A 72,089-nucleotide genomic window follows, 5' to 3' on the forward strand; every position below is an offset into this window, starting at 1 on the left:
TGGACTCTGAAGGCAAAGAGACCTGGAATCAAATCCAAGTTCTGCTGTTTACTTGCTATTTACAAGTCTCTGGCTAGCCTTTGAGTGTGCTTCCTAATCTGTGAGCCTCCACTTCCTCCTCTGTAAAATGGGCTAACACCTCATAGAAATCTTTCCGAACCTTTTTCACAACATTACACACCTTGAAACTGAGAATGTTTTTACTGTAAAGAATGTTGCTGTCCACAGTGAGATGTGACCAGACCAGAAGGCTCTGGCCACCCAAATCAGGTCCTGCTTTGCCATTGCAAAGGCTGAAGGGAATGTCATTTTGGTATCCCATTGCTAGTTAGGGCACATTAGTATTCCAAACCATGCTTTTTGGGAAGCTCTGCCTTGTTTTGCAGGGGGGTGTGGGTGGGGGGATAAATGTGAATCATCCTGATCACTAGTTCCCCTTCCTCCCCTAGATCAAGGACAAGCAAAACAACGTGTTTATCTGGTGCCCATCTCCCTGGCTGAACACTCCTCTGAAGGTGACCGTTGGACTGTGCCAGAGCAGAGCTGTCCACACCAAGTGATGCTTCATAGCAACTCTGTCTTTGGTGAACTTACTGGCATCCCCTTATATATAAGCTGTGGCCTGATAACCTTAAGCATAGCTCCGTAAAGTTCCTACCCAAGGCCACGGAGTCGACTGCTGACTAGCAAGCTGTTCTCTACTTTGTACAGGTGTCTATTTGGGGAGGGAGAAGGTAGCAGAGCCAGTGAAGGTTTGCTTAAACTATTCTTACAGCGAAAACACTGGCTGTCATCACAAAATATTAAAAATTAAAGTGCCAGAGACGGTTTTTAGTGGCCCTGGCTTTTACAGGTGCTGAGCTTTTGAGTAATAGGGGAGTGTCTTTCCAGGAAACTGCAACCTTTTACCATTGCAACAGCGAAAACATCTGTGGCAGGAAGATATTTTCTGAGCTTACTGCTACTTGAACGTAATGATGTTGTGTCTCCTAAAATTCCTACCTTGCCTTAATTGATGAAAAAGAAGTACCATTCAGTGAGCCTCCCCCTCCCCACTATATGTGTCAGATATTCCGCATGTTATTTTCAGTCTTTACAAGCACTCATCAAAGTATCGCTTTCCCCCATTATACAAATGATGAAACTCAAGCACAGGAGTTTGCCCAAGGTCACAGAGCTAGAGGGGCCAGAGCTGGGATTCCAAATCAGTTCTAACACTCAAGCCAAGACTTTTCTGGTATGCCATATTCTCTGTCCAGTAGTAACAGAGCTTCTAAGACCTAATGAGTTTTTATTCTTTAAAACTGAATTTTTAAAAAATGTAAGCAGGGCACTAAGAACTCTGCAGTTTAATATTAATATTGGTGGGGCATCTGTGTGGCTCTGTTGGTTGAGCATCTGACTTCGGCTGAGGTCGTGATCTCATGGTTCGTGAGTTCAAGCCCCACACAGAGCTCTGCTCTGACAGCACCAGGCCTGCTTTGGATTCTCTCTCTCTCCCTCTCTGCCACCTCCCTGTTCATGGGCATGCACATGTGCATGTTTCTGTCTCTCTCTGTCACACATAAACATTAAAAAAATTTAATATTGATATTGATACATTACTGGTCTCACATGGACAAGAACTAAGACTAGGAGAGTAGACCAGGGCTAGGTCAGGAAGTGGCCCCAAGGAAAAGAGAAACAAGATAAAGAAGTGGCCTTACTCCCTCTTATCATGGGCCCATCAACACACTGGAGACTAGTGGTATATTCAATAGCTACATATAAACATTTATTTATTTTTGAGAAACAGAGTGTGAGTGGATGAGGGGCAGAGAGAGAAGACACAGAATCCGAAAGTAAGTTCCATGCTCTGTCATTACAGAGCCCGATCGATGTGGGGCTCGAACCCACAAACCGTGAGATCATGACCTGAGCTGCTTAACCAACCAAGCCACCCATGTGCCCGTCACAAATGTTTAAAGAAAGGCACCCACGTAATATTTAGAGTTAATCCTAATACATGTAGACCAAGGTTTCTCAACCTTCACACTGTTGACATTTTGAGTTGAATAGTTCTTTGTGTGGGGCTTTCCCGTGCATTGTAGGATAGGCAGTTTTTCGATGAGTTGATTTTTCCCTTCAAAATAACTATTAAATAACTAAGTACTAAAATAAGCAGCAGCAGGGGGTATCGTGTGTGAAAAATACCTCCCGGAAGTACAATTATGTTATTCCTTTGTTTTTGTTTTTGCTTTTTGGACATGTCTTATTGAAGCAAAATTGGTTGGTATCCAGTATAGTTGCCTTTCCATGTAGGTGTAATTATGATTGGCACTTTTTCACATTTCATCATCCACAAATTGCTGTGTGCCAAAGGTCAATTATTTGGTGTTATCTAATCTAGAATGAAGCTTACATCTATGTGAATAAAGGTGAGTGCAATGGGAAGAAAAAATAGGAATCTTCAAAAACATAAATACATGCCTTAAAGACCTTACTCATATTTGACAGTGGGCCTCCTTTGACAATAATAATTACCCATGCCAGCCACTGTGAAAGTTTATACCACATGTGACAAGTACGGTTTTTTAGTTTTGTTTTCAAATGCAAGGTCACCTAATGTAGAACAATAGCTAGAAAAGTTGGAATAAAAACAATTGGATAACATCACCTGTCTCCAATTTTAGGATGAAGGAAATTGACTTCCAGTAAGGGATTAGCCTATTGCTTTCTCCTTTTCATCTTCCTGGATCATCCCTCAGTACCAATTGCTCAAATTGTCTTTTACATTCGTCACTTAAAGCTAACTACCTGAGATCAGATGCCAGTGAGATTTGCTTTAAATTAATGGGAGGGGGTGAATACCTGAGATGAGATTAGCTATGTGGTGATACTGAAGATGGGTAATAGGTACATTACACTATGTCCTCTGTACTTTTCTGCTTGCTCGGAAATGTCTGCAATAAAAAATTGTGTTTCTTTAACCATACTCCAGTGAAGAGAGTGAATCTACTAGGCTGAGCTATTACCTTCCCTGTCCCAACACATCAATCTTGGCCTCCTTATCTGCTTCCCTAGCATCTGATAAGATCGTGATACTGTTATGAAAAACCTCACCATTTCACATGTGTCCTGGACTCCATCATGTCTCCTGAGAGATCTTCTAAAGGCATCCTCTCTCATTCCCACATCTTTAATCTCACCCCATTGACTCCTATCCATCTTCTTTACACTCAAGCTTCCTCATCTTAATATAGGCCTCACTTGAGGGAGCAAACCTTTTGTGACTATATGAAAATAAGCACATTTTTATTTTTGAAAAATCCATATGAACTAAAAGTCGGCTTTAAAAATCGAGTTGACGTGGTTCAGTGTTTTGACGGCTTAGAATGACAGTAACATATCTCAGCAACATGTGTTAGAAATACTACACAATACAAAAAAAAATTGCACTTTTTCAACTAACTTAGTGGTATTGACATCAGAGAATGTTTAGGCTGGCAGAGAAACCTCAGGTGAAGAAGGAAGTGTCCCTGATGATAACAAACACAACTTTGCTTAGAAGGACTGGGCATGCTCCCCTGAGCCAGGGTGAAGACCACAGTCTTTTAGGCACTGCTCTTCTGTGATAAAGCCCTGAGGTATTTCTTCAATGTAGTCAAATTCCAAGTACAATGCGATGGTAGGGAAAAAATCCTTTATGCATCTTTTGCATTTTGTACTGTATGCACTTGAGTTGAGAAACAACTAGTTGTTTCTACCAATAATTAAAACACAAAGCAAGAAAATCTTAAACACCTCACCGTCAGAACAGAGGTTTTTGGGGGGAGAGGGAATGTCAGAGAAGAGGAGGGCTTAGCGGAGGTGGCATCAAGAAGACAGGAGCCCCACAGAAGGAGGCCTTCAGCTCCACCCAGACTATGAGTTGTAGTAGAAAGTGCACTGTAGTTCAGATCCCCGAGTAGCCACTACCTGTTACTATTACTGGATCTCAGTTGCCTTATCTATAAAACATGGCAACAACCAGGATTGTTCCATGGATTCTAGATCAAAGTGCTCGGCATATAGCAGGTGCACCATATAGAGTAAATTACTGCGACCGCCGGGATACCATCTAGAGGACGTTCAAGCCAAACAGAGCAGTAAGGGCTGGGGCGGGTGACTGCAAAGCGGCCTGAACCTGCAAATTTCTCCCTTAGAGACCCTTAGGCACAAGTCCCTCTGCTTTCCTCGTTTGATCTTTGGGCAGTCAGCTCCAGGCTATCATCGGAGCTGCTGACTCAGGGAAAATTGGAACTGGCATGACCACAGGGAAATAGATTTTTTTCCTCCGTACTCAAGAGGCCCGAAAACCAGTGAGTCTGAAATGGCTGCTGCAACACTTAGGAGCAGCAGCCGGGTGTGGGGGATGGGAGAGTGTCAGGAGTGGAGGGCCGAAACTTTGCCCCAAGCAGCTTCCCCGGCAGTGACCTCTAGCACAGAACGGGCACAAAGTGCTGAGTCACGGGGAGGCGGCACCGCGCGCCTGGAGGCGGGCCCGGCGCAGTCACGTGGCGAGGGCTGTATCACAACAACGACGCGGCGTGCAGCGCCGGCCGCCCGCGCCGCTTCCTCCCGCTATCGAGCCGCCCTCCGAGCATGCTCAGCTCGGCCGCGCGGTTGCTCCGGGTCCCCAGCTTCACTTCTCCGTGGTCCGAGTTTTCCAGGCGTCCCTGGAGGCGGGGCTTGCGACTGTCGGGGCTAGGAGGCGTGAAAGGTGAAAGCGTCGTCTTGATCGCCAGTAGCAACGGTTGGTTAGAGCCTACTGAGTCCGGCTTTTCTTCCGCGGAAGATGTGACCGGGAATCCGCTTTGAGCAAGGCCTGAAGAAGAGCTGACTCTGCAGTCTATGGGCACTGTTTCCCGTTAGTGGTCATTAAAACCCTGAACGATCTGTCTGGGGCTAGTCGCTGAAAACCTACTCGTAGAAGTACCGAAGAAGTAAACCTAAAAATGAAAAACACTGTCAAATAGAGGGGATTGACTGTTGACTGTAATTCCGTTGATCTGTGCCGGGGATTTTTTCTCCTTGTAACAGCAATTGATTAAGGCACTGTGGCGGCCACAGTTTACATTTGACATAACTGCCAAATAGTACCATCATGCTGCACCCCATTTGGGATTGTCCTGAGCCTAGGGGCTCTCGGGGGTGCTTGTTTAGAATTCGAATAAGAGAGGCCCCCTTCTGTGTCACCCGGAACCTGGGACTGAGTGACTCAAATTACAGCGCTCTCACTACATGCAGTGCTATCTAGAATTTTGGCTAGACTTGAACTTAAATCTCTTACTGAACTCCCCCCCCCCCATACCTGTTTGTTCATTAAAATTGACACTCTCCCAAGAGTCCAGCTTCAGGTATTGTGAGGAAATGCAGCAGGTGTAGGAGAAGAGTGTGTGCTTTGCAAAGCGTAAATGTCTACACCTGTGCTGTTTCAATTAAGTGGAATGCGAGTCACAAAGATAATCTTAAATTTCCCATTAACCACCTTTAAAAACGGAAAAGAAACAGGTGAATTAATTTAAGCACATACTGTATCTTAACATATCCAAAATACTGTTAGGGCAACATGTAATTGATATAAAATTATTAATGAGGTGACTACATGCTTATTTTTGTACGGTCTTTGAATCTGGTATGTGTATTACACTCACAGTAGGTCTCTTAGGCCACTAAGATTTCAATGGAAATACTTGATCTGTATTTCCATTTTATAAAATTAACAGGCGAAAAAGTAAATTCATATTCCCAACCTGCTCCAAATTTATGTAAAAGTTTTCCAGTAACCAAATGGAATTTCAAGTTTGAAATGTATATTTCAGTGGATTAAAATAAAGCTAAAATTAGTTTTACAAATTAGCCATTCCTCAGATGCTCGGTAGCCACATGTAGCTGATGGCTATTGTATTGAACAATGCAGGCCCATGCAAATGCTAGATTTTGAGAATAAAAAGTGTTCTTTTAGATGTCTCACTTGCATGTGAAACATGAGCAACACTGCTCTCCTAGATCCCCACACTACCTGCCTTCCTTAGGAAGTAAGATACAGAGGAAGCACTTTTCTAGAATCGAAGATATAAAAGGCATAAATTAACTCTATCCCAGAGGAAGTCAGTGTAGAGATACTTTTAAAATTATTCTATCATAATGTAGAACTAGAGACACGTACAAATGCAACCAAATTAAGGAGAGGAATAACTGGGACTGAGCAGATAAACAGGAATGTGTCAGGTGGAGATTTCCAAGCAGAAAAGTCAGTGGAAAGCCAGGACCAAACAAGCCTGATGATGTTGGTGCAGAGGGTACAAAGAAGAGTGGATGCAGCAGCAGCTGAGGTCGAGTTGGCTGTGAACAAATTAGAATGAAGCTTGGTTTTTATCCTTGCTATGTGCTGGGGATTGAAACCTCTCCTGAGCTTCAAACACCCCCACAAATCCACGCCCCCTCCCACACCCCACACACATACACACACTCCACTGTAGGATTATAACCAAACCTTGGGTTTCCATGTCCCCAAGCCCTAAGAGGGGCACATCCAATAGGAAGGGTGTGGGAGAAGGGACTTCTGTCATATAGCCTCTCAGCAGTTAGTTAATAAGTGCTTGAGAAATGTTAACTTTGTAGTTCATGGAATACACTTTTGGCCTCATGTGTGTGATCTAGTTGCTGTCACTTTCTCCCTCGCTGACACATCAGCACTCTGTCAACACATATTTATTGAACAATAACTTGGGGCTGAGATACCGCCTTCCTTCTCTTTCCCACCAGGATAGGGTCAACCCCAGCTGCTTCTAAAATCCTCTACTCTTTTGTAAGCTCACATGAACATCATTTTAGTCATGAATATTAGGTTTGGATGAGGGATATGCTTTTGGAGAAGATTCCTTCAATAAATCCATCTGTAGATGTTGACAAAGTCCCTTTTGTTGCAATGAATGGTGTCTGTGCAAAGAATATAGGTCAAATAATTACAGAATACAGAAATACTTGTCATATATATACGTATGGTATAAATACACAAGCTTGTATTTCTCTTAATAACCAGGTAATGTATTGGTCATCAACTCTATGCACGTCTGCATCGTGGACACTCTTACAACATAAAAGATAGAATTAATGTAAGTTTACACGGGTGTAGAAATAACTTGCCCAAGGTCCCACAGTCAGTAAATAGTGGAAACGAGAATTGAACAGGTGTTTTATCTGACTACCAAGCTACTGAGTCATTACCATACCTAGCTGCCCTCACCTGTTTTTTTATAAGTGTGAGGGCTTTTCTCACCTCACAGAGAATATAGAGTGTTGTTCATTAATTCAAATGATCACGTTTCTTCTCCAACACAAAGTTTATCTCTTTGGATTAGAAATCGAGTTTCCACACATTTCCTTTGCTTAGAGGGGCGAATCTCACTCTCCCGGCCCCCGGTGAGCTCCTCCCCTTCGACTCCGCCCCAACCACGCCTGCGCACGCCTCCTCCTCAGCCTCCTCAGTGTTTCTTTGGGCGCTTGGCCACGCTTCCTCTTCTGCACCGCCTTCTTTCCCCGCCCCTCGCCCGTAGTCTATAAAATCCGGAGCTACGGATCGCGCCTCGGAGCGGCGAGCGAGCAGATAGGAAGACTGGGCATGCTCGGTGGCGGCGCAGGTCTTGGTCACAAGTAGGAAGAAGCCAGTGCACGACACTGGCAAAGAGAAGCGGGAGCCGCTGCCGCACCGCGGCGGTGGGGTCTGTCGCCACCGCCTGGGAACAGGAGCGGGGCGGGAGCCGGAGCTGGCGAGGCCGCCTGGCCGAGAGCCGCCCAGTCTGCCCTCCTGCTCTCTGCCTCTGTGCCCGTGTGGTGCGCCGGACCCCTGAGTCGGTCACCTGGGCGGCAAGGACCCGCGCGGGGGAGCGGGAGAGGAGCGGACCCTCCCTCTCACCGCCGGCTGCGGCACGAGGGCGCCCCCGCGGGGCGGAGCAGCTGCTGCCTCCGGCGTCTTGTGCGGGCAGCTGAGTGTCTGTCTCGCGCCCAGCGCCCCGAGCGAGCGGCAGCCGTCAGCCCCGAGAAGGAGGAGGGGGCAGCCATGGGGCTGCTGTCCCAGGGCTCGCCGCTGAGCTGGGAGGAGACCAAGCGCCACGCCGACCACGTGCGGCGGCACGGGATCCTCCAGTTCCTGCACATCTACCACGCCGTCAAGGACCGGCACAAGGACGTGCTCAAGTGGGGCGACGAGGTGAGCGCCCACGGCCTCCGCCCCCGCCTGGCGCCCCTGTCAGGCCACCCCGCGCCTCCTTTGTTCTGCGAGGCGCGCCCCGGGGCCCCACGGTGGTCCGTGTCATCCGGTGTGCCTCTAGGGTCCTCGGACGAGCTGTCCCTGCCCTCGCCTGGCGCGCGTCCGGGGTGTGGGGCCCTGCCTGAGCCTTCTCACCAGACTTCTCCATCCCATTCATTCATTCTTAACGGGTTTCCCCCTTTATTCAAAAAAACGGGGTAGGCGCTGGGAGGGCGCGAGCTTGAGCAGGTGTGACATTTGGTGCTTCTAGGAGTTCTCAGTCTGATACATGTGCCGGCCGCGTTTCGAGATCTACCGCACCGTGTAAAAATGGGTTTTTGTGATCAGTGAGAGAGGCACAAAGTTGTCCTAGAAGGCCCATTGCTGCTAGGAGTCAGGTTTTAAGGATGTTCGCTTCTGCCCCATCTCATGCAGATTACGTTTTAAACCTCCCAACTTCTCATCAGTCACCTCGCACCCTCTTCACCCTCCTCCCTCTTCTGCTGCACCACCTCTGTAGAAATTAAGGCTCGGTTTTCCTAAAGGGAAGGAAACTTCCTTGTCCTGTTTAATTCTAAATGGGAATTCTTGAAGCTTCACAGTTGGGATTTGTTAGTGGTTTTCCGTGGCCTGGATCCAATGTCTAAACTTTACAAATCAATGCTTCAACATGTGTTCTGCCTAGAGGTGAAATGTTTTTGTATTCGCCGTATGTTGAACCATCGTTTATGGGAAAGATCTGGAAAGCATTGCCCCTTTGGATTTAGTTTTTTTTCTGCCAAAGCGTTTTGCGCTCTCCGTTCCGTTTTTGAAAGTCGCATGTAGATACAATTCAAATAATTAAATGCTTTTTTTGAAAAGTGCGTCTGTTTTTACCATCTGTCTTCCATGGCTTGCTTAGGTGTAAGCTTATCTTTAGTCCATGTTATTACTCTTGACCTAAGCGTCAAGGTGCTGGTACGCCAATGCAGAATCTCTGTGTCTCCTTGCAAAACTAGTTTGTCTGTTTCTAAGATTGGAAGATAATTCTGCTTTTTTACAGTTGAAGGAATTGTGCTGTTTTAAGTTAGAAAAGTATAATGATCAGTCATTCACATTTCTACTAGAAGGGGTTTGTCATACTTGGGACAGAAAAGGAGTGTACAGGATTGTGTTTGCTGGTAATTCTTCAGTTTTATTCTGAAGTTCTTTGTTTCTTCACAGCATCTGATATTATACATGTTCATTTGTATATTGTGGGCATTTTACAATCTATCCTCTATTCTCCAGCCCCCTTGAAAATTCTGCTTCAGTCATGTGTCTGGGCAGAGTATAGGGTTTTTAGGAAGAGTAAAATTCCTACCCTCAAGTTTTGACAATCAAGTTAGAAATAGGCAGCCTGATGTAAGGAGAAGAAGTGAGATTGTGAAGACTGCTCAGATGGTTAAGGGGGGGGACCCCCGCTCTTCTCCTGAAATGGCACTTAAGTGAAACCTTAGTTCCCTGAAGTTGGTTCTCTCTTACATCCTTGACCTGTGGTATTGCAGGCACGAATTCTCCATTGTGGTATCTCTGTTTGGGCAGATAGAGAAGGTGATGTTTTGAACGGGGGCGGGGAGGAGTCTCATGCCTAAATATTTGCTGATGCTTCCTTCTAGTATCATGTCAAAGTAATTACTCATTTACGTTACAGAACATTACTACTTAAAAAAAAAATTTTTTTTTAATGTTTATTTTTGAGAGAGAGCACGACAGAGTGCCAGCTGGGGAGTGACTGAGAGAGAGGGAGACACACAGTCTGAATCAGGCTCTAGGCTCCAGGCTCCAAGCTGTCAGCACAGAGCCTGATGCAGGGCTTGAACTCAGGAACTGTGAGATCACGACCTGAGCCAAAGTCGTACGCTTAACTTACCACCCAGGCGCCCCAAAACGTTACTATTACATGCAGGTCACGATCCATTAGTGGGTTGAGAAATAAATTTGGATTTCCCTAGATTTGTTTTCTTCTCTTCAGAACTTAAAGAAAAAAAGAAATGGAATAAGATGAAGAGTACCAATTACCACAAACAGTATTAGGTCAAACTTTTGGGCTATTTGAGAGCATGTTGAGCAGGTATGTGTTGAGTCACATGTAAATTATTTCTTAGTATGGTGGCCACTTAAGGAGTTTGAAAACCATACTGTCCTATTTGTCACAGGCGGCTTCCTTGATGAGACGAGCCTTTGAAAAGAGCAGGAGAGCAGTCATCCACTCCAGTGTTAGCAGTATTCCTTGCTCAGAGGGACTCACAGACCACATCCACCAAGTGAAGTCTGCAGGCAGGGTCAGACAGCAAGCAAGCCTGTTTGTATGCAGAAGCCTTGGGAATTAACAGAAACAGGCTGGGCAGATAAAAGTAGAGAAGGGTGTGGTGGGTGGTATGGCCCTGGAGATGAAGGATGGCCTTGCCAGACAGAAAATGGTGTTTGAGATGTGATATTTGGACTGTGTTGGTGTGATACCAAATTACTGCTCTTACTGGGAAATTTTGGTGTTGTACTCATAAGTCCTCTTCTCCACCCCATCCCCTCCAAAAAAAAAAAAAAGCCTTCAAACCGTGGTTAGAAGGAGACCCTGCCGCTTTTGGAAATGCTCAGCCCTAGTTACTATGACAGTATTTACACCTGACAGTGTTTATCAGAAGGAACCCTGGAGTTGTAGTTTCCTTATGTTGTAGTCCAAGGCCTGCCAAACTGCCTGTGTGATGGTGAGCCTCAGTTTCCTCTTTTGGAAAATGACAGGGTTAGAATCTCCCTTCTAATAACTTCTATAGTTTGAGTATAATTTGAATAAGATTTTTAAAAAGCAACGTACATAATTTCAAACCAGAATGTTATTCTTTGAAATTCACCTGGAGATAGATAATCTTCAGGCTGTTGAGGAAAGGAGAAGGCTGCCACCAGCCGCTGGGATAAAAATGGGTCGTACTGTAAAGGTGTGTGTATGCTGGCTTTTTGGAACTCCAAAGTATTCTCCTGTGACAACATTATGCATGAGTAGATTCCCAGATCAGTTTACAGATGCATGTTTCACCTTTGGTTTAACCGGTCCTAACCCTAGCCACCATTTATTCTGTTTCTGTAGGAGATAGACGTTCTAACTCCTGGGTACCAGGAAAACACTTCATTTTGCCCCAGGATGGGGGCTTTGGGGGAGAGGTAAGATGGATGTTCCTGGGTGCTCTCCTGCCTGCTAAGCATTCAATGTATACAAAAAAGAAAGCCCTTCCCTTTTCACAGCTGACACACAACTTTTCAGGTACAGTTTTTGTTTATAACCAGAGTGTACTCATTAAAAGACCAACTTAGGAAATGTATGCTGCAAACGTGGCACTAAATACAACTTTTCATTTTTTCCTAATCACTCTCGTGTTAATTGCCTTCCTGGCCTTTCTGCTACTTAATAATGGCAGAGGCATTATCAGAGTTGAAATCTGTCTGACTCCAGGTCCATTTCTTAAACACGTTATACCAGGTTTCGGATTATTTACGATGTATGAGATTTCATCAAATCTCCTTTTACACAGTTCACACTACAGGGTGTAAAGGTGTCAGGAAACAACATTTGAAAGCAAACGTTTAATTTTTCTAATTTTTTTTAACCCAGTGTAGTGGCTGTCAAAGTTAAGAAGGTAATTGTCCTGTAGTTTGCAGAAAAGTGCATGTGATCTTAGGAAAATATAATATGCCTTTAATACTTGAGTGTGTTCTTTGCATAAAGCCTGTAAAACTGGGGTGGGGTATATTCAGTGCTGATAGGTCATCCATTGACTTTGAACTACAAATTTGCTTGTGTAGGGTAAGAATGCTTAAATGACTATTTAGAAAATGCATAGCTTGCTGATTAATAAGCTTATGATCCTGTAAGAAAAGTAACATAACCCTGAGCTATAAATCTAGAATGGATAAAAGCAGCCATTTGAGTGTAAATGAATGTGAAGCTTGGACAGATTGCTTAATCTCAACCTCAGTTTTATTATCTATAAAATAGGGATGATAATACCTCATAGGGTTATTAAGATTAAATAGGATAATGTTGATGAAATGGTGTACAAGGAAGTGCCTAACTTACTAAACAAAGACTCATAAATGGTAACTTAAAATGTTTACTTGGAAGATTTTTTTTTTTTTTTTTAATGTTTGAATGAGAGTGTGTGAGCAAGAGCGTGAGTGGCAGAGGGGCAGAGAGAGGGAGAGAGAAGAGAGAATTGGAGGCAGGCTCCATGCTGTCAGTGCAGAGTGACACAACAGTGAGATCATGACCTGAGCGGAGATCAAGAGCCAGTCACTTAACCAACTGAGCTACCCAGGTGCCCCTACTTGGAAGTTTTAAAATATCTGCTATATCTCATCTAAATACTCACGGTCAAACTGATTCTCAGCTATAGAGAACAAACTGAGGGTTACTGGAGGGGAGGTGGACAGGGGGTGGATCAATAGGTGATGGCTATTAGGGCAATTGTGATGGGCACTGAGTATTGTATGTAAGTGATGAATCCCTAAATTCTACAACTAAAAGTAATATTACACTGTATGGTAACTAGCTGGAATTTAAATACAAACTTGAAGAAAAAAAGTAGCCATAGTCATTGGGGAATGAGGTAATCCCTGTATGTAGGGTTTATTTTTAAACTAACAAACTTACATTTGTTTATTCAGATTTCATTATCTTAGTTATTTTTGATGGTATTGATGGTAATTATAGTATTTCTAAATTGCTTTTAACAATCTAAATTGTCTTAAAAATACATTACTAGACACTGACTTAGTAGAATTAGATATTGAGCACAACTATTTCTTGATAGTCATTGTCAAGATTCAGGTTTCTTACATAGGTCATTGAGTGTTTTGTGACCTATAAACCCAAGTTGTTTTATCTTTCTGTCTCTGCTGTCACTGTGTACATTGTTTTACAGCATTTATTCATATGTCTAAAGCACAGTGGTGAAATCAAGGAAAAAATGGATTTGTGCTTCTGAACATTTTATATACTCCAGGCATCTGAATGTGTTGTTAAATTTAGAAAACTGTATTTGGGGCATTATGGGTGCTGCTGGTATTGGATGGGAGCGTATTCTAATAAGCTTGCTAATCTCTGTTCATTCATGATTGAACCAAGTTAGGTGGGTTTTTAAAAACATTTCAACACCTTTATTTAGATGTAACTGATATACATCAAACTGCACATATTTAAAATGTACAGTTTGATAAGTTTTGATATAGGTATACACCTGCGAAACTATCACTACAGTCACAATAACATCCATCATTCTAAAAATGTTCTTGTGCCCCTTTGTAATACCCCCCTTTCCTCCCGCTTCACAGGCAACCAATGATCTCCTTTCTGTCACCATAGTAGAATTTGCATTTCCTAAGAGTTTTATATCTAGGAAACCCTATAGCATGTACTTTTTTGGTCTGGCTTTTTAAGCTGCATATATATTTTGAGGTTCATTCCTTTTGCTGCATGTATAAGTAGTTCATCCCTTTCATTGCTGAGTAGTATTCCGTTGCATGGATATACTATGATTTGTTTATCCACTGTTTGGATTGTATCCAATTTTTAGCTTTTACAAACAAAATTTATATGAACATTATGTCTTTGTACTTAATGCTTTTATCTACCTTGATTATTCCCTAGGAGTGATGTGTTTAACTTTTTAAGGAAACTATAAAACTTTAAAAACATTTTCTTTTTAATGTTTATTTTTGAGAGAAAGAGAAAGACTGTGAACAGGGAGGGGCAGAGAGAGAGAGGGAGACCCAGAACCTGAAACAGGCTCCAGGGTCTGAGCTGCACAGAACCCGATGAGGGACTCGAACTCATGAACCGCGAGATCATGACCTGAGCCGAAGTTGGACGCTTAATCGACTGAGCCACTCAGGTGCCCCCTGAGTTGTTCTCTTGTTACCAAATTTGAGAATTCTTTATATATTTTGGATGTAATTCTTCCCAGATAATAGACGTTACACATGTGTTCTCCCAGTCTGTTTTCATTGCCTCAAATGGTGTCTTTTGAAGAACAGAGAAGTTGTTCATTTTAATGAAGTCCAGTTTGTCCACTTGTTCTTTTATACTTTTGGTGTGGTATCTAAGAAATCTTTCCTTAATCCAAGATCACAAAAGTTTGCTCCCTTATTTTCTTCTAGAAGTTTTATAATCTTAGGCTTTACATTTAGGTTTACGACCCATTTTGAATTACTTTTGTCTGTGGTATAAGGTATGGATTGTTGCTTTTGGTTGCCCCAGCACAATTTGTTGAAAAGACTATCCTTTCTCCACTGCCAGAGGTATATGGCCTTTGTGGCTTGTCTGATACCAGTTGTCTGTGTGTGTGGTTTTATTTCTGGATTCTTTGTATTTGATCTATATGTCTATCTTTATGCCTGTACTACACTCTTTTTATTGCTGTAGCTTTATAATACATTGTGAGATCAGGCAGTGTTAGCTCTCCAGCTTTGTTCTTTTCCAGCAAAGTTTGGTTTGACTCTTCTGAGCCCTTTGAACTTCTACATGAATTTTAGAACCAGTTTGGCAATTTCTACCAAAAACAAACAAACCCTCCTGGGGTTTTGACTGCAATTGGATTGAATCCATAGATCAGTTTGGGAAGAATTGACATTTTAACCATAATGAGTCTTCTGACCCAAGAACAAGTACAGCTTTAATTTCTCTCATCAGTGTTTCATAGTTTTTTTTTTTTTTTAAGTTTATGGGGGGGGTGGAGAGAAAGAGGAGTGGGGGAGGGGCAGACAGAGCAGGAGAGAGAATCCCAAGTAGGCTCCCGCACTGTCCGTGCGGAGCTTGATCTCAGGACCTGAGCCAAAATCAAGAGTTGAAGGCTTAACCTGAGCCACCCAGGCGCCCCAGTATTTCGTCATTCTTAATGTACAAGTCTTACATGTCTTTTGTTAGGTTTATCATGGTTTCATATTTTTTTTCTATTGTAAATGCTATTAAGTTTCAATTTCTGATTATTGATTGCTAATATATTGAAATAAAATTGATTTTTGCTTATTTATCTTATATTCTAACCTCATTTTTGAACATGTGGGATACAGTTGTAATTAATAACTGTTTTAGTGTCTTTGCTAATACTTTCATCTTTGCTATTTAAGGTTAAATTCAGTTTTAATTCTTTTCATTCTGAATATGCTTCACTGCTTCTTTGCATGCCTGGTAATCTTTTATTGGATTCTTTACCTTGTTGGGTGCTTGTTACTTGGGTTTTCCTGAGTATTCTTAAGCTTTATTCTTGAATATAGTTAATTTAGAGATAGGTTAATCCTTTGAGGTCCTGATTTTGTAATTAGGCAGATCCAGAGAAGTCTCTAGTTTAGGGCTAATTCTTCTACTGAGGCAAGACCTTTATGAGCATTTGCCCCAGTGCCCCTGAATTAGAAGTTGTTCCTTTCTGGCTTGTGGGAATACAACTCTGCCCTAGCTTTGGGTACTTGCCTCATGTATGGATTGACTTACTACTGAATTCCTAAGGAGGAGCCCTCTGCTGATCTCTGGGTTTATCTGTGCACCTCTCTTTGGCACTTTGTGTCTTTGGCACCAGTGTCTTGAAAAAGCTGCTCTTTCATATACTCTGGTTTTGGTTGTTTGAGGAGGGAAGGTAAAATTGGTTGCTTTTACTCCATCTTGAGCAGAGGTCTTTTCCTCTTTATCTTTTTTTTTTTTTTTTTTTTTAAGCTCTGCTCCTCCTTTGGAAACTTTGTCCAGAGGCTGGCTGCCCTTGTGATTATAAAATACCTTCAGTAACCAAGATTTAGCCAGCTTTTTAAAGTCAAGATTTCCTTTGCTTTTATGCTGTCATGTTCATCATTTCTCATCACTGTTCTCATCCTACAACTGGGTATTTGTTGAAAATACAGTCATTTTAAAAGTTTGCATACATTTTATGAATGGACTTTAATTTGAAGATGCAAGTCTAAGCCTTGAATCTTCCTCCAAATAACTGTGTGATATTAGGTATAGAACTTAAGTTCTTTAGACCACAAATTTCTCATCTGTAAGACTAATAAAAAAAAAAGTCATATCATTTGGTTTTGAATTTCATGTTGACCTGTATGTGTGTGTGTGTGTGTGTGTGTATAGTTTCTAATTGTATCTTTTAACAATTTGTTTCAGAATACTTTAAATTCCATACAATTTACAAAAATCAGGAAATGTGTACAAGAAATGGTAGAATTTATTTCCTTACCCTGTCACCTTTTGGGTTTTAGCATTCATCTAAGATAAAGTACTTCACTGGCTACTGACAAAATAATCTAATTATATAGTCATAGATATTGGGTTTCTAGAAATTTGTTTTTAACGTCTTAGGTGAGCCTATTTGAGCCTCACAACTTTTTTTAATTTTAGAGTGAGTGCAAGCGAGGGAGAGTGGCGGAAAGAGATACAAAATCTTAAGCAGGCTCCATACTCAGGGCAGAGCCTGATGCAGGGTAGGATCCCATGACCCTGAGATCGTGACGTGAGCCGAAAATCAAGATCTGGATGGACACTCAACCAGCTGAGCCACCCAGGCGCCCCACAACTTTTCTATTAAAAGCACGATGGTATTGCAAAAATGTTTTCCTCAGAAAAGCTGATACTTAAGTTTTATTTACTTATGGCAAAACACTAAAGGCTATGTTTCCATGATGGATAATTTTTTTAATTTATTTAAATTCAAGTTAGTTAACATAGAGTGGAGTAATGGTTTCAGGAGTAGAACCCAGTGATTCATCACTTATTTATAACACCCAGTGTTCATCCCAACAAGTGCCCTCCTAATGCCCATCACCCATTTAGCCCATCCCCCCAACCACCTCCCCTCCAGCAACCCTTAGTTTGTTCTCTGTATTTAGTCTCTTATGGTTTGCCTTCCTCTGTTCTTATCTTACTTTTCCTTCCTTCCCTATGTTCATCTATTTTTGTTTCTTAAATTCCACATATGAGTGCAATCATATGATATTTGTCTTTGTCTGACTAATCTATTTGGCTTAGTATAATACAGTCTAGTTCCACATGATGGATAATTTTTAAAAAAATTTTTTAATGTTCATTTTTGAGAGAGAGTGCAAGTGGGGGAGGGACAGAGAGAGAGGGAGGGAGACACAGAATCTGAAGCAGGCTCCAGGCTCTGAGCTGTCAGCACAGAGCCCCACGAGGGGCTCCACCTCACCGTGAGATCATGACCTGAGCTTAAGTCGGACACTTAACTGACTGAGCCACCCCAGCGCCCCATGATGGATACACATTTTAAGGGACAGGAATAAAGTGTGGGATCCTGAGAGGGAACGGTGTGAGGGGTAGTAAGACTACTGTGTGCAGGAAGAGGGCTCGCAGGCTTTTGAGAGGTGTGGAAGGATAAGAACTGAAAGGAAGCCACTGGATTTGCTGGTTAGGCAGGAACTGGAGGCTTTGGCAACAGCCTATCTCAAACATATTAAGAACTTGGGGGAAAAAACAAAAATTGGTTTCTGGCCAAAATAAATGGCACAAAGCCCATGGATATCTTCACAGTTCATAGGGTCCTTGAAATCTTGATTATAATTTTAGCAAGAAACAGAATTGAACTATTTCAGTTGAACTGGATGGCATGTGAGTTTGGGTATCACTTAAGTAATACCTTTGTGGCTATTAAGTTGTCTCTGGAGTAGTATATTTAGAATGATTGTAATGGATTGAGTATATTAGAATGATGATCCTGAATCTCCACTTAAAGGTTGGTGTTCTCAGACATTGTTTAAGAAGTTGGGGAAACATGATTAAGTCTCAGACTTCTGGCCAAAAGAACTCATTTTAGATACATGTTGATAGGTATTCAGAAAACTTGGTTATCTGGATTGGTATATCCTTGGAGAGTGTATGTGGCTACAGTTGTACTTTGTTGGACACTCTTCTGAAAGTTTCCTTATGCTTAGGGTTTTTTTGTGTCTGTCATGGTCAGAATTTGAGATACGGTAGTAGTTTCCAGAGTAAGATTACGAAAGAACCCCAAACCAGATGTTCCTAATTACATAAATGTTCACACAGACCCACTGGTCTTGTCTCCCTTCCCCCGAGGTCCTTTTTTTAGTCCATTGGATTTGGTTAGTGCCTTTTTTTTTTTTTTTTAAACTGGATGTTGATTTAGCAGAGTTAAAACCCTTAGGCAAGAGACTTCCTGACCCTTTTCTTGGAAGCTAGTAAGAATCTAGGCTGTGACTCTGCCCCATTTGGATTACCTGCAGGGGTCATGGGCTCGATACACAGGGCTTCACATATTTTAATGCTCTGGAGAGATCATAAAGATCTTAAAGTACCTGTAAAAGTTGACTGGCACTTGTCTGAAGTGTTTTCAAGAGTTAGTGACCTTCAATCCTTAGAAAGTTAACATTTTTTCATTTTTAAAGTTTTTGTTTGAAAGGATATACTCTGAGAACTTTAAACCTCAGACAAACCTAAGGAGGTTATTTGGGAGTGCTTCCTTCATTTCCCGCTGGAAATGTTCACATATTTACATAAGTCGGGTATTTGGAAGGTAGTTGTTTTTTTTTAATGTTTTCTAGTGTTTATTTTTGAGAGAGAGACAGAGTGCAAGCTGAGGAGGGGCAGAGAGAGAGAGAGAAAGAGAGACACAGAATCTGAAGCAGGCTGCAGGCTCTGAGCTGTCAGCACAGAGCCTGACATGGGGCTCGAACTCACAGAACTGCAAGATCATGACCTGAGCCGATGTCAGACACTTAAACGACTGAGCCACCCAGGCGCCCCGAAGGTACTTTTTTTTTTTTTTTTAATCTTTCTTTATTTTTGAGAGAGAGAGAACCGTGTGAATGGGGGGAGGGGTAGAAAGGAGAGGAACAGAGGATCTGAAGCAGGCTCTGCACTGACAGCAGCAAGCCCAATGCAGGGCTTGAACCCATGAATCGTGAGATCATGACCTGACCCAAAGTCAGATGCTTATATGACTGAGCCACCCCGGTGCCCTGGAAGGTACCTTTTTATCTAACACACTTTCAGTAGTGCTGCCTGTGCTAAGGATGGTGGTCCTCTCTTCTTGGCCCCCAAGGCTGCCATTTCTGTATTAAGTTGTATCTAGGGGTCCTGCTCTGTGGGCTTTAGTACTCATACAGAGAGGACTAGGAAGTAAACAAAAGGCTTCTAAGTACAAAGTTTATGCATTTTACTCCTAGAAGTGTCTTAAGCCTTTACCCAGAGAGCACTCACTTTATACACAGTTGCTGCAAGCTTGGCATCTGGTTTCTTAGTTTAGGATGAGCTACATACAAATCAATTGAGGCAGAAGCAAGAGAAAGCAATTCAGAGAGCAGCTGTGAAAAGCATATCTAGACACGGCAGCCCGGTGTTGCTCTAAGGATCTTCCTCTGCTGTAATTCTAGTTAGAGAAATAAAATAGCTAATGAATTCCAAAGCCTTAATAAAAAGTGACAGTGTGTTTAGGATCTTCCTATTGTGATGGCAGAAGAGGTTGTAATCAATTTTAGAAAGATAATATACATAAAAATGTTTAAGAGATCATGTGCTTGAAAGGAGTAAGCTTTGGGAAACAAAACAATGCCTTTGAATAAAATTACCTTCCTGGCAACACCGAGTAAGTAATGTATTTGCACCAGTGAAAGAACAATGGATGGTCATATACTAAGAGTTTCTAGAAAAATTTAGTAGAAATACAGCTTTCCCCCCACTCTCCGAAAGGGCATCCCTCTGAAATCTTTTCTAACCCAAAATCGTGTAAAGTGAAGAAGCAATTACTGTTATTTATATGGAAGAATTTTTTAGCATTCCCAGACCCCCAAATAACCTCTTTTAGACTTTTTTGATACCTTAGGACGTATCTTGCTAATGGGTGGCCAGAATAAATCGAGATCAAGCCCAGACGCTCACTGACCCAGTTCAGAGCTGTGGTGACTAGAGGCTGACACGTTGGGTGTGGCTCCCAGGGAAGGGGCCTGGCGGGGCCCTCTAGCTGCTCCAGGTGCTCTCTGGTATAAGGGCTCGCTGCGGGGATGTTGTTTTCACCTTTTTTTTTTTTTTTTTTTTTTTTAATTATTTTGAGAGAGAGGGAGAGCATGAGCGGGGGAGGGGCAGAGAGAGAATCCCAAGCAGACCCACAGTATCAGTGCAGAGCTGTGAGATCTTGACCTAAGGAGCTGAAATCAAGAGTCAGACGCTTACCCGACTGAGCCACCAGGTGACCCTTTGCCTTTTTGTAAAGGCAGAAAATCTCCTTCAGATTTCTTTCAATTAACAAAAACAGGTACAGTTATCCCTCACTTTCTGAAACTTTGCATGACAGCGTTTCTCTTATAAAAGATTCTCTTATAAAAGACGTATATTAGATTAGTATGTGTTTCACTAACTGAAAGAAATCTAAAGAGAATTCTTGCTGCTGTGAAAACAAAGTTACCATACTGAGGTAGGTCTTTTGTAACAGTGAGTGGCCTACCACGAATTTTTGGAAAACCAGAAACGCTCCTCGCCTTACACCAGTTCTGCTTATGAAAGTTTTTATAGGAACACTTCACTTCCAGATAGATAGTGGGGAAACCCCTGCTGATGTAGCTCTTTCCTACCAACAAAGTGGCTTGGTTCAAATATTTGAAAAGCAGTGGATACCTTTACTCATTTAGAGTTGGAAAGGACTTTTTTTTTTCCTCCTATTTTTCCAGATGATGAAACTAAGGCTCAGAGACCAGAACACATTCCAAATGTCCATAATTGTAATATTTGTAAGAAAAGAGGGAAAATTAAGGCTGTTCTGAGCAGGTTGGTGCCTCTTGGGGGTGGGGACAAGAAGGGGGTTGTGGTAGTGGGTGGTCAGCAAAGATTTCTCCGAAAAGGTGGCATTGAGACCCTCAGAAGCTAGCTGTTTGAAGGGCTGAGGTAAAATCTTTCTAAGCAGAGAGAATAGAAGGGCTGTCAAGGTCCTGACTTGGTTTTTGGAGAAAGAAGTGTGGACAGTGTGGCCACAACACAACGGGGAGGAGGGAGGTGGGAAATAAAGGAGGCAGAGGTCGGAAGACTAGCCTTAATGTTCCTGGTGAGGGGTGTTGGGTCGTTTAGCCCAGTGGGAGCCACTTGAAAGTTTCAAGGAAGGGAATGACTGGATCTGCTTGGTGCAGGAACCCAGGACTGCCTGATTGCAGAATTAGGCCCCGTTCTACACTAGGAGCTTTCACTTTTGACTGAGACCAATAGTACTGGAAACAAATGCCAAATGAAACAAAACGTTGGTGAAATGGTATTTCCATTCCCATGAGTGACACATTCTGGTATTTTATTCTTGATTTAAAAAAAAAAAAAAAGGGGGGGGGCGCCTGGGTGGCGCAGTCGGTTAAGCGTCCGACTTCAGCCAGGTCACGATCACGCGGTCCGGGAGTTCGAGCCCCACGTCGGGCTCTGGGCTGATGGCTCAGAGCCTGGAGCCTGTTTCCGATTCTGTGTCCCCCTCTCTCTCTCTGCCCCTCCCCCGTTCATGCTCTGTCTCTCTCTGTCCCAAAAATAAATAAACGTTGAAAAAAAAATTTAAAAAAAAAAAAAAACCTTTTTATTTTGAGAGAGAGCATGAGCAGGGGAGGGGCAGACAGAAGATGGGGAGAGAATCCCAAGCAGGCTGCACACTGTCCTCGCAGAGCCTGACGTGGGGCTCAATTTCACGAACCGTGAGATCATGACCTGAGCCAAAACCAAGAGTCAGATGCTTAATGGACTGAGCCCCCCAGTACCCCTCAATTTCAAAATTTTTATGTGATGTTGATTACTGCCTACTTTGGCTCATTACAGGCTTGTAACTAGCATTTGAAAAACCCCTCTAAGACTCCTATTCTGCCTCAATAAATATACCTCTGCCCAAGAGGTAGAAAACAATAGCCAGTAGCATCTGAGTGGTGCTGTATACTTCTGGTTTAGGCACTTTTGCATGCAGGTGTTTTGTTTTGTTTTTGTTTTTAAGTTTCTTTGAGAGAGCACAAGAGAGTGCAAGCAAGGGAGGGACAGAGAGAGAGAGACTCCCAAGCACATTTTGAGCTGCCAGCCACAGCCTGATTTGGGGCTTGATCTCACAAACCATGAGATCATGTCCTGAGCTGAGATCAAGTCAGATACTTAACTGACTGAGCCACCCAGGCACTCCACATGCAGTTTTTATATGTACTCCTTCCCAGAAACTGATGGACACCAAAACATGAACTCCTAGCTCCCAAATGAGCAGGAGGAAAAGCTCTCTGTTACAGTTTTCATGGGCTCCAACACAAGATGAGATTGAAGGTGGAAAGAAAAAGAAGAAAAAAATAGAGGTAGGGATGGTGGTGATGAAGGAAGTAGGCTCTTGTTTCTGAGTAAAAATACAAATGTCTTAGAGTCACAGATGTTTAAGTCTTTTTCGTTACCAGATGGCCAGTGATTCCCTTCTAGAAGTGAAATGCCAACATTCTTTCAAAACTGTAATATTGAATATGCTTGGTAAATTTCTCGGTCTGCAGGATGAATGCTAGCAGGTTTAGTAACGTGACTGCAGCCTTCCCAGCTAATCTTCTGCTGGCAACAGAGCCTGGTGAAAAGGCAGATGCGGATGAGCCCTTTATATGAAACCCAGGCTGATCTCAGTTGTTAGTTATGCAGCCTGCGTCAACCTCAGCCCAGGCCAGCAGGTATTGGGCCAAAATCAGGACCTTTGACTTACTCTTTAACAGGAATTTCAAATATGGCAGGAAAGGAGTCTATATTAACAAGGGTCTCCATCTTCCAAATCTGATCTTAAGGAGGTTAGCATTGCTCTCTTGGAGGGATCTGCCCAAACATCCAGGTGTCATTCCTGAAGTGGAGCCCTGATGCTACCTTTATGAGATGTGATTATGAAAGAGCATCTGTGCTCAGATTCTTGTGATGGTGGAATATGGTGTTGAATCCATGCTCTCCCCAGCCCCTCAATGACCCTAGCTCTGGGGGCCTAGATGGGCCTGAGCACAGCAGTCACTTGGGAGGTAGAATGTATCTGCTTTACAGTTGGCTGTCACTCAGTGTCTTTAGAAAGCACTTTTTTTTTTTTTTTAACCCCTTTGGTGGGTTAGTCTACCACTGGTTCCTAAAAACTAAAACTCCAAATTTCTTCTATTTTTTTTTTGGCAGTCCTTGAATTTAAGCCCACTGAATTTATAAACACACCTTGAAAGATTATACTTGCTTTCTTAAATTTTTTTTTAATGTTTTTATTTTTGCGACAGAGAGAGACAGAGCATGAGCAGGGGAGGGGCAGAGAGAGAGGGAGACACAGAATCGGAAGCAGGCTCCAGGCTCTGAGCTGTCAGCACAGAGCCTGATGCGGGGCTCGAACCCATAGACTGCGAGATCATGACCTGAGCCGAAGTCGGATGCTTAACCGACTGAGCCACCCAGGCGCCCCTATACTTGTCTTCTTGATTGTCCAGTTCTAGGAGTGCATCGGGCAGAGCTGGGCACCACCATGGAGGGTGCATGTTCTCTTCAGCAACAAGCATGACCCTTGCTTGCCCACACGTGGTAGGAGCCACCTCAGACGTTCTTGACACACACCTTCCCATACTGAGCACTACGCAATAGTTGATCAAAAGCAGCCTTTATCTGGATGGGGACCAGGATACCTTTTTTCTTGTCAGCCCTGTGGTGACATATTCCTCTGGCAGAGGAGCCCTGACCCCTGCAGACAGCCTGGCCCATGTCAACCCAGTTTTCACTCCTGGCCCATCCTTGACCTGGCCTACCCTCCCCTCCCGGCCACCCCATCAGGGACTCCACACTCACCCAATTTTCTGGCTCAGCATCTGGCTCCAGCTGCCTGGGGCACACAGGTCAACTGCCCGTGTCACGCCTGAGCACACACAGGAAGGTGTAGTGGTCAGTTGCACCCACCTCTCCAACCCCGAGCCCTGCAAAGTTCACCCCTCTCCCACATCTATCCATGCCCAGCTCCTTTCAAGCGCCTGTCCCTCTTCCTACCTGTCCCCTGCCCCACAGACTCTCCATGTCAGCCCACCTACCACAGGAAGCTCCACAGACATGGCCCAGTTGTCCATTCCCTTTGCCCACCCCATCCCCCCGTGACTTGCCCGCCAGGTGGGCCTGCCATATTCCTCTGGCAGAGGAATATGTTTGCAGGAAAGAGCCAAGGAATTAACTTGTCCTTAAAACTCAGAAGCTACAGATCTAAGAGATATTTTGAGGTAAATAAAAACTATACTTACAGTATTGTTTCTTGAGGAGCAATGGTCTGCAGTTTAGGTTTAGGGTTTGTTTTTGTGGGTGTTTTGTTTTTTTTGTTTTTTTTTGGTCGAGTGCCTGTGTAAAATTGGTGGCCATGGGAAACATGACCTTTGGTAACTTTACTTGATGAATTACTTTTTGTGAGGTTAATTTGTGTGAGAAGACTGGCTGGGTTCTGCTAGGTTTGATTCAGAAAGAAGGTAGGAATGCCTTAACGTGGTCTTTATAACCATCAGAAAATTAAAACTGAAATATGCTTGAAGTGTAGTGGTATGGTTAAAAAAAAATCTGATGAACATAAATTCAGAGGCCCAGAAAATAAATGTCTCCTGCTGTTAATAGAGCATGAAAGAGCAGGTGTACTTTTAGGGATTTCCTATGTAGTGAGTTAATAGGCCCATGTACAATTCCAGGACTGAGGTTTCTTTTAGGTTTTAGTCCAGTGAGGTTCAATGTTACTCTCTGTCGTAATAGAAATATTTGCTCTATTCAGTAGGGTAGCCAGTAGCCCTATGTGGCCAGTGGGACTTGGGAACTGAATTTTTAATTTTATTTTAAATCTAAATTGGAATAGCTACATATGCTTACTATCTACTATAATGGACAGTGTGAATTTGTTTTTCTTTTAGTGAAAGGTGTCATTCTCTCTCATAATCTTCCCAGCAGCTCCCATTTTGTCTCTTTTAAAGTCTTAAATTTTTTCACTTAGACTTCATATTACTAATCTTGGCATGTGAAGAATTTTTCTCTGTGTGGGCCAAGATAATGATTCAAGGAAGTTACTTCACCTAATCATACAGGAAATTCACAGATGTTATGCATTGTTAAGATTGAGATTAACATATTATAAATAAAAAGCAACCTACTCTGTCAGCTTAAGTCCTAATCTAGGATGGCAACAGAAGACCAGGTCAGGGCAAGGCCACATTTATTTTGGTTTCTAAGAGTGTAAAGTTCCCTGGAGTACACCCTGTGCAATTCTGTGGTATGAAATGACATTTCACAGTAGGAGAGAAAGTCAAAATACATCAAATATTATAAGAATTTGACATAACTGTAGACTAAACTACTAAAACATTTCTTTAGGGAACATAGGGCAGTTTACTCTAACATATCAACAGTTTAGAACATCACCATATACATGAATCTATAAAAGCACATGTATTCCAGTTTCTACTTCCTAGTTACTGGTCCCCCCAAATGCTCAGACATTACCACATAAAACACTGGTTTTGATATTTGTAATGTTAGATGTGTCTAACCTGGGAGTCCACCTTAAAACCAGATTCTGAGTCATATCAAATTTCACTACATTCATGTAAGAATTTCTTATGTAAGTTTATTCACTATCTTAAGCACAGCTATTCTTTTGGTCTTATCATTTGCCTCTTCCCCATATAAGTACTGGGGTTGAAAAAAAAAAGCATCACTGTGGCTAACACCTCTTGGGGTGCTCTAAGTTTGGGTATCATGCTGGTACCCATCATATGGAAATGGATGGCATCCAACTGAATGGTTGAGAGTGCTCAAAAATATTGGTCCTTTTATTTTGCCATGTGAGAAAACTGTCTTCTGGATAGAAGGCATGGCCGCAAGCTTTAAAATAACTTATAATCTAGAGAAGGACTGTCATGGCATGATCTCTTTGGGGAGGGCCCAGTTTATCTGCATCTCTGACCAGCCAGAGAGGCGATGATGCTACAGTCAGAATGGTGGTTGGGGAAAGCATGGAATCCTGTGGGAAGTTATTGAAACATCAATAGACCCTCCCCTTTGACCAGTCCCTTTCCTCCAGGAAGCCTTCTGAACTAGACTGGATCAGCTCCTCCTATTACACATGCACAGCTCTGTTTGGTTATCTCCAGTGCTCACCCAGACCCTTCTGTGTTATTGGCTGTGGCTTTAGGAGCAACGGAGGAAGCTTGAGAAAAAGGAGCCACGCCTGCCTGACTCTTCACAGTATTGTCAGCACCTACCCAACACTGGGCCTTGTTGAGCAGGTGAAAGGACAAAGGGGGGCGGGGAGGGTGGAGGAGCAAGACCATGGGTTTTGGCACTGATTGGTCATCAACTCTAACTGGGGCCTTAACCCTCAAAGTGGCTGTGGGCTTGTTTTGGAGTTAGTGTAAGGAGAAAACTGCATCTCAGAAGCAGGTTATTCTAGCAAGAGTCAAGACTACTGCTTGGGCCACTGGAAGAGAGCCAACAGTGGAGTTGAGGACCTGGCCCTGAATTTTGAATTTCAAGAGGATGGCTGGAGACAAAAGAATTTCTTAGAGTATCATCTCTCTAAATAGGGAACTGCCTGTAGCTGCTTCTGAGCCTTATAGAACTAGATTGCTTTCCTAATTAAGTACTGTTTTTACTTCCAGGGAGTAGAAATCTTAAAATTCGTGTTTTATAAAATGTCTAGCTTTTTCTCAAATTCCAAGCTCTCTGAAACACTTACCTTCATGGTAGAGTATCAAAAGTATTTTTTACAAAGGAGATTTATTTTAAACTAGTGGTAAATGTCATTTAAAGACCACATAAATCCTACAAAACTTGAATATATTTATATTAACAGTTACTATTGTTATCTTGAACTCTGATGCCATGATCGCTTAACGGTCGACTATATATTCAGCATTGTCCTGAGAACTTACATCACCCTCAATTAAGATTCTTTACTTTTCTTGGCCTAATTTTAGATGAACATAAAGCACCTCGTGCTTGTGCAAACCTGCACTGAATAACTAGTGGATTATTGTATTCAGGTCATTCCTAGCAACACTATATAACACATAAACTACACAATAGTCTTTTGAATGTGCCTTTGTCTTTGATTCAACAGCTCAGAGATATTAGTGGCTTTTATTCTAGTGGCATAAAATTTAGCCTTTTTCACAATGAAATTAAAAAATTTTTAATGTATAGAAAAAGTGCACATTTTAGGGGCGCCTGGGTGGCGCAGTCGGTTAAGTGTCCGACTTCAGCCAGGTCACGATCTCGCGGTCCGTGAGTTCGAGCCCCGCGTCGGGCTCTGGGCTGATGGCTCGGAGCCTGGAGCCTGTTTCCGATTCTGTGTCTCCCTCTCTCTCTGCCCCTCACCCGTTCATGCTCTGTCTCTCCCTGTCCGAAAAATAAATAAACGTTGAAAAAAAAAAAGAAAAAGTGCACATTTTAAAATAAGCATCCTACATAGTGGTTGGTTATTTTTATTGTGTCTCTTCTCCCCCCATTTAAAAAGATAACTAATGGGTACCAAGTAGCAGTGTCCCTAAGTTACATTTAGGGAGTTGTAATCTGTGTACTGAGAATAGAGCTCAATGGCTATTTTTGCTACTTCCAAATATGTTGATTACACAAATTTGAATTAGTTACTCTGCAGTCCACTTACAATATCTTGGAATTGTGTATGTATGCAGTGTACATAGATGTTGCTGTAACTCTGAATACACAGCCTAGATGCTACTCAAAGTTAGGAAGCTGGTACGGTTTAATCCTTGGAATCTGTTGTATTCAGAAGGGCTTCTGTATCCTGTTTTGTTATTTTCTCTTTGATTTTGTCTTTTACTCTCATTCTTTGTTTGCAGAAAGGGTTTAAGATGGGGACAAAGTCCAGATAATAATAAAGTCACTGTGGCTTTAGGTATTTTACATTGGGAAAGCATTGCCTTACTGTTTGACTTTATTATCACTGAACAGCTAGCTCACTGAACCAAACTCCATTTTGGCTCTAGTTTGGCTGTTAGGAGAGACTGAGTTAATTATTTGACTGCTTGTGTGATCTAGAATTACAAATAAACTTAAGTGTATTGAGGTGGGTCGAGGAAGATTTTAACGTTTATTTATTTTTGAGACAGAAAGAGAGCATGAACAGGGGAGGGTCAGAGAGAGAGGGAGACCCAGAATCTGAAACAGGCTCCAGGCTCTGAGCTGTCAGCACAGAGCCCGACGCGGGGCTCGAACTCACGAACCGTGAGATCATGACCTGAGCCGAAGTCGGATGCTTAACCGACCAAGCCACCCAGGCGCCCCTCGAGGAAGATTTTAAAAAAGATAAAACTAGGAGCTGAAGGAACCATTCTGAGCACTGACGCAGGAAAATCAAAGCCACTATAGGGGGTGATTGCTTCAGAACACCCTAAATTTGAGTTTGAAAAACATTCAGAAAATTCTTCAGGCTTCTAACTGATCTTTGATTTTTATCCAAAAGTATGTTTGTTTGTTTGTTCTCATTTGGTAAATGTTCTTTTTTTTTTTTTTTATGTTTATTTTTGAGAGACAGAGAGACAGAGCAAGCGAGCTGGGGAGGGGCAGATAGAGAGAGGGAAACACAGAATCTGAAGCAGGTTCTGAGCTGTCAGCACAGAGCCGGACAGGGAGCTTGAACTGTGAGCTTGAACTGTGAGATCATGACCTGAGCTGAAGTCGGATGCTTAATTGACTGAGCCACCCAGGCGCCCCCATTTGTAAATATTCTGATGTGTTTGTTTCATTCACTTAATGAGATCATGGATGATTATTTTTTAATTAAGGAGCATTTCTTTTGTAAGCATTTTAAATGTCATCCATTTGGCTGATATTTAAAACTCAGACCAAGTTTGAGCTTTTTGCTCTTCAGTGTCATTCCCATGCTTTAAACTTAGGGCCTCAGAGTGATTTTGAAAACTAAGGATTTCAATTATTTCAAACCTAGGAAACCAACCAGAGTTTATTCTACTTTAGCTTGTATCATAGATACAAAAGTTATTACTCACTTTGGTAATAGATAAATGATGGGAACCCAGTAAGCTAGGAAGTATCTCTTCATCTGTCCCACAGGAAACATGTTATCTGGTTAAGAAGATAACCCAGATAGCAGATGATGCCTTGCAGACGTGTTGCAGCCAGTGATCAAAGGAGGAAGTACTGAAGTAGGAAGACTCCTGAGAGAGTTAGTAAGGCATCATAGAGCCAGAAGCTCTGTCCTGGGCCTAAGAGATTGGCTGAGGCATCTATTTAAATCTGTAACTGTACCTGTGATGTTTCAGCTTCTATGGTAGAATGTCAGGTCCACTTCATAAAATTGAGTCATAATCCATTTTTTATATTTTCAGCCAGTGTTCTATTCTGTCCCTGCCTCATATAGCTTATAACGATTCTTTAAAAAGCTTCTCATCACTAACCAAGATTGGCATCCTCTATAGTCCTAGCAGCAAGGTGTGCTGAGCCTGGAGGCTGGGTTCACATCTGCTCTGACATTTGTGGTCTAGGGCAAGCTTACTCAGCCTCTGTGCACATCTTAACACATCTGTAAAATAGGTGATGATGCCTACTTTGAATGATGGTTTGGAGGTTGGATCTGCATAGGAAAATTCGTGGCATATCCTTTCTCATTATGCTCATTTAAAGGTAAATTTGTGTCTTTTACTTAGGATATTTTCATGTATCTATCCTGAGACTTAGTTTCCTGTTCCATCAGCTCTTTGCTGATGAGGAAGGAGAAACTATCTGAAAACCTGTGCTTAAATATGGGAGCAGTTTCAGATTCTGCTGCCCACAGTTTTCAGGAATTTGACATTGAGTGATCCTACAAGTGTGGATTTCACATTTCTGTTTCATGTAGCTAAGCCAAGTAGTCTTACCTATTTCTTGAACTAAAAATGTTCTAATACAAAAACAAGAATGGGAACTTAAATTCATCAATAAAACTGCTATCTTAGTTCAGGCTACTGTACCACACACCACAGACTGGGTGGCTTAAACAACAGACTTCTGTTTCTCATGGTCCTGGAAGTTGGGAAGTCCACTGTGAAAGGTCGGGACAGATTCATTTTGGGATGAGGGCCCTCTTCCTGGCTTCTGAATAGCTGCCTTCTTGCGGTGTCCTCACATGGTGGCAAGAGAGGTGATCTTTTCCATTTCTTTTAATAAGAGCACTAATCCTATCCCACTGGGGATTAAGGGCTTCAACATATGAATTTGGTAGGGGTTGGGTGGAGCACATTCAGTCCCTAGTAACAACTAATAAAAGTTGGTTCAAAAGTGTGTTGTTTAAACCTGCTAGGCTCTTTCCTATGGTTACTAACATTCTTTCCTCCTTTATAATTATATCTCTTAGCTGAGGTGCAAAACAGTCTCCGGTTGAACATTACTGTGTCTGTGATGGGGCGCCTGATTGAAATGCCTTCCAAAGCCAGGCAGGTACACATAATAAGTAAAGAGAATAGGCCACTGCAGACCAGAGCATAGCCCTCCGAGGAGAGCAGCTCATACCCTGCCCTTCAAAAGGGCAATACTGGGCTTTTGGGCATTTGTGGAGTTTTTTGTTTTTTAAATTAAAAAAAAATTTTTTGAGCTTATTTGGGGGGGTGGGGCAGAGAGAGAGCACGCACACGCACACACATGCATGCGTGAAAGGGGCCCCAGGGTGGGAGTGGTGGGTTAGGGAGAATCCCAAGCAGGCTCCGCATTGTCAGCGTGGACCCAGGAACCCTGAGATCTCTCAAGACCTGAGCTGAAGTGTTTAACCGACTGAGCCACCTAGGTGCCCCTGGACATTTGTTTTTAAGGCTGGAAATCTGGATTTGCATGTCAAATGTCAGGTAGATAGTGGAGATAGTGAATGTATTGTTGCTTCCTTTTTTTTTTTTTTTTTTTTTTTTTTTTTAATAAGTCAAACAAAATACATCTGCCGACTGAGTGTGCTTTGTGGGCACCAGTTTCCTACCTTTTCTCTGTTTTGGTATCTTGTGCAGAGGGTATTCTCAAGTGTTTGCCTGTATGATCTGATTCCATACCTTTTCACTTATATACAGGTAACGTTTTATTTCAACCATAAATTGTGATTCATAGTCTTCACTATTTATACTATCATAATTTAAAGCATGTGTTTTCAGGAAAACAAAAGCATGTTCTATTTGTACTCCACCCAGAAAAGACCTACTTTGGTATTTAACTCCTGATTTTTATCAGAATTCCACCAGGTGGTGTTATCAATGCAGTAGTGCACCTTACACTGTAAATTTTGTATGGTTTCAGAGTGGGCAAGTTGTCTTAAGTTACTCATGAGAAACCAAAAGTAAATTGTTGAAACTCCTAAAATAACCTCTCCATATTGGTGTGTTTATGATTATGAATTAACTCTCCAATAGTGGGACTTATAGTTCCATTTATCCTTATCCACTGGCAGGTTATTAATCTACCATGATTAGAATGCCCAGATAACTACTTACCTTCAGTAAGCCATTTGAGGAAATAAATTTTAAAATGCAGCTTCTTTGTGTAACTGAGATTTACAGAATCTTAGCTTTGAAATACTTCTTTTGAAGTGCAGTCTGTGAAAATGGGCATCTTGACCTTTGTTTAGCATATTAAATAGAGCAAGAGAAAGACATAATTAGGGAAAAAGTTCTTGTCCTCAAACAGTGCCACTGTTGACTAACGAGTTTCTCCAGGTTTTCATATGATGCAAAAGAACACTCATTGTGTGCAGTGTAAGCAGATGTGACGGTCTCTAGTTACTGTGGGCCCTTTCCAACCTTGATTTTCCTGCCTTCTCCTAAAGGTCACACTGAACCTGAGTCTGGAAGAAGGTTAATCTCTTTTACTTTCAATAGGTGGAATACATGTTGGTGTCTTTTGATCATGAAAATAAGAGAGTCCAGTTGGTCCTGTCTGGAGAAGAAGTTCTTGAAACTCTACAAGAAAAGGGGGAAAGGACAAACCCAAAGTAAGCTGATAAACTGAAGGATTGTTACAGTGTTTCTGAAACTGATAGAACTATTAAAATAGAATCTTTCCTCAGATGTATAGGAGACAGGGTGGCATAGTAGTTGAGGGCACAGGTTCTGGTCCTCCCAAGTTGTCTGGATTCAAATCCTGGCTCCCCTACTTCATAGCTGGGTGCAACCTTACACAAGTTATTTCTCTGTGCCTTAGTTTCCTCACCTGTAAAGTAGGGATAATAATACTTTCCATGTAAGGTGTGGACATTAATATCTTAACGTATTATAAAGCACTTAGAACTATGAGCTCAATATAAAACCTCTTTAATATTAATAAATGTACAAGAAAAAACAAAAACAACAAACCATTGAGAAAGCGTTACTGAGATCACAAACCATGGTGCCAGATTGAGCTTACAGAGGAGGGTGTTTGGCTGGCGGGATGTTTTTGCAGTATTTCCTTAAGTAGGCAAAGAGGTGAAGGGGCATGTACTTTCCAGTTCAGTTTTCTGCTCACTCGATTTTGGGAGGCAGCATTTGAGTTTGGAGTCTAACATTGAACTGAAAGAGCCCTTAAGGCCAAAGGCTTCCTCTCCTTTGTCGCAAAGTGGACTAGCTTGTCTTGGACAGTGATTGCCTGTGTGTGGTTCTCAGTTACTTAAAAATATTTTGGGTCCAGTACTTATAACCCTTACATGGTTAAAGAGCTCTGGAGAATTACCAGCCTTTGGGAACTGTGAAGGAGTTCTTAGCTTCATTTATACTGAATGGTTTCTAAATTTTTTGAATTGACTTTTTAAAAACTTCTAAAAATTGAGTAGACAGCAGCAAAATATGATGGAATGGAATTTTCCCTCCTCTGTAGCCATCCTACCCTGTGGAGACCAGAGTATGGCAGTTACATGATTGAAGGCACACCTGGACAACCGTACGGAGGAACTATGTCCGAGTTCAACACAGTTGAAGACAACATGAGAAAACGCCGGAAGGAGGCGACCTCTTTATTAGGAGAAAATCAGGCTCTTTGCACAATAACTTCATTTCCCAGGTTAGTTCCTATATTAACATGCCCCAGCAGATAGTTAGTTCAGAGCTTCAGGTTATAAAAAGCAAATCATGACCCAAGCATTTGACTGTACAGTTCTCATACTTTACAGACAGTTCATACTTTGATAGAATCTGTAATGTGAGAGCTGCAGGCAAAAATTGCATGCCAGTTCCAGTTGGTGGGTGGTGGCCCAGAGCATTGTGGTGAGAGCATTGGTCTGGCCTCAGTGGGCATGACCGTGGGGACCACCGTGACTGATAGCCTTGTGGCAGAGTCCAGCCCCAGCCCGGCTGGTAGGAGCAGCATGTCTGCCACGCAGTTCTGACCCCGTAAAGAGTAGCAGAGTCTCTGATGATTATCATGTGTTCTTCTCACTCAACTCTGACAGTCGCTTCCCCAAACCTGTGTACCCACTAGCGAATGGTGGTATTGGTGGTGATAGGAGGGTCACCTGTTGGAGGGCTGGCATCAGCGCTTCTGGTCCACTACTGATCCATCTTAACTATGAATGAGGGGGTCATCAGGCCATGTTTGAGTGTTGTGATGAAACAGCAATTTATAGTTTGTCTTCAAATCTAGTTATGGCTGAAAGCTCATAAAAGTAAATATCGAGTAAAGTGAGTAATAAACGGTGAAGCTATATTCCTAGCATAGAAGGAGGTCTATAAATAGCGTAAAATTAAACCCAGGAGTTCTGCATAGGAATGCAGTTCTACCAAATTGTCAATCTGGTTCATCTATGCTAGATATCTGTCAGGTTGTGGCAAAGTGTGCTTACCTCCTCAAAGTTCAAGAGCTTTGTTTGGGGATTGGTTTCCTTGGACTGGAACACTTAGAACTATCTTTATACCCTCCCTGATAAAAGTATAACGAACATAGGCATTCTGAATCTTATCACTGGTCTCGATGCTGAATAGGAATTTTCTTTGTAAAAAATCTCCATCTTAACATAGAAATAGTTGAAACTCTATTTAAACAACTTGGACGTCTTGTTTTCTGTGATTCCTTCGTGCCATTATGCAGGCCGCTCCTCTTTCCCTGCCAAAAGAAAATCCCCAGCTGAAGGAGGGTGGACGGGTTTGCTTGGAAGAGAGTTGGCATGGTCCTTTGCCCTAGATTTTTGAGGAGGTGAAAAATCACGACTGTGCCTGTCACTCAGATACTTGAGTGCCTGATCCGTGCCAGACCCATGCAGTGTGGGGATGCAGTCATAAATGCAAACGGCAGAGTCTTTACCTGTGCAGAGACTGAGTGATCAAATCCCTACAGATCCACTGAACATGAAGTCGAGGCAGTGCCGTGAGGAAAAGACACGGAACAGAGACCGGGACGAGGTTGTTGGGTGGACTCTGCTGGGGGCGAGGGGGTGCTGATGATTGGAATGAAGTCCAAAGCCCTGTTGGGAATTAGGAGTACGGAGGGGCAGGATGGCCTAGGAAGAGGGAGCAGAGTGGGTAGACGTCTCAGGATGAATGGGGAAAGCACGGAGCCTTGAGAGAACCAAAAGAAGGCTAGCCGGTGGGACCGGGGTGCTGCAGGTGAAGGGGAGCCTCGGCACGTAGTTGGCAGGGCCAGATGAGGTTAACTGAGAATTTGAGTTGTTATCCCAAAAGCAGTAGGAGTTATAAAGGGAGAGTTGGGACAGAAGAATAAGTTTTCTTCCAAAAATGGATTTTTTTTAAAAAAGCTTCATCGTACATTTTTTGATAGGGCATTTTTGGATTTGTTAAACGAAACAATTATTATTTAGTTGTAGAAGGTTCACCTTATATCCGTAGTGAATGAATGATAAGGAAAGTTTTGGGGTCAAGAGAGAAAGGAGTACTTGGTTTCTTAAGTGTAAATAGTGTGATTTTTCTCTCTGTAAAGAGGCAAAATCTCATGGATCCCGAAGCGCAAACAGTGGCCAAGTGAATTTTTAAATTTAAGCCAACTTAAATGGAAAATTTAGTTCCTCAGTCACACTAGCTTCAAGTCAGGTGCTCACTAGCCACATGCGTGGGACACACGGGTATTGGACAGTGCAGACATACATTAAACATTCCTATTGTGGCATAGAGTTTTGATGGATGGTGCTGGTCTGGAAGAAAAGCAGTGCTATAGGAGTCTGAAGATCTGAGTTCTGATTGCCTTGTCCTGCCAGACACATTCTCCTTGTCCTTTCCATTCAGCCTAATTCTGGTTGGCTAAGAATCCCCAAGATTGAAGTTTGCCACTCTTACAGGACTTTTCTGAGTTTGCGGGCTCATAGTAGAGAATGCACATAGGTGCAAGAATTCTCAGGAACCCTCATTAAAGCTGGAAACTGTTTCCCAGATAAGATCAGCAAATTCAGTTGTTGTTCACAAGGCGGATGTGGGCAGCCAACAGGTACTTTATTTTATAAAAGGTAGGGGCTGAAAATAAGGCATGGGCTAGTCTTGGCTCTAAGGCCAAAAGTTTCCTACCACTGATCTAAAGCCCTGACAAGAGCCTGTCTTGTTTTGCCTTCACGAAGTGTCAGTCTTTGTCCTCTCTCAGAGCAGCACACTTAACTATGACCTTAAACTTCTTAACCTGAGGAACTGGTGACGTCACTGCAGTTGATGTGGAATTTGAGCTTTACCTCTAGGGATAAATACAGAGCTTCATTTTTGCGTTGGAATTAAAGCTCTTCTTTGGGTCAAGTAAGATAATAAGGTTGGGTTTCAGACATCAGAGGGAGATCTCAGGGGTGGATGGGGGCACCTGTAGAGACACTACCTATCTTTTTTTTTTTTTTTTAATTTTTTAATGTTTATTTTTGAGAGACACAGAGTGTGAGCAGGACAGGAGCAGAGAGACAGACAAACAGACAGAATCTGAAGCAGGCTCCTAGCTGTCAGCACAGAGCCCGACGCGGGGCTCAAACCCACGAACCATGAGATCATGACCTGAGCCACAAAGGCTCCCCTAGACACTACCTAATCTTGATGGACTGGTGAGGTGACCCGGAGAGGCAAAAAACATGAGAGCCCTACGATATTTGAACAAAGCTTATCAACAGGTTGGGGGTGGTGGTGGTGTGCAGGGATCAAAAGACAATCCGAGACATAAAAGCTAATAAAGGAAGACATCTCAGAAACTGTGTAGGGGGAACCCATAACCCATGACAGTTGATATGATGTAGCCTAGGGACTTCTGTGCTGTTGGTGCTTGCTATTAAGTGAAGAGATGGGTGGAGGTGAATAAGCTCTGTAGAGATCTCAGGTGGATGAAAGGTCTCTAATACAGTCACTAAAGGGCTGCAATCACAAAAGATGATGCTGAAGAAGACCAAGCGCCGAGGGGGTGTTTGTAAAGCACAGTATTTACATGGTGTCCGTGTGTTGACTTTCCTTAGTGGGTAACATGGAGAGGTGTGGTTCTTAACAGGTGCAGTGATGGTGAGATACCGTTAACTTTTGAAGACAAATCCTGCCTACTTAGTTCTTTGATTTGTTGTAGATTAGGCTGTCCTGGGTTCACGCTGCCAGAGTTTAAACCCAATCCACTCGAAGGAGGAGCTTCCAAGTCCCTCTTCTTTCCTGATGAAGCCATAAACAAGCATCCCCGCTTCAGGTGAGTATGGCTCTGCGAATGAATGCAGATGTGCCTCACTCTTACCATGCCTTCTAGGAGTAAGGTGCTCCTTCCCAGAATCCTTGTCGCAGTTAAGAGTTCAGGCTCCTCTTGTAACTAACCAGAGAAGCCAGCGGGCATATATGCATTTGGTTGGTTGTTTGATGCTGCTCAGAACCCGGCTGACTTGCCCATTTTCCAAGTCATCTTAAAGCGATTCGCTTCTTTAGTGTGTGACAGCATTCTCGAGCAAGAGGCAGAGGAAGTGGTGTTACTGCAGAGCCTGCTGAGAGAACATTCCATCAGAATATCTTGATCCACATTAAAGTCACTGTCTTCTTTAATGTGCAGGTTCTTTTCAATCCTAGTTCCTTAAATTCCTGTTTGGGGAAGTTTTCTCTTAGAGAGGGACAGAAAAGGTAGAAATAACTAAGTGATCTACTCCTCTCACTCAGTATACCTTCAGAATGAGGCAAAATATGTACAACTCTGTACCTTCTGCTCTGTTAACTTGTAGGTCTGTTTGTAGTTTCATTCCTGGGTTTTAAGTTGCTTCAGGGCCCACACTCGTCAGATCTTGCTTTGTACCTTGAGTTTCCTCTGACAGCCTAAACCTAGGCAGGCTCCTCACCTACAGGAAGGAACCACAGGACTTGTCAGCGTTCACTCCTTTAACAGGTCTGCACATCTGCTATATGCAGAGACTTTGGGGAAAACAGATTTATAGACATAATTCCCAATTTCAAGTGTTATATTGTGCCAAGGGGAAAATAGAGATACTCGGGTGCAAGAAAAGGTAGATGATGCTGGATGCCAAAAGGTAGATGCACCAGAGACCCTCCTTGGAGAAAAGAGGATGCTTCTGACTGAGGGGACACAGCAGGCACGTGAAAGAGGTGGCCTGCATGCTGAGGCTATATCACCACTGTCTGCTAGAATCATACTGTCAGCCCCAGATATAATTTTAAATTTTCTAATAGCCACGTGAAAAAAGTAAAAAAGATGGACTTTATTTTTTCTTTAATTATCCAAAATTATTTCAACATGTAACCAATATTTTAAAGTTATTGATAAGACCTCTTTATTTTTGTAGTAAGTCTTCCAAATTCGGTGTGTATATTATTTTTACACCATATTTTAATTAGGACTAGCCACATTTCAAGTGCACAGTAGCCACAGTGGACCCGGTGGCTTCTGGATTAGACACTCTGGGTCTAGAGGAGAAGTATTAATGTTGCAGTTTGGGTAGGGCAGTACCAAGGTATTGGGGCTCCAGAGATGCCTAGGGAAAGTGAGTACTGAAGTTTGGCGTCTTTGTAGTTAACACGGGGAATGGTAACATACAGTGAGACCAGACCATGGCATACCCCAGACACTTGAATTTGATCTGATAAGTTACAGGGAACTGGGGAACCCAGGGTTGAACAGGGAAGAGAACGGCATTCTCGAGCAAGAGGGGGAAAAAGTGGTGTGACCGCAGAGCCTTCTTAGAGAACATTCCCTTCGAGTATCTTGATCCACATAAATATTCAGTAGGATTGCCTCAGAGAATTAGTTTGAGGGAGGGTTTCGTTCTGTTTATTTGTATAGGATCAAATTCTTCTTGTACATGATGTTCTTAGGTAACCGATTCTTGACGTTTGGTTGTCTGTTTTAGTACCCTAACAAGAAATATCCGACACAGGAGAGGAGAAAAGGTTGTCATCAATGTACCAAGTAAGTCCAGAGTGAGGCGATAGCGTGGGAGAGAGACAGCTGTGGAATTGTTGTTTCATCCTGGAATCTGACCCATTTCCCTTTTTTTATTTTTAATTCAATAATACAGTATTTAAGGACAAGAATACACCATCTCCATTTATGGAAACATTTCCTGAGGATGAGGAGGCAGCAAGGGCTTCCAAGCCTGATCATATTTACATGGATGCCATGGGATTTGGGATGGGTAATTGCTGTCTTCAGGTATGGCTTCAAGTATACAGAGAGGCAGTGTGCCCTTGTCCCTTTCTGTTTACTAACTTCTTTTTTTTTTTTTTTTTTATAAATGTGCATTTAAAAAAGTTAACGTTTTAATCAAGTTGAACTGAAAGCCAAGTGTGCCTTTCTGAAAACAAGTGATTTTAGTAAATTCATTAGTAGCTATCTTGATGGAGAATTGACAGAATCTCCAGTTTACTGCAAATATAATTCATTGTTAATTCATTTACAGTGTGAAGTATTCCATGATGAGTCTCTAATCTTTTCTAGTGATGGATGGTCTGGCTTAGAGCTTGTAACATCATTCAGATCTGTTTGTGAAAATGAACTCTGGATGCACTCCAGTGATTTTGTGATCCAAGGGAAGGACTGTCTGGACTTGAAATTTTCATATTCAGGCAAGGCCATCTAGTGGCATAAAAAGAACTATTTAGCCACCTGTGTGTGTCTTGCCCCAGGCTAAGTCACACGGGGTAGGGTAGCCTTTCTGTGTTTACTTGATTAAAACTTTCTGTGGATCTAATGAGATGGTGGATGCCCTTGGCACAGGCATTGTGCCCAAGGACCTGGGCGGGAGGGCACAGAACCTATCAGGCAGCATGTGGGCCTGCACTAGGGTCTCAGTTGTTACTCCTCAGGTATTTGGGGAGCTCCATTCACTTCTTTTGGTCTTGGTTTTCTTATCCGTTAACAGGAAGGTTTATATTAAGGCCCCTTCTGAGTCTGACTCTAAGCTAGTATTTACTTCATTGTTTTTGTCAACAGAAGTGCTGGTTTTAATAACCCTTCGTTTGCTTAAAATCATGTTAGAACAGGAGGTAGGAGTTGCACAAATTGAAAATTTCAAATAAAAATAGAGGCTACTTGTTACTGTCTAAGGAGATTGTATCCAGTTCTAATTACTTGAAGATTAGAAATGGTGTCCTTAGAGGCCTGGAAGGGTGCAAAGCCCTGCCCCCTTCTGAGGTCACTGGGCCTCCACTCTGCCTGCTTAGCACCCAGAGGCCAAAAGCACAGAATTCCCATCATCTTGAACAGCTGCAGCATAGCCATGCACCTTCTTGCACATATAGCTCCGATGTGCTTATTTTTACAACTATGGATAATGAAAATTGAATGCCAGAGCCCCATTGTTCTATGCTAAATGTGTCTACATGACCATATTTTTTTTTTCTGATTTTCCTGGCTTACATAGGTAGTATAAAGTGTGTCTTCCAAACAAATATAGGCCAGTAGGTTTCTTTACAAATGGTCACGTTTCATAAAGGGAGCTTTTGACTTTGGCCTGTATACCTGCTTTCCTGTCTTAATTACCAGTATTTTTTTTTTTTTTTTTTTTTTTTAAGAGCACCATTAAGATCTAGGGTTTAGTGCATGGCTTTAAAGTTGTGTCAGTGCAATGGGAGTACTGATTGCCTTTTCTTGGTTTAATATGAAACCAAGGAGCCTTGCCAGGGATAGCACAATTACTTCATTCCACCAGGATGGTATTTCCCTTGTACTACTATACAAGTAAATGTGCTCTAATGGTGGGTAGTAACATTTTTATTGCCTGGAGATGCACTTTTCTGTCCAATTTAAGCTTTGTTGTGGATTTAGGATTAAGGTTTCTTTTTTCTCGATGGCATGTCCAAGACCGTACTTTGAATACTCCACTTAAAAAGTTGTTAGCACAGGTCATGTATGGTGTATGGGAAATAAGATGAATTCCATACCTCCCCACAGAAAACCCTGTTTTGTATCTCTCACGTGGAAAAGTAGAAACAACTTAGCAAAGTAAAGCAGAAAAAGTTTTAAAGTAATTTTTAAAGGTTAATGAAGACTTAATTGTACAAAACAAAAAAATCATTTAACCACACTCAGATTCTTGACTCTTGGGGAGTTTTTCAGGAATCTCTTAATAAGTTGGTGTACATTGTGCTAGGTTTTCCCCCTCTAAGAAAATCAGGTGGCTTCAAAACTGGGTTCTAGATAAATTTTAGAGATTCAGGTTTCCAACATCTGTTTTTCATACTTTCTCTTTTTTTCCCCTCTGTTTCCTAGTGACATTTCTTCTCCTCCTATATGATACTTTAAAAGGACACCAGAAGCCAAACCTGAATATTCATACTTTAAGGATTCTTTGTTTTCCTTTCCCCACTAAAGCCATTAACCATAGTCCTGTTTGATTTGAAGATAGCTCTAGAGTACTGAAGCCAGTTACTAAATAGATTTAGAATAACTAAGTCACTTCACTGTTGTAACTTAACTATTGAGTTCCAGGTGCTAATTTTCTTAAGGATACTTTACCCCTAGATTTCCCTATGAGTTGCCTAGTATATACCAGGCTAAGAGAAGCCAGTCAAAAAACTGGAGAGAAAACACTTACATTGTATCTATTTAAAGATAGAAATAACAGACACACACTACTATACCTCAAGAGTAACAAAAAAGGATCTAAACAAACTAAGGGATGCATATTCAGAAGAATTCAGCAGTCAAAACACTTGGGGAACATTGAGGTATTTTTAATCTCCGTCCATCTGAATGTGGCCTCTAGAGTCCCTATTTTTTAAGTATCTCACCATTTTATGAAAATAAAACTTCTTTACTCCCCCGTAGTCTCCTCTTTAGCACCCTCTTTCCTTCAAGATACACGAATTCATTTAACAAATGCTTATTAAGCATCAGGTAAGTGTCACTTTACTTCACATTTGGAATAGAGAACAGCAAGACCCATCCCTGCCCTCAGAGAACTCACATTTTCGTGGGGATTCCCAACTCAGAAGGGTCTAAATACTCAGCTTACTGTCTTCTGTTTTCTCACTTGCCATTTTATACTTCCCTTGCACAAGGTGATTCCTGAGTTCCCACCACATTGCAGAAACTGCCCTTGTTTTGGTTAAGAGTGACCTAATTACCAGTCCCTCTTAATCTTTATTTTAACCTTTGATAAGCTTATTCCTTGATGTCTATGATGAATTAGTTTGTAGTGACTGATTAATTGCCAGTACATTTGAATTAAAATACAGCATTGAATCATTAATAGAAATTACAGCAAGTTGTCTAAATAATTATTTTCTGTAATTAGTTACCACCCTGACGTGAATAGAATTCTGCAGGTAGGCTGTGAGTCTCGAACAGAAGTTCCTCTGAGACCTGGCTAGAACTATGGGAAATACCTGGTTGGGATTATAACAATAAACATATTCACTCAGCTGCTTCCTCAAGGATTAAGCTCATAAATCACCTCCTGTACCAACACGAAATTCAAAATTTTCATTGTTAAATAACAGAGGACATGAAAGCTGTTCCCAGTTGGCAGTTTATACGGATGTGCTAACACAGTCATGATTTGTGTTCCCAGTCCCTTCCTTCCACTGCTCCTCACCCCAAGGCAGGCAGAACCTTTTTGGTTTCTTTCGGGTAATTGTTTTTAGATTTGTGCTAATCAGTCATGTGATGTTTTTTCTCTGCCTTACTCTTAAGTGTTCTGCTTGCCCCTCTTACGTGGGCTCCCTGTCCATCTTCAGAACGTGACCTGAGCCTTCTCCCTATTTTTCCACCCCCAGACTTTTCTTCTGGGCATCAGCCCTGGAGACCCCACCTCTTTAAAGGGCTTCTTTATCTGCTCCTGGCCTTTTACGCCCATCGTGTCTTGGTGCCTCTGCCCACTGTCTGTCGTAGGAACACCCAAGCCAAAACTCGAGTCACACTTTTGTTATCTGTACCCCACCGGCCCCCAGGGGCTGCTTGGACTTGGGTGTGCCCCTTGCACCAGCCGTGCTTGGTTCTTCCGGGTTAGTTGCAGTATTTTAACTAACTCTCTCTTCCTCTAGTTATGTCCTGTTCCAAGCTATACTTTATACTGCTGCCAGGGAACTTTGAAACCCACCCTTTTGTACCCAAATTTATATAACCCTTCAGCTATAACTGAAGTGAATGGAAAGCTATAGAGGGAAATGAGCCAGCACAAGAGGAAATGCCTTGCTGAACTCATTATTTCTCGAGTGTCTTACTTTTTTTTCCTGACATTTCAATCTTACTTAACTTAGGAAATGGTTTATATTAGTTGTGAACATGGTGAAATACCATATTTTGGCAAAATTCAACCATGACAACTTTTTAAAAAACATTCTGTATTAAATGTTATTAGCAATGGAGTAACCGTGGTCCCTTTTCCAGCCATCTTCCTTGTCAGAGTAATCTTTGGGAAGGATGTTCATGATTTGTTGTTGTTAATAACTTACAATTCTTAAACAGGTAACGTTCCAAGCCTGCAGCATATCTGAGGCCAGATACCTTTATGATCAGCTGGCCACCATCTGTCCAATTGTCGTAAGTAGAAATGACATCTTACTTTAAACACTTCTTTGTCTAGAGGGTGCTTGTGCAGAATTTGCTGACCATGTGCTATTGAAGTTCACGTAAGACTTCATTCAGAAATGAACTGACATAGGGGCGCCTGGGTGGCGCAGTCGGTTAAGCGTCCGACTTCAGCCAGGTCACGATCTCGCGGTCCGTGAGTTCGAGCCCCGCGTCAGGCTCTGGGCTGATGGCTCAGAGCCTGGAGCCTGTTTCCCATTCTGTGTCTCCCTCTCTCTCTGCCCCTCCCCCGTTCATGCTCTGTCTCTCTCTGTCCCAAAAATAAATAAACGTTGGAAAAAAAAAAAAAAGAAATGAACTGACATAAATAATATACATTCAGAGCTAATGGACTAAGACTCTAAGCTGTAAGAGTTTACTGTTGCTAGTAAGACATTTGACGGTTAAAGTGTTAAGTTTGATTGCAGCCATTTCCCCCTCCCATCCTTCACATTCTCATGTGAGAGAGGGGATGATTTAAAATGCATCAAATCCCGAGCGCCTGGGTGGCTCAGTCAGTTAGGCTTCCGACTTCGGCTCAGGTCATGGTCTCACGGTCAGTGAGTTTGAGCCCCGCGTCAGGGTCTGTGCTGACAGTTCAGAGCCTGGAGCCTGCTTCGGATTCTGTGTCTCCCTCTCTCTCTCTGCCCCTCCCCTGCTCATGCTCTGTCTCTGTCTCAAAAGTAAATAAAAACATTTTAAAAAAATTAAAATGCATCAAATCCAAGAACTTGAGTCTCTTCTGGTGTCTTTGACTGTGAGAAGGCAGGTACAGACAGATGGAGTATAACTCCATAGGGGTTGCATAAACTGATTGTTCTAGACCAGAGATAACTGCATGGTGCTTTTCTCAGCTTGTATGTGACACTTTGAACCTGCAGGTGCTGACTCTTGTTTGTTTTTAGATGGCTTTGAGTGCTGCGTCTCCTTTTTACCGAGGCTATGTGTCAGACATTGATTGTCGCTGGGGAGTGATTTCTGCATCTGTAGATGATAGAACTCGGGAGGAGAGAGGACTGGAGGTAGGAGTGATTTTCCTTAATAGCCTTTTAAATCAAGCAGGTAAAATGGGGTTTATTGTAACTATTTGCCATTTTGAAAGTCTCCCTTAAATTTTTGTCTTCAGTGGGTTAGTCACATATGGGAAGAAATTGACAGGTTATCAACCTGTCTTTGATGTCCTAGTGTTTGTGTTGGGTGAATACGTGGGAAACACGATTTGGTTTGGGTGAGGAGGTTTCATCACTTGTTGAAATCTGTATTTGTTTCATCCTCTTCTAAAACTAGTAGTGCTATTTTTCTATATTTTGGAAGTCCGTGCTGATGGGCTGCTACTACCAGAAGGCTTTTTGGCGCTACATGAATGTTTTGTATCTGAAGATTTCTGCTGTGGAATCTGTTGTCAAAGATTATTTTGCCGCATTGAAAGGGGTTAGGTTTGCCTAATAAGGGTAGGTTAGTGCCTCTTGTTTTATATGACTGTGCACCTCTCCCAAGCTGGAGTGTGCATCAGAACCACCTATGGACATGATTAAAACTAGTCCCCCAGGCCCATTTTCGATCTAATACACCAGTATCTCCAGAACTGGGACCGGGGCACGATTTGTAAAGCCCTCTCGAGCACCCTGGATGTTCTCCACCAGGACTGCGATACCACTGCTCTCATCTTGCTGTGAGCGTTCGTACATTGTTCAGCAGGTTGCCGAAGGAGAGAGAAACTGTAAAGGAGAAATGATCTTAATAGCTTCGTTTTACATTAATAGGTTTGCTTCTAAACTTTGCATTTATTTTCTTAGCTTAGGAAGAATTAAAAGAAAAAAAAGTATATTTAAATCCTATCAGAACAGCTACTCAAATTACTTCCAAAGTTGTTAAAAACGTAATTTTCCCTAATAACTTCTCAGGATTAACTTATTTGAGGATCTTAAGGTTGGACATTTGTATGTAACTGTTATATATAAAAAATCATTTTAGTAGAATAATTTGGGGCATTAGTTTATTTCCAGAGCTTATTTTCTATGGTATTCATTTATATTTTTTTCAATTTTAGCCACTGAAGAACAATAGCTATAGGATCAGTAAATCCCGATATGATTCAATAGACAGTTACTTATCTGAGTGTGGGGAGAAATACAATGACATCGACTTGACAATTGATAAAGAAATCTACGAACAGCTGCTGCAGGAAGGTGAGTAGCCACTCGTGTTCTCCAGATTTGATTGTACGCCTTTAGTTCTTCAAAATTCTTTACAACTCTTTGCCGACCCCTGGTCTGGTTTCTGTTCCTGGTGTGAAGTCTATAACTTGTCTTATTTGGCTGCCTGTTCCTAAAGTTTCAAGTTTCTAATTCTGAGATCTTGGCTTTTAGCAAAGGAACTTACTTTGGAGGTCTGTATCTAGGTCCACACCAGTGCCCCAACCAGGCATTGTGCAAGTAGCAAATAAAACTCTGGTATGTGCTCAGGGTCTATAGAATAAAACCGTGGGTGACATACAGAGACCGAACTAACCAGCCACTTCGTAAGCTTCTCAATGCCCTCTCTTCACACCTGCTGAGCTGTCCTGTCTCCTGACTGGACGTAGACACGGTGGAGCCTACAGCTTTGATGGGAGTCCTGTGTAATCTCTTGACAGGCATTGATCATCTCCTGGCTCAGCATGTCGCTCATCTCTTCATCAGAGACCCACTGACTCTATTTGAAGAGAAAATACACTTGGATGATGCCAATGAATCAGACCATTTTGAGGTATCTCCTCTAATTTTTTTTTTAATGTTTGTTTGTTTTTGGGAGAGAGACAGAGTGTGAGCAGGTGAGGGGCAGAGAGAGAGAGAGAGAGAGACACACACACACACACACACACACACAGAATCTGAAGCAGGCTCTAGGATCTGAGCTGTCAGCACAGAGCCTGACGTGGGGCTCGAACTATTGAACCACGAGATCATGACCTGAGCCAAAGTCAGACGCTTAACTGACTGAGCCATCCAGGCGCCCCATCTCCTCTGTTTTAAATGCGTTTCACTTCACTAACCAAGATGGAGGTCATTTTCTGTACCTGTGTACAGCTAGTAATAGGAGAAATGTCCTATGCCTTTCATTATCTAGTGCAGTAAAGAATTAAGAAATTTTAAATTGGTTTAAAGTACCCTATTTTAGGATTCTGACTGGTTATATCTCTGGTTCTGCGTTTTTTTCAATATTTTCTCTTGCTTGCATAAACATGAAAAATTCAAACATGACACATGAAAAGATGGCTTCAGTTATTTCTGTGCTGCCAGCATATCACCCAACTTTTGTTAAATGTTTGTTTACCTAACAGGTCACACACCAAGAAAATCTCAAATGGTACCTTTTGTATTTGTAAATAGTGCTTGGTATTAACAGTGAATAATCATCCCTAAATAAAGACCAAACCATCTTAATATTTTACTGGACATATGGAAAATTGGTTTTATTTTCCGTTTGTTTGATTTTATATAGAACATTCAGTCCACAAATTGGCAGACAATGAGATTTAAGCCCCCTCCTCCAAACTCTGACATTGGATGGAGAGTAGAATTCCGACCCATGGAGGTAAGATACACATGGGCAGGAAGTGACTTAAATATACCCGTCCTCTGCCCATCACCCTTCTGATGCTCTTCTCAAAGGTTCTTGGAAGGACATTCAAATCAAGTTTGTGCTTCATAAAAGCAGGTCTAAAAGCTAAGGTGGATTGATGTCTGAGAAGAGATTGTGGGCAGAGGGCTTCAAGCCCTGGGTGGGGGAAGTCGGAGCTGGCTTGGGAATAACATAATCTGAGGAGGGGCCTGTAGGGAAGAGCATGTTTGTGTGGTTGGTCCATAACTTTTCTGGGTTCCTGCTTGTGTAGGTTCAGTTAACAGACTTTGAGAACTCTGCATATGTGGTGTTTGTGGTGCTGCTTACAAGAGTGATCCTTTCATACAAACTGGATTTTCTCATTCCACTATCAAAGGTAAGAATGTGTTTGAGGGTAGTGATCAGTCTAGGTATCTATGGATTATCTATGGCTCGTTTACATATAGTATTTTAAATCTGACCTTATTTTGAATTTTCACCATTTAGAATAAGATGCTTCTCCCTCCACTCTATTCTCTTTTCCTTTTAAACCTAAGCTTAGGCTGTAGATTTTGGTACTGCACTGGTGGAGATTCCTCGAAAACAAAGTGCTAACACTAGCTCCTTTGCCCATTTGAAAGAGATCTGGGGTTGCTTTTGAATAACCACTTTTATAGAGGCTTTCAATTCAGGGTGATGGTTAGAATCCACATATTGATTTCATTTTCCCCCAAATGCCACTTTAGTGACCATATTAAAACTGAGAGGGGAATGTATAACTGTAGGGAAGGGTCACGTCGGTGGAATCAAACTGGAGGTGTTTCTGGACAATGTAGATGGGACTATCAGAAAAACAACTAATAGTTAATCAGCTTCAGCCCAACAAAACCAAAAAAGGAGCTCTCTGGAAGCAGTTTCCCAGCAAAGCCTTGGAACAATTTCAGGCCATGAGGCAGCAGCTAACTAACTAGAAACCTTTGGTTCTGGGGCCACTCGGTCTCTGGCCACAGAAAGTGTCTGGGAAAGGTGGTTGGGCCCAGTGAGGGGTCTGCTGAGGTTTTATTTCCAGAGAAAGGAGAAGGATAGCAGCCCTGTCAGAGCAAGCATGGAAAAAAGAAATAAATGCCTAACTCAGCATCTGCTCCCACCTCACTGCCTACTCCCTCCATCAGATGGGACTTGTCCCGCCCACACACCCTGAGGGAAGTTTGGCCATCAGCCTATCTCTGCCTGCTCTGAATGCCCAGGCGAAAAGTAAGCCACAGAATTGTGTGAGTCCATTTGCCCATATGGGTGTCCCTGCCAAGAGGGATCAGCCCATATAAGGAAAATTCCCTGTTAGCTACCTGCCTAAGCCTTTGTTAACAAGTATGAATAGATGTCTGAAAGTCCATAGAAAATGGGTAACTTTTAGTAGCCTTAAAGGGTCCAGCTGGGTTTACAGAATGCCTTCTCCTCAGTGAACTAGTTAATTAAAGAAAAACGGAAGAATTCTTAAATGCTAATTAGTGCCCTTGAAAAAATTCTAGAGAAGAGTCATATGTGTAAAATAAGCAAGCGTATGGACCAGAGAGCATTTGGAGAAGAGTTCTTAAAAAAAGCTACACTTTTAAAACTTCATATATTCACCAGTAGAGCCCATGTTACTGAAGATCCAAGTTAATGATTTGGGAAACCAAATTGAGATTTATCTCAGAATGACAAAGAAACGGAAATTATGGAAAAACTGAAACATGGAGAATTGCTCTGGAAAGTTGAATGTTTGTAATACTTTAGGAGAAATGATCTATGTAAAAAATGGGATCCAGTAATCAGAGAAATAGAAATTTCTCTGACTGAAAGAGTCCATTAAGGGTGAAACAACTATTTAAAGAACCCAAATCTAGGAATTTCTGAATCCTAAAGAAGGAAATCAACCATTTGAACAGGAGAGAGCATTCAGATTGGATAGCTACCAAGAGGAAAAGAAACTAGTTGATCTCCTTCCTCATCTACAACATCAAATGCTAAGAGATGGAGAAAAGTTCACAGAATCCATAGAGGTAAAGAAAACAATTCTCTTCCCAAACTTCAAAATCCAGGCTATTCCTCAATAGATTATTAGAGCTAAAAGCATGCCAGAACTCTTACCAACTGAGGGGAAAGTGGAAGGAGATTTATAGTAGGTATCCTTTAATGCTTGACATTTAGAGAATTTCATAACAAAGCAAGAAAAACTAATAGTATAGAAGTAAGATTTTTTACTTCTAACCTGCTAGTTTAAAAGGATGGGAAAAGGGGCGCCTGGGTGGCGCAGTCGGTTAAGCGTCCGACTTCAGCCAGGTCACGATCTCGCGGTCCGTGAGTTCGAGCCCCGCGTCAGGCTCTGGGCTGATGGCTCGGAGCCTGGAGCCTGTTTCTGATTCTGTGTCTCCCTCTCTCTCTGCCCCTCCCCCGTTCATGCTGTGTCTCTCTCTGTCCCAAAAATAAATAAACGTTGAAAAAAAAAATTAAAAAAAAAAAAAAATAAAAGGATGGGAAAAGAACGAAGAACTTCCCAGTGTTAATGAACAAAAATTTGGGGTGGGACTAACCACCTTCAGAGTGGTAAGACAGTATAGCCCAGAGAACATAAAATGATGAAAGTAAGATAAAAACAAATTTGAATAGACTATTCTACTAAAAAGCTAAAACAGATGATAGAAAGTAACAGCATAATGGTGTAGGGTGTTTGCCTACCTAAAACAAGGACAAGTGTGGAAAACAAAGGGCTAGGTAATGACCTTTAAAGGATAGTAGAAATAAGAAACTAATAACAAAATTTGAGAATTAAGTATTAAATGAAATAGAGAAAGCAGTTTTCTGTATTCTTCCAAGATAATGTTAGATTTTTGTTGTTGTTGTTATTCCTTTAACTATAGCAGACATTTCTTAAGGAGCATAAAAGAATTTAAAGGCACTGTAGTGTGGTGTCTCTGATGTGGCTGCATTATGAGCATTAAATTCATAAATCACTTGTATTCCTTACTGGCTTTTTAAGCTGAGCAAAGGTGCTACCATCACCGTGCCTCCATTTGCACGTGTGGAAGTGGACTACACGGCTGTTGTAAGAACATGTGGGATTCATGGAGGTAAATCACTTAGAGTGCCTTGTCTGTTACTCACTAACTGACAGGCCATATGATCAGAGAATAAGATAAAAGACTAAAGTAAACCTAAGCAGTCAAACTGAGAATCTGAAGTGCAGTAGTACAGTATACTTGCAAGAGAAATTCAGAAAAGCAAAAATTAAAATAGTCCTTTATGAACTTTGATCAAGGCTAAGAAAAAATTTTAGAAAAGAAAACCCATTCGTAGCCATGATGGAATTTTAGACTGTTATTTGGATATGTTTCTAGAAGTGTCTAGATTATTCAGAAGGTCATGTATCTTAAACATGACAATAGAAATTGAGTATGGGAGACAGGCTCAGTAATCAAAGACTTGGCACTATCCATCCTAGTTCAACAAGACCCTTTAACTTGTACATGTTAAGATTCTCCTAAAATTTCATTATGGGAAATAAAGTACTACTTTAAAAGCTCTACTTTAAGGGTCTTAAAAAGTCATTGGAAAAATAAAGAATTGACAATAAAGATGTTTTTGTACGTGGAGACAAATGAAAATGAAATTACACAATAGTCCAAATTTGGGGGACAGAGTGAAAAAGCAGTTCTAAGAAGGAAATTCACAGCAATGCAGGCCTACCTCAAGAAACAAAAATTTCAAAGAGCCTTACATCTAAATGGCCTAGAAACAAGGAGAACAAAGCCCAAAGTTAGAAGGAGGAAGGAGCAGAGCAGAAATAAATGGACACTAAAAAATAGAAAAGATCAATGAAACAAGAACTGGCTCTTCAAAAAAATAAATGAAATTTAAACACCTTTAGATTCCTCAAGAAAAAGGACACAAGTAAGTAAAAGAGAAAATGAGAAGTAACAGCTGACATCACAGAAAGGGCTATGAAAGACTACTACAGAAAATTAACATGCCAACAAATTGGACAACCAAGAAGAAATGGGATACATTCCTAGAAACAGAATCTTCCAAAACCCTATCAGGAAGAGCTAGAAAATGTGAACAGACCAAATACTACTAATGGCATTGAATTGGTAATGCAAAAACTCAGAAGTCCAGGACCAGATGGATTAACAGGTGAATTCTACCAAACATTTAAGGGAGAGTTCATACTTGTTCTCCTCAAACTGTTCCAAAAAATAGAAGAGGAAGGAGAGCTTCCAAATACAATTTATTATCAAAACCAGGTGAAGATACTGTAGGCTCATACCTTTTGATGAACAAAATCTAAAAGTTCTCAAAATATTAGCAAATTATATTCAACAATGTATTGAAAGGATCATTCACCACAATCAAGTGAGATTTATTCTGGGGATGCAGGCTGGTTCAGTAGTTGCAAATTAATTAACGTGATAGACCACATTAACAGAGAACAATAAAAATCTTTATTTTAGTAGATACAGGAAAAAAACATTGGACAAAATTCAACATCCATTCATGAACACTCCCAGTAAAGTGGGTTGAGGGGGAACATACCTCAACATAGTAAAGGCCACGTATGGAAAATCCACAGCTATTATCTTAGTTGGTGATGAAAAATTGAGAGCTTTTCCTCTAAGATCAGGAACAAGACTTAGTCAACATAGTCCTGGAAGTCCTCCTAGTCCTAATAGTTGACAAGAAAAAGAAATCAAAGGCATTTGAATTGGTAATGAATAAGTAAAACTCATTATTTGCAGATGACATGATACTATGTAGAAAACTCTAAAGAGCCCACCAGAAAAACCTATTTGAAATAATAAATGATTTCAGTAAAGCTGCAGGATACAAAGTCTGTTGCATTTCTATACACTAATAACCAAGTAGCAGAAAGAAAACAATTTTATATTCAGTTAAACCAAAAAAAAAAAAAAATACCTAGAAATAAACTTAGCCAAGGAGGTGAAAAACCTATACTCTTGATGGAAGAAATTGAAGATGACACTAAGAAATGGAAAGACATACCAGGCTTATGGACTGGAAGAATATTGTTAAAATATCTCTACTACCCATAGCAACCTGCAGATTCAATAAACCCCTATCAAAATACCAACAGTATTTTTCATAGAACTAGAATAACCCTAGAATTGTATGGAACCAAACCAAACCAAAAAAAAAAAAAAAAAAAACTTCCCCCAAATAGCCAAAGCAGTCTTGAGAAAGAGAGCAAAGCTGGAGGTAACACAATTCCAGATTCCAAGATGACATATTACAAAGCTATTGTAATTGAAACAGTAAGGTATACTGGCCCAAAAATAGACATATAGGTGAATGGAACAGAATAGAGAGGTCCAAAATAAACCCATTCTTATGCAATCTATGACAAAAAAAGAGACAAGAATATACAGGAAAAGGCAGTCTTCTCAACAAACGGTGTTGGGAAAACTGGACTTTCTTACCTCATACACAAAAATCAGCTCAACAAGGATTAAAGACCTAAATGTGAGACCTGAAACCATAAAACTCAGAAGAAAGCATAAGTATTAATCTTTGACATGTACTGTTAGCAATATTTGTCTAGATTTGTCTCCTCTGGCAAAGAAAAGCCAAAGACAACTATTGGGATTACCTCAAAATAAAAAGCTTTTGCATAGAAAAAAAAATCATCAGCAAAACAAAAAGGCAACCTACTGAATAGGGGAATATATCTGCAAATGATATATGTGATAAGGGTTTAATCTCCAAAATATATTTAAAAATCTCACCAAAAGAGGGGTGCCTGGGTGGCTCAGTCGGTTAAGTGTCTGACTCTTGATTTTTCACTCAGGTTGTGATCTCACAGTTCATGGGATCGAGCCCCACATCAGGCTCTGTGCTGACAGTGCAGAGCCTACTTGGGATTCTCTCTCTCTCCCTCTCACCCTGCCTCTCCTGCTTGCGTGAGCTCTTCCTTGCTCTCTTTCAAGATAAATAAACTTAAAAAGAAAAAAAAACACCCACTTCAAATCTATCTGATTAAAAAATGGACAGAGGACCTGAATAGACATCTTTCCAAAGAAGACATACAGATGGCCAACAGACATGAAAAATTCTTCAGCATCACTAATTATCAGGGAAATACAAATGAAAACCACAGTGAGATACCACTTTACCCCTGTCAAATGGCTAGAATTAAAAAGACAAGAAATAACAATGTTGGCAAGGAGTGGAGAAAAAGGAACCCTTGTGCACTATTGGTGGGAATGCAAATTGGTGCAGCCACTATGGAAAACAGTATGGAGGTTCCTCAAAAAATTAAAAATGGAATTACCATATGATTCAGTTAATTCAACTGTTGGGTATTTACCCAAAGAACATGAAAATATTAGTTCAAAAAGATACATACCCCTACTATGTTTATTGCAGTATTATTTACAGTAACCAAGATACAGATGCAATTCAAGTGCCCGTCAATAGATGGATTAAAGATGTGGTATATACATATACAATGGAATATTGCTCAGCCATAAAAAAGAATGAGGTCTTGCCATTTGCAACAATGTGGATGGACCTAGAGAGTATTATCCCTAAATCAGAGAAAGACAAATACCTTATGATTTCACTTCTGTGTGGAATCTAAAAAAGCAAAATGAACAAAAAACAGACCCATAAATACAGAGAACTGATGGTTGCCAAAGGGGAGGGAGTGGGGAAGTGAGTAAATGGGGAAGGACAGTGGGAGGTATAGGCTCCAGTTATGGGATAAGTCACCGGGATGAAAGATAGAAGCATAGGGAATATAGTCAGTGATACTGTAATAGTATCATATGGTGACAGACGGGAGCTATACTTGCAGTGAACACAGCACAACAGTTGTTGAATCACTGTGTTGTACACTGGAAACTAACATAACATGTGTCACCGATGCTTTGATAGAAAATAAAGACACTGATACTCGGGACCCATAGTCAAAAGCTCCGATATAACTGGTCTGGTGTGTGGCCTGGGCATACCACATGACCTAGCAGTCTTCTGGGTATGTACTTCTTAAAGAAAATATTGGGGCTCATGAATAGTTGATGTGGCCAGAACTACCTGATTGAACCCTCTCTTCTTAGAGCGCTAAACTGGTGACCCTCTGTTCTTAGAGGACTAATCTTATTCCAGATCTGACTACCTATCAACTCTTTTCCTTTCCTCACCAGTGAGGAAAGCAAAACCCTAGTGGTAGGGAAGGCATAGCACTGAGCCAGAAGTTCTTTGGGTTCTTTGCTTTTTGTAACCCTGGCATCTTGTGTGAGTCACTGTGCTGTGTGAAGAGAACCAACCACCTGCCCTCCACAGATTTCTTACAAGGTTCAGTCACAAAGGTATTTTGAAATGCAGACAGCCTATGTGAATGTAAGTTTTTGTTGTGATTTTTTTTAAAGTAGACTTCTCTTAAAGTTTTCTCATTCTTACTAAAAAGCACATACTAATCTGTGTTGGAATGACCCAGGCCCTACAAAAAAGTGAAGTCTCTTGTTCCAACCAGAAAGCATTGAAGGTGAAAGTAGAATTCTGAGGGGGTGAGTCTTAATTGCAAAAGCAAGGAAGGCACCACCCCTTCTCTGTTGGATGAAGAATGTTCTGATGTAGCCGTGATTATTTTTCTCCCTTAGGTTGATGAAAACATGAAAGTTGCACAGAAACGAGATGCTGTCTTGCGGGGAATGTTTTATTTCAGGAAAGATATTTGCAAAGGTATTCATTCTCTTGGATTTCTAGGGTCACTCATTTTATTTTTATTTTCTAAGTGTTTATCTTGAGAGAAGTGGTGCCAGCCAGGGAGGGGCAAACAGAGGGGGAGAGAGAATCCCAAGCTGGCCCTGGGCTTTTAGCACCGAGTCCAACACGGGGCTCGATCCCATGAACCCTGAGATCATGACCTGCGCTGAAATCAAGAGTCGGATGTTGACCCTACTGAGCCAGCCAGGCACCCCAGGGTCACTCACTCTAGGCTTTCACAAGCCCCTAAAGCTCCTCCATCCTTTCATCCGGCAGGTGGGAACACTGTGGTGGATGGCTACGGGAAGGTCCAGAACACTTCAGAACTGACCACGGAGGACTACACCCTGATGAGCATAGACACCATCATCAACGGGAAGGTAGAGGCCCTGCCCATTGCACCTCACCACCTGCACCAGTGGGCAGGGCACTAATTATGTGTCCTGCTTCTCCTAGGAGGGTGTGTTTCCTGGGCTGATCCCAATTCTGAACTCTTACCTTGAAAACATGGAGGTGGATGTGGACACTAGATGTAGTATTCTGAACTACCTAAAGCTAATTAAGAAGAGAGCATCTGGTATGGTATCCTTTGCTTTTGTTTGAAATCTTAATGAAGGCAGAATCTCACAATCTTACAATATTGTTTCTTAATGTAGTCTTTTCAAATATACCATATTTTATCAGTGTATTTTTCACATTGAGGTCTCTGCAGTAGGAGACACCTTATAATCATTGACATTTTAATTATAAGAACTTTTTTGTCTTACTAGTTCATAAAGCAGTGGTGCATCTTTAAGTTGATGGCATCTTGGACAATGAAATACAGTATCTAAATTGCCTTTTAGTCATTTATGGGAAGCTGTATTTGTTGGACATCATCATCAACAGCTCTATAGGGCTAAGTAACTGTAGGTTAGATAAGTGACAGCCACGATGTCTGCTTCTTCAGCCACCTTGCATACAGTGAGCACCCCAGAATCCTCTTTTTTGTTTTGAGATCACATTGACCAACCATGCCTACCAAGGGCCCAGCACAAGGGAGCTGTCAGCTGTGAATAAGAGTAACAATGTCATCTACATTTCTCTTGAGGCTTCCATAAACTTCCTGGAGTCTCAAAGGATACACCCTCCAAAGATGGTGTATCTGCCAATCTCTCCCTTCATTCTTAACTATTCCTTATTTTTTTCACCTCTTTGATCAAAGATGGTTCTGGGACCTCCATACCCTACAGTGCCCGCATCAGTCGCAGCTCTTCAGCTAAACAGGAGGACATGTGCTCCAGTACATGTGTTAGTTCCCTTTTTTGATTTCTTTCCAGTTTTTTTTTGAGGAATAATGGGCATGGATCCTTGTGTGAGTTTAAGGTACACAGCATGACAGCTTGATTTACATATATTGTGAAATGATTACCACCCTAGTTAAGACCATCTTCTCGTATAGACAGAATGAAAAGAAAATGTCCCCTTGTCTGAGAACTTCGATCTGCTCACTCCCCAGCTTGCCTGTCACACAGCAGGCAGTGTTAGCTCTAGTCCTCGTCTTTGTGACATGCTAGTGGCTCCCCATTTCTGAAGAGGTGGCTCTGTCCCCAAGTGGGTGCATCTAACCTTGGGACGCATGTGTTCTAGTTACCTGCCTGCAACCTAAAATTCTTCCCCTGGAGTAATTCTTCTGGAAAACCTTTCTCCCCACCCTCTGGTGGGTACACCAGGAGGTCATACTGATTTTTCTTCAGGATTGTGTTTATGCTGGTCATTAAGTGGCAAGTTAACAAAACAAAACAAACACACTTCTTATGTTGTCTTAATTTTTTCCCCCCAGGAGAACTAATGACAGTTGCCCGATGGATGAGAGAGTTTATCTCAAACCATCCTGACTATAAGCGAGACAGTGTAATCACTGATGAAATGAACTATAGCCTCATCTTAAAGTGTAACCAAATTGCAGACGAATTGTGTGAGTGCCCGGAGTTACTTGGACCAGCGTTTAGGAAAGTAAAATACAGTGGAAGTAAAACGGACCCTTCCAACTGACATTCTGTAGAAGGAAAAACACATTGCTGTTTTATTGGAAACTGACTGCGTGATGCTCTGCCCGTGAGTGGTATGAAGACCAAGTTCCAGAACAGCCCTGTGTCTTGGGCTGCTCGGCCCGAAATGGATTTAGAGGCTTCCCTTCAGTAGGTAAATCTAGAGTTTATACAGTGTACGTGTATATAGTAAAGTATTTTTATGATTAACAACGTATTTTAATAACCTTGTATCTAAAGTCACTGTGAACTGGCTTGTACATTTTCTTACTCTGGAACACCTATTGACTAAACAGTTTTGTAAATGTAACGTACTGGTGACTGTACTATACCTGCATTCCAGAGTTGAAGGCGTTTACTGTAAATTTTTGGTTTTTTTAAAGCCTTTACCAGGGACCTGATTCACTGAAATTTATCACTTCATTTTAAAAACAGGTGGCCTTGTGAATTCTCTGAGTCGTCTCCTTTGTTGTATAGTTAAAATCACTATCGAATCCATTGAAATGCTTCAAGGGTAATCTATGTTGTTTCTTTTATAATTGGAATAGTTAATAGGTTGGTCACCCTCCCTCAAGCTTTCACCTCTAAAGTCCATTGAACTGAAGGTACTTTTTTTTCTTTAAATTTGCTGATTTAGGCATTAGGAGACTGGTATCCCTAGTTCACCTGTGGTGATTAGGGAAAGTGATTTTGTTTTTTAAAGGGCAGAATTGTTTGTCCTCCTGTACACACCAAGAGTAATGTCAGCAATGGCACCAGCCCTTGTGTTGTGGCCCATGGGGATTCAGATTGCCGCTATTTACTTAAATTTTCAAACCAAATGCAGTTTCTGAAATTTTTGTTCTGTTACTCTTTATCTGGTTTCCAGTAAGCATATTGACATTCTTCCAAAAACCATTCTAGATTTTACCAAGGGAATATTCTACATAATGCTTATCTTCTCTGTGAAAATCATAAATGAATCATGATGTGCACTAAGTTTTGTGAATCAGGACCCTACATGTTTAATGGTAAATAATTTAAGTTTACACAATTGTCATTAGTGCATTCTGTTAAAGGTTTTTTTCCCCAATTAGTTAAGTCCTAACTGCTTCTGAAATAACTATGTATAGTAGATGATGCAAACCTTTCTAGGCCTAAACACTTAAACTGTAATGCTAATTTTAACAAATCGCGATAAAGCTGCTTCAGCTAAGCCTGTGTATGTATAAATACTAGGGTTTGTGCTATGTTTCATACGTGTATTTTGGAGGATTAAAGAATGCCTGTTTTTTCATTTGCAGTTTGCTTGTGTAAATCAGGATGTAAAAAGGCAGATGAACTAAATGTGGTATGAGGAAATAAAACATGGAATTAGCATTCTGAAAACTCTTGAATGTGTGAGTTCCACAACTAACTGCAGCATGATGGGGATCAGAATTAGCCCAGATCTTCTGTGACGGTTACTTGTTTCAGTCCTCAGATGTCTTTAGAAAGAAGCCTGCTCTCAAAGCAGGTGCCTTCTCTCCCTTAGTGGCTGTCAACCCCTAGGGGCAGGGGAGGGACTTGCTCAATGGCTGAAAGAACCACTGGAAGCGGCTTTCAGGCTGGTCACACGGAGCAGTACTGGGTCACCTAGGTGCTGTGGGCACTCGAAGCTGGAGACCAAGGACTGAATCAATAAGCCCGACCGGGAGCTGTTGTCAACTCGTATCTTTGGATCAGCATCTCTCTCCTACCCCAGCCCCTTGTAATGTAATGATGTCCTTCCTCTGGTCAGTTCACTTTTCTCACTGATGACTTTATCTGAATGACTCTAGGGCAGGACTTGTCAGACTAATCTGCATAAGGATGTGTAGGGGTCTTAGTAAAGTGCACATTCTGGCTCAGCGGGCCTGGGGTGGGGCCCATGTTCCTCTACTTCTAGCAAACTCCCAGGAGACATGGCTACTGCTCTGTGGGCCACATTGAGTAAAAAGGACTTCGATCACGTTCTGGACCTCAGTTATAGACATGTCCGTTTAGGTCTCAAATGACACTTGTTTCTAATTCTAAAGTGTTGTACCTAGATTTTTCTCTTACTGAAACCCAGAACATAGAAAGTAACACCACCCTTCCTGAGCTTTACCCTCCCTGGACGCAACAGACAACTCAGGATTTGGGGCACAGGACGATAAGCATTGAGAAGAGCAAAAAGGGCTTTCTCCCTATTTGGGCTCATCCACAGCTGTTTCTAACTCTCAGATCCTCACTTAGAGTATAACTGGATTTACTTAACCCAAAGTCTAGTTTCCTGCCCATGAGGTCTCCTGGATCACTAAGAGGCCTGCTTCTAGTCCCAGGTTGCCCCTGCCCCTGCCATCTGGCTTATTCCTGAGGCTGTTGATGAGCCTTTCCATTAAAAAGGGAGAAAGCCTGCCTTGGCCGCTTCTTTCTAAACCACCTCCACAAACATTAATCATGAGACATGTGGACATCCAGGATGGGGTGTGGGTTTAGATAAGGGGCCCTTTTCAGAACAATGAAAAGGCTGCCTAATTGCAAGATTTTTATAGATGCAAACAAGCTTTTCATTTAAGTTAAAGCTTCCTTCCCTTTCCTTGTTAAACCATCTCAGTTTTACCAGCTGCTCTCTCTTCCATTATGCTTTTGTGTAAATTCCCTATAAACACTTCTGAACATACATGCCAAGAGATACTTAGGAAATGTGAATTAGAAGAGAATCTGATGAGGTCGGGTTTGGAAACACGGAGACTGTGGTAGGCAACCTTGACTGGGAAAAATACACTCTTCAGACTATTCATGTTTTCTTGGTAAGATTGAAACTAGCTGGATAATTCCTAAAGCCCCATTCTCTTAACATTACAAAGGTAAGTATGGAAGATGTGTTAACATATAGCAATGGTGCATCCAGCTTTGTTCTGATTTCAAACTATATTACAAAGCTGTAGTAATCCAAATAGTATGATATATGGCATAAAAGCACAGATTGATGAAACAGACTAACCCTGCCCCCCAAAAAAACCCCATGCATATATGGTTAATTTATGGCAAAAGAGCCAAGAATGTACCATGGGAAAAGGACCATCTCTTTGATAAATGGTGTTGGGAATACTGGCTAGCCACATGCAAAAGAAAAAACTGTTTTGCACCAAACACAAAAATTAATGAATGAAAGACTAGACTTTCTGGTCCAAGATGACATGGTGATGGAAAACCCTGAATTCACCTTCCGGGGACACATCAAATTTATGCCTATATATACAGAACAATGCTCCCGGAAGACCCGGGTTGACTGAGCAGCTGTAGCACAAAAGACCACAGAGAGAACAGTGAAGGAGAGATACCCAGTAATGAAAGGCACCCCCACCCCCTATGCTGGGAGCTGCAGTGGGGAGAGAGAGTACTGAGGAGCAGGGACCAGGTTTGTCTTCCCGGGGGCAGAAAAAAGCTGTGGTTTAAAAAGGCAACCAGAATATAAAAGCTCTCTCCCTCGAACTCTGCCAAATGGGGCTGCTGCTGGAACTCTGGGTTGGAGCCTGGTGAGCACCACAGTTGGCATTCCCTTTCCACATCAGTAGCATGGACAGGTGCAGGTCCAGACATCCTATCCTAGCCAGCCCACTGCCTCAGAGTCCCAACCCCAAGCTCACAACACACCCAGCCATTGCACCAAAGTGGCCCCAGTGAGGCACACACCAGGATACTCGCAATGAACACACACACAGCTCTAGCCATCTCACCAAAGTGACCCAGGCACAAAGCATCTCGAAACATTTCAAAACATCCCAGCTTTGCACTCTTTCAGCTCCCCATACCTTGCCAGGGCACCTAACCTGCACTCACCTTGGCTCCAGCCACCCTGCCAGGACACTCCCTGTGTGGAGTGCTCTGTGATCTCCCCTCCCCCACAGCGTGTACCCTACCTGGACTCCAGCCACTCACCAAAACACCTCCTGAGAGCAACACCTGGAGGCACCCCAGCTTGCACCCACTTCAACTGTCCTGCCAAGGGACACTCTGTACAGAGAGCCTTGAAACTGCTCCAGCCTATGCCCATTTCAGCTCTGGGCATACCACTAGAGCAGACCCAACCCAGAATGCCCTGGGACCCCCTACCCATGCCAGCCACACCTCCAGCCAGCCAAAGTCACCAGGCACACATAACCTACACAGGAGACAACCGTGCACGAGAACACTCCTTCGAGTTTAGAAGCACCTATTCTACCTAGTTTACAGAAACACAAAAAGTCAAGCAAAATGAGACCTAGGAATATGCTTCAAATGAAAAAACAAGACAAAAATCTCAGAAAAAGAAATGAAACAGAGATAACCAACCTACTTGATAAGGACTTCAAAGTAATGATCATAAAGATGCTCACTGGACTGGAGAGAAGAGTGGATGAATTCAGAATGTTAACAAGAGATAGTAAATATTAAAAAAAATCAGAGCTGAAAAAAATTAAAATATTATGGAAAATCCTCATAGATTAGAGCATGCAGAAAAAAGGATCAGCGAACTGGAAGACGGTAACAGAAAGCACCTACACTGAACAGCAAAAAGAAAAAAGATGTTTTTAAAATGAGGACATGTTAACAGATCCTTTGAACTGCAAACACACAAACACTTGCATTATAGGGGTCCAAGAAGGAGAAGAGAGGAAGGGGCAGAAGAATCATTTTAATAATAGCTGGGGAATTGTTTAATCTGGGGAAGAAAATATACATCCAGGTTGAGGAAGCACAGAGTTCCAAACAAGATGAACCCAAACAGGTCCACACCACAATACCTAATAATTAAAATGTCAAAGATCAAAGAGACAGCAAGATTTTGAGAAGCAACTAGTTACATACGTAAGGAAATGCCATAAGCCTATCAGCTGAGTTTTCAGCAGAAACTGTAGGCCAGAAGGGAGTGGAACAATATATTTAAAGTGCTGAAGGAGTGACACCCGGATGGCCCAGTTGGGTAAGCATCTGACTTTGGCTCAGGTCGTGACCTCATGGTTTGTGAGTTCAAGCCCTGCATCAGGCTTTGTGCCGACAGCTCAGAGCCTGGAGCCTGCTTCAGATTCTGTGTCTCCCTCTCTCTCTGCCCCTCCCCTGCTCACACTCTGTCAAAAATAAATACACATTAAAAAAATAAATATAAAAATAAAGAGCTGAAGGAAAAAATTTACAACCAAGAATACTCCACCTGACAATGTTATCATTCAAAATCGAAGGACAGAATAGAGTTCCCCAAGCCAAAAAGAAAAAAGTTTTAAAAGGTTCATCACTACAAAATGAACCTTATAAAAAAATATTAAAGGGACTTCTTTAAGTGGATAAGAAAAGGTCATGATTGGAAGAAAATTTTGAAAAGAAAAAATTTCATGAGTAAAAGCAAACATACAGTACAGGTAGTAAGCAATCACAAAGCTAGTATGAAGGTTAAAAGACAAAGTAGTGAAATCAATTATATCTAAAAATTAGTTGGGATTTTTTAAAGATGTAAGATATGACAACATACATAAAATGTGAAAGGCGGGGAGTAAAAATTTAGTGATTTTAATGAACTTAAATGACAATCAACATAGACTGCTATATTCTTAGGATGTTATATATGAACCTCATGCTAACCATGCCAAAAACCTAAATAGACAAAAAAAAAAAGCTTTAAAGAATAAAAGCACAACACTAAAGAAAGTCATCAATCACAAGGAAAGAGGAGAGAAACAGAAGTAGAAAGGAACAGGGAAAAACTGCAAAAATAACCAAAAAACAATTAACAAAATGGCAATAAGTACATACTTACCAATAATTACTTTAAATGTAAATGCCCTTTTATCCACAGGATACAGGTGTGCTGTTTCGAAGGGACACATGCACCCCCATGTTTATAGCAGCACTATCAACAATAGCCAAAGTATGGAAAGAGCCCAAATGTCCATCAATGGATGAATGGATAAAGAAAATGTGTGTGTGTGTGTGTGTGTGTGTGTGTGTATATATATATGGAGTATTACTTGGCAATCAAAAAGAATGAAATCTTGCCATTTGCAACTACGTGGATGGAACTGGAGGGTATTATGCTAAGTGAAATTAGTCAGAGAAAGACAAAAATCATATAACTTCACTCATATGAAGACTTTAAGAGACGAAACAGATGAACAAAAGGGAAGGGAAATAAAAATAATATAAAAACAGGGAAGGGGACAAAACAGAAGAGACTCATAAATATGGAAAACAAACTGAGGGTTACTGGAAGGGTTGTAGGAGGGGTGATGGGCTAAATGGGTAAGGGGCACTAAGGAATCTACCTCTGAAATCATTGATTCACTGCTAATTTGGATGTAATTTTAAAAAAATAAAAAAGAAAATTAAAAAAAAGAAAAAAATAATAAAATAAATGTAAATGCCCTAATTGCTCCAATCAAAAGACATAGGATGACTAAGTTGATGATGATGATGATGATAATAATAATACCCTTTTTTGTTTTTGTTTTTTTTTTGAGTACGAGAAACTCCAGATCTAAAGACAGATACAGGCTGAAAGTTAAGGGGATGGAAAAGATATTCCATGCCAATGGAAGGGAGCAAAGAAGAGAAAAAGCTGGTTAGCAATACTTATATCAGGTAAAATTGACTTAAAAAGCAATAATTGTAACAAGATACAAATAAGGGCATTACTAATGATAAAGAGATTGATCAGAGAAGAGGATAAAACGATTGTAAGTATCTATGCACATAACATAGGCTCACCTAAATACATAAACCAAATATTAACAGACATAAACAGAGAAACAGTAAAACAATGATATTAGGGGACTTTAACATCCCACTTACTTCAGTGAATAGATCAGCCAGCCAGAAAATAAATAAGGAAGCAGTATTTTTGAACAACACATTAGGCCAGATAGACTTAACAAATATATATGGAACATTCCATCTAAAAATGACAGAATATACATTCTTTTCAAGTGTACATGGAACATTCTCCAGGAGAGATCACACGTTAGGCCACAAAATAAGTCTCAATAAATTTAAGGAGATTAAAATCATATCAAGCATCATTTTATGGCACAGTGATATGAAACGACATCAATGCTACTAAACAATGCTACTAAACAATGAAAGAGTCAACCAATAAATTAAAGAGGAAATTTAGAAATTCATGGAAACAAAGGAAAATGAACACCCAACAGCAGTCCAAAATCTTTAGGATCCAGTGAAAGCAGTCCTAAGAGGAAAATTTATAGAGATAGGTCCACCTTGAGAAACAAGAAAAATCTCAAACAATCTAAACTTAAAGGAACTAGAAAAAGAACAAATCCCAAGGTTAGTAGAAGGAAGGTAATAATAAAGAACAGAGCAGAAATTAATGACATAGAGACTTTCAAAAGAAATAGAAAAGATCCCTGAAACCAAGGGCTACTTCTTTGAAAAGATAAATAAAAGTGATAAAACTTTAGGTGACTCATCAAGAAAAAAAGAGAAAGGACCCATATAAATAAATAAAATCAGAAATGAAAGAGGAGAAGTAATGATTGACACCACAGAAATACAAAGGATAAGTAAGAGACTACTACAAAAAATTATATGCCACCAAATTGGACAACCAAGAAGAAATGGATGAATTCCTCAAAACATACAATCTTCCAAAACTAAATCAGGAGAAATAGAAAATCTAAACAAACCAATTACTAAAAACAAAATTGAATTGGTAATCAAAAAACTTCCAACAAACAAAAGTCCAGGACTAGATGGCTTTATAGGTGAATTCTACCAAACATGCACAGAAGAGTTAATACCTATTTTTCTCAAACTGTTCCAAAAACAGAAGAGGAAGGAAAAGTTCCAAATACATTCTATAGGCCAGCATTACCCTATACAAAAAACAAAAAAAAAGCTACAGGCCAATATCCTTGATAAACAGATGAAAAAATTGTCAACAAAATATTAGCAAACCACACTCAACAATACATTAAAAGGATTATTCACCATAATCAAGTGGTATTTACTCCAGGAATGCAAGAATGGTTCAATATTTGCAAATCAATTAAGGTGATACACCACATTAACAAAAGAAAAAATAAAAATCATGTGATCATCTCAATAGATGCTGAAAAAGCATTCAACAAAATTCAACATTTGTTCATGATGAAAATCCTTAACAAAATGGGGTTAGAGGGAATAGACCTCAAAAATAATAAGGCCATACATGAAAAACCCTCAGCTAATATCATATAATATCATACTCAATGATGAGACTTGATTTTGGCTTTCAAACTGAAAGCTTTTCCTCTAAGATCAGAAACAAGACCAGGATATTCACTCACACCACTTTTATTGTAGATAGTACTGGAAATACTAGCCACAACAATCAGATAAGAAAAAGAAATACAAACCATCCAAATTGGTAAGGAAGAAGTAAATCTGTCACTATTTGCAGATGGCATGATACCATACATACAAAATGCTAAAGATTCCACACACACAAAAAAACTATTCAAAGTAATAAATGAATTTAGTAAAGCTGTAGGATACAAAATACCATAAATTGGTTCCATTTTATACATGAATAATGAAGTAGCAGAAAAAGATTAACAAACAATTCCATTTACAACTGCATGAAAAACAATAAAATACCTAGGAATAAATTTCACCAAAGCAGTGAAAACTCTGTATTCTGAAAACTATAAAACACTGATGTAAGAAATTGAAGATAACAGAAACAAATGGAAAGACATACCATGTTTATGGATTGGAAAAATTAATATCATTAAATGTCTGTGCTATCCAAAGCAATCAGTAGATTCAAAATACCAATAGAATTTTTCATAGAAATAGAACAAAAAATACTAAAATTTGTCTGGAACTACAAAATATGTCAAATAACCAAAGAAATCTGGAGAAGGAAGAACAAAGCTGGAGGTATCACAACACCAGATTTCCAGATATACTACAAAGGTATATTACTCAAAACAGTATGGTATAAATACAGACCTATAAGTCAATGGAACAAAATAAAGAGCCCAAAAATAAGCCCATTTTTTTTTATTGGAAGACCCTCATGAGGTCTCCATCCATTTATTATTTATTTTTAATGTTTATTTATTTGAGAGAGAGAGTGCACACAAGCGAGCAGGAGGGGCAGAGAGTGAGGGCGAGTGAGGGAGGCAGAGAGCAGGCTCCTTGCTATCAGCAGAGAGCCCGATGCAGAGCTCAAACTCACGAGTAGCAAGACCACGACCTGAGCCAAAATCAAGAGTCGGTTGCTTAACCATCTGAGACACCCAGATGCTCCTAAAATCACTCTTATATAGTTAATTAATCTATGACAAAGGAGGCAAGAATATACAATTGGGGAGAAAACTGTATTTTCTTTGATAAATGCTGCTGGGAAAACTGGACACCTACATGCAAATGAATGAAACTGGACCACTTTCTTATACACAAAAATTAACTCAAAATGGATTAAAGACCTAAATGTAAGACCTGAAACCATAAAACTCCTATAAGAAAACATAATAATCTATTTAACATCAGCCTTGGCAACATATTCATCAATATATCTCCTCAGCAAGGAAACAAAAGCAAAAATAAATCAGTGGGATTACACCAAAATAAAAAGCTTTCACATAATGAAGGAAACCATTAACAAAACAAAAGACAACCTACCAAATGGTAGAAGATATCTGCAAAAGACATATCTGATAAGGGTTTAATGTCTAAAATATATAAAGAACTTATACAACTATACAACTCAACACCAAAATAAACAAACAATCTGATTAAAAAATGGGCAGAAGACCTGAATAGACACTTTCCCAAAGAAGACACACAGGTGGCAAACAGAAACAAGAAGGAGGCTCAACATCCTTAATCATCAAGGAAATGCAAATGAAAACCACAATGAGATATGACCTTAGTCATGTTCAAATGGCTAGAATAAAAAAGACAAGAAATAACAAGTGTTAGAATGTGCAGAAAAGGGAACCCTTGTGCACTGTTGGTGGGAATGCAAATTGGTATAGTCACAGTGGAAAACAGTATGGGTTTCCTCAAAAAAGTTAAAAATAGAAATGTCATATAATCCAGTAATTCCACTACTGAGTATTTACCCAAAGAAAATGAAAACATTAATTTGAAAAGATATAAGCACCCCTATGTTTATTGCAACATTATTTACAATAGCCAAGATATGTAAACAACCTATGTGTCCATTGATACAGGAACAGATGATGAATGGACACATACACACACACACACACACACACACACACACACACACACACACTGAAATATTACTCAGCCATCAGAAAAAATGAGATCTTGACATTAGCAACAATATGTATGGACTTACAGGGTATTATGCTAAATGATGCTAAGTGACCTATTGGTCAGGCAAAGAAAAACAAATACCATGATGTCACTTATATGTGGAATCTAATGAACAAGCAGGCAAACAAATATGCAGAAACAGACCCATAAAAGACAAACATGGTTGCTAGAGGAGAAGGGGCTGGGGGATGGGAAAAATTGGTGAAGATTAAGTGGGAGGTATAGGCTTCCACTTAGAGAATGAATAAATCATGGGGATCAAAGGTATAGAATAGGAATATAGTCAATTATATTGTATGGTGACAGATGGGAGCTCCATTTGTGGTCAGCACAGCATAATGTACAGAGTGGTCAAATCACTATGTTGTACACTTGAAACTAATGTAACATTTGTATGTCAATTCCAATTTTAAAAATGACTTACAGGGGCACCTGGGTGGCTCAGTCAATTGAACATCCAACTCTTGATTTTGGCTCAGGACATGGTCCCAGGGTCGTGGGGCTGAGCCCCTCATCGGGCTCCACACAATGCGTGGCACCTGTTTAGATTCTCTCTCTCTCTCTCTCTCTCTCTCTCTCTCTCTCTCTCTCTCTCTGCCTCTCCCTCTCCCTCAGCCCTTCTCCCATGCTCATGTGCTTTCTCTCTCTAAAAAACAAAAACAAAAGACAAAAACAACTTACATATTTGAATGTTAAACCTGATAGCATAAATCTCTTAGAAAAAAAGGTGGTTATCTTCTTGACATTAATCTTGGTGATGATTTTTTGGATTCAACCTCAAAAGCAAAGGCAGAAAAAGCAAAAATAAACAACTAGGACTACATCAAACTAAAAAACTTCTGCACAGCAAAGTAACCATCAGCAAAATGAGAATGCAACTTACTGAGGGAAACTATTTGCAAATCTTCTGATGAAATGTTAATATCCAAACTATACAACTCAATACCGTAAAAGCCATCTGACTGAAAAATGGGCAGAGGATCTGCATGGACATTTTGCCAAAGGAAATATACAAATGGCCAATAGATACATGAAAATGTGCTCAACATCACTAATCATCAGGGAAATGCAAATCAAAACCACAGTGAGATATCACCTCACACCTGTTAAAATGACTCTTACCAAAAAGAAAGAAGTATTGGCAAGAGTGTGGAGAGGAGATATTGCTAGTGTGCTATTGGTGGAAGCATACATTTTTGCATCCACTACTGAAAACAGTATGGGGAGGTCACCCAAAAAATTAAAACTAGTACTACCATATGATCAAGAAATTCTATGGGTATATAACTGAAGAAAGTTAAAACAAAAAGATCTGCATCCCCTTACCAACATGTTCACTGCAGCATTATCACAATAGCCAAGATAGGAAAGCAACCTAAGTGCCCATCAGTGGATGCATGAATAAACCAAGTGTGGTATATACATACACAATGGAATACTATTCTGCCATCAAAAGAAGAAAATACAGTAAAACATTGGTTTGCAAGCATGATTTGCTCCAGAAAACATGCCTGTAATCCAAAGCACTTGTATATCAACGCGAATTTCAAGAACCATTGGCTCAGCTGTGATTATGTGATATTCAGCATCATGTACTACTCGTATTGCAAGTTAACATCACTCGTTTATCAAGTTAAAATTTATTAGAAATGTTTGCTTGTCTTGTGGAAAACTCACAGAACAAGTTACTCTTAATCCAAGGATTTACTGTACTGCCATTTGTGACAACATGGATGGACCTTGAAGGCATTATACTGAAATAAGTCAGAGAAAGACAAAATACAGTATGACCTCACTTACATGGGGAGTCCTAAATACACACAGTCACAAACTCATAGATACGGAGAACAGATTGGTGGTTTCCAGAAGTAGGGGGTGAAGGCTGGGAGAAATGGGTGAAGGTACCATGGGTGAAGAAATGGGAGAAATGGGAGAATGGTGATAGTTGATAATACTATATTGCCTGTTTGCAAGTTGCTAAGAGAATAGACTTAAAAGTTCTTGTTACAAGAAAAAAAATGTTGTCATTAGGTTTAGTGGCAGATTTAACTAGACTCATTGTGGTAATCATTTTGCAGTATTTATATGAAATGATACACCTGGAACTAGGATAATGTTACATGTCATTATACCTCAGTTTAAAAAAAGAGCAATGTACAAGGATAGAAAAGAAAGAACCGTTACTCACAAAAGGGATGAATCTTACAAATCTCATATTGAGTAAAGAAGTCAGATTAATAAAAAAAAAAAAAAAGACCAGATACTGTATGACTCAATTTATAAGTTCAAGAACAGACAACACTAAGTAACCATTATCCAACCCCACCAGTGGTTGCCACTGGGCAGGAGTGGACTAGCACCAAATGGAAAGGCATGAAAGAAACTTCGACAGTGTTAGACATGTTCTGCATCTTAATCTGATTCATGGTTATTAATATGTTAAAGTGACCAAGATGTGCACTTAAGATGAGCTCTCTTTATACATTTTATGTATGTTATACCTAAAACAGGGGGAAAAAAGTGGGTAAAAATTATTTAGAGAGGAACTTTTGAGAAAAACTGTCTCTCAAACTGTGGTTATCTACTGAATAACTGCATTTTTTTGTATACCTTTTGAATACATTATGCTATCACTGTGTCCTTTTTTTTTTTTCACTTAAGACAGGGAATACTTGTATTCAAACCTATCAGAGAAATGGACAGCTTGAATCTGTAACAGAGTGCTGTGTTTTAAAGCATAGGTCAGTAATTATATACGAGAGTATATACTGCTACATACAAATTAACTGATCAGAGCTCAAACTTTATTCTTTTTTTTAATATTATTTATTGTCAAATTGGCTAACATATAGGGTGTAAAGTGTGCTCTTGGTTTTGGGGGTAGATTCCTGTGGTTGATCGCTTACATACAACACCCAGTGCTCATCCCAAGTTCCCTCCTCAATGCCCATCACCCATTTCCCCCTCTCTCCCATCCCCCGATCCACCCTCAGATTGTTCTTTGTATTTAAGAGTCTCTTATGGTTTTCCTCCCTCCCTCTCTGTTTGTAACATTTTTCCCCCTTTCCTTCCCCCAGGGGTCTTAAGTTTCTCAAGATCCACATATGAGTGAAAACATAGGATATCTGTTTTTCTCTGACTTATTTCACTTAGCATAATACCCTCCAGTTCCATCCACATTGTTGCAAATGGCAAGATTTCATTCTTTCTCTTTGCCAAGAAGTATTCCTTATTTTCTTTATTCATTTATCAGTTGGACATTTGGGCTCTTTCCATAATTTGGCTATTGTTGAAAGTGCTGCTGTAAACATTGGGGTACTGTGCCCCTATGAATCAGCACTCCTGTATCCTTTGGATAAATACCTAGTAGTGCTATTGCTGGGTCATAAGGTAGTTCTATTTTTAATTTTTTGAGGAATCTCCACACTGTTTTCCATAGTGGCTGCACCAGTTTGTATTCCCACCAACAGTGCAAGAGGTTTCCCATTTCTCCACATCCTTGCCAGCATCTGTTGTTTCTTGAGTTGTTAATTTTAGCGACTCTTATTGGTGTGAGGTGTTATCTCAGTGTGGGTTCAATTTGTATTTCCCTGATGAGTGACATTGAGCATCTTTTCATGCATCTGTTGGCCATCTGGATGTCTTCTTTGGAAAAGTGTCTATTCATGTGTTCTGCCCATTTCTTCACTGGATTATTTGTTTTTCTGGTGTTGAGTTTGGTAAATTCTTTATAGATTTTGGACACTAACCCTTTATCCGATATGTCATTTGAAAACATCTTTTCCCATTCTGTAAGTTGCCTTTGTTTTGTTGATTGTTTCTTTTGCAGTGCAGAAGCTTTTTATCCTGATGAGGTCCCAGCAGTTCATTTTTGCTTTTGATTCGCTTGCCCTTGGAGACATGTTGAGCAAGAAATTTCTGTGGCTGAGATCAAAGAGGTTGTTGCCTGCTTTCTCCTCCAGGGTTTTGATGGTTTCCTGTCTCACATTCAGGTCTTTCATCCATTTTGAGTTTATTTTTGTGTATGGTGTAAGAAAGTGGTCCAGGTTCATTCTTCTGCATGTCACTGTCCAGTTCTCCCAGCACCACTTGCTAAAGAGACTTTTTTTCTCATGGATACTCTTTCCTGCTTTGTCAAAGATTAGTTGGCCATACATTTGTGGGTCCAATTCTGGGTTCTCTATTCTATTCCATTGGTCTATGTGTCTGTTTTTGTGCCAATGCCATACTGTCTTGATGATTACAGCTTTGTAGTAGAGGCTAAAGTCTGGGATTGTGATGCTTCCTGCTTTGGTTTTCTTCCTGAATATTACTTTGGCTATTCTGGCTCTTTTGTGGTTCCATACAAATTTTAGGATTGCTTATTCTAGCTTCAAGAAGAATGCTGGTGCAATTTTGATTGGGATTGCATTGAATGTGTAGATAGCTTTGGATAGTATTGACATTTTAACAATATTTGTTCCTCCAATCCATGAGCATGGAAAGTTTTTCCATTTCTTTGTCTTCTTCAATTTCCTTCATAAGTTTTCTATAGTTTTCAACATACGTATCTTTTATAACTTTGGTTAGGTTTATTCATAGGTATTTTATGGTTCTTGGTGCAATTATAAATGGTATCTATTTCTTTATTTCTCTTTCTGTTGCTTCATTATTGGTGTATAGAAATGCAACCGATTTCTGTACATTGATTTTGCACCCTGCAACTTTGTTGAATTCGTGTATCAGTTCTAGCAGCCTTTTGGTGGAGTCTTTTGGGTTTTCCATGTAAAGTATCATGTCATCTGCAAAAACTTAAAGTTTGACTTCTTCTTTGCCAATTTTGATGCCTTTTATTTCGTTCTGTTGTCTGATTGCTGACACCAGGACTTCCAACAATATGTTAAACAACAGTGGTGAGAATGGACATCCCTGTCGTGTTCCTGAACTCAGGGGGAAAGCTCTCAGTTTTTCCCCATTGAGGATGATATTAGCTGTGGGCTTTTCATATATGGCTTTTATGATGTCTAGGTATGTTCCTTCTACCATGACTTTCTTGAAGGTTTTTATTAAAAAGGATGCTATGTTTTGTCAAATGCTTTTTCTGCATCTATTGACAGGATCATATGGTTCTTATCCTTTCTTTTATTGATGTGATGTATCACATTGATTGATTTGTGAATTTTGAACCAGCTCTGCAGCCCAGGAATGAATCCCACTTGATCATGGTGAATAATTTTTTTATATGCTTTGAATTCGATTTGCTAGTGTCTTG

General features: G+C 40.9%; 1 protein-coding gene across 2 annotated transcripts; it reads left to right on the forward strand.

Moving 5' to 3' along the window:
• The first annotated feature begins 7,646 nt into the window (after nt 1–7,646).
• GCLC (glutamate-cysteine ligase catalytic subunit) lies at nt 7,647–57,901 on the forward strand. 2 transcript variants are annotated; one of them, XM_047102340.1, is made up of 17 exons: nt 10,106–10,364; nt 11,376–11,449; nt 32,108–32,220; nt 33,081–33,263; nt 36,729–36,842; nt 38,500–38,558; nt 38,668–38,801; nt 43,059–43,133; nt 44,066–44,182; nt 45,211–45,349; nt 45,796–45,908; nt 46,644–46,736; nt 47,035–47,139; nt 54,398–54,479; nt 54,780–54,883; nt 54,960–55,080; nt 56,326–57,901. In XM_047102340.1, the coding sequence occupies exons 3-17, from the start codon at nt 32,117–32,119 to the stop codon at nt 56,535–56,537; spliced, it is 1,755 nt and encodes a 584-aa protein (XP_046958296.1). In that variant the 5' UTR covers nt 10,106–10,364; nt 11,376–11,449; nt 32,108–32,116; the 3' UTR covers nt 56,538–57,901. The 2 variants fall into 2 exon arrangements, with proteins under 2 accessions (XP_046958295.1, XP_046958296.1); XM_047102339.1 differs by lacking the exons at nt 10,106–10,364; nt 11,376–11,449 and adding an exon at nt 7,647–8,233.
• The last annotated feature ends 14,188 nt before the right edge of the window (nt 57,902–72,089 follow it).

Source organism: Lynx rufus, unplaced genomic scaffold (assembly GCF_022079265.1).
Source record: "Lynx rufus isolate CCGP_SWC_20201006 ecotype Redwood Valley unplaced genomic scaffold, mLynRuf1.p SCAF_6, whole genome shotgun sequence".
Taxonomy (NCBI): Eukaryota; Metazoa; Chordata; class Mammalia; order Carnivora; family Felidae; genus Lynx; species Lynx rufus.

Bases quoted from the DNA above. Each gene is read 5' to 3' on its own strand.
- GCLC (XM_047102339.1), top strand. From the start codon at position 8,084: ATGGGGCTGCTGTCCCAGGGCTCGCCGCTGAGCTGGGAGGAGACCAAG. The intron at 8,234-32,107 runs GTGAGCGCCCAC...TACTTTCAATAG, and splicing joins TGCTCAAGTGGGGCGACGAG to GTGGAATACATGTTGGTGTC. The intron at 55,081-56,325 runs GTATGGTATCCT...TTTTCCCCCCAG, and splicing joins AATTAAGAAGAGAGCATCTG to GAGAACTAATGACAGTTGCC.